At 42.4% G+C, this 72,089-nt stretch overlaps 1 long non-coding RNA gene across 1 annotated transcript; it reads left to right on the top strand.

The window, feature by feature from the left end:
• The first annotated feature begins 30,471 nt into the window (after nt 1–30,471).
• Nucleotides 30,472–64,009, top strand: LOC110367584. The gene is made up of 3 exons (XR_002427574.2): nt 30,472–31,548; nt 33,360–33,506; nt 57,147–64,009. It is a non-coding gene; the product is annotated as an uncharacterized LOC110367584 (long non-coding RNA).
• The last annotated feature ends 8,080 nt before the right edge of the window (nt 64,010–72,089 follow it).

The raw sequence follows: 72,089 nt of genomic DNA, 5'->3' as shown, positions 1-72,089 counted from the left end.
TCCTTTACCTCCATGACACATGTAACTGAGGGGTAGGGCTTAATAAGCTTATGCTTCATCCTACTCTTTTTTGAAACATGATGCATGTTTATGAAGTATTAAATGTAAACATTGTTAAATCATATCATGTTCCAAAAAATAAAATAAACAACAACGTACCAACGCCAGAGGGAAGGACAGACGCATGGAAACACCAGGGCTCAACAGACATACGGAAACGCTGGCGCACAACTAGTGTACTGAAACAGCAGGGGGAAGGAACGGGCGTACGGAAATGCCAGAGGGAAGGAACAGGTGTACGGAAATGCCAGAGGTAAGGAAGGGGCTTACGGAAACGCCAGAGGGAAGAACAGGCGTACGGCAACAGCAAAGGGCAAGTAGGGGCGCACGACAGCGCCAGAGGGAAGAACAGGCATACGACAACGCCAGAGGAAAGAACAGGCGTACGACAACGCCAGAGGGAAGAACAGGCGTATGACAACGCCAGAGGGAAGAACAGGCATACTGAAAACACCAGGGCTCAACAACACATGCTGGAGCACAACTGGCGTACAGAAACGCCAAGGGAAACCCGCCGGGGCGTGAGGGGAACGCCAGGGCTTGGGGAAGAGAACGCCGGGGCATGGGGGAAACGCCGGGGCGAGAGGAAGTGATGGAAATGCCGGGGCACAAGGAAAGAGATCGCCGGGGCGTGAGGGAAACGCCGGGGCATAAAGGATGAGAACACCGGGGCGTGAGGGAAACGCTGGGGCACAAGGGAAGCAGGAACGTCTAAAACGCCAGAGAACAAGAACAGAGGGCGTACTAACACGCCGGGGAACCGAGAACAGAGGGCGTCTAAACACCAGGACGGAACCCAGGAGTCGTGAACAGGAGTTGAGAACTTGAGACCAGGACGGAACCCAGGAGTCGAGAACTTGAGACCAGGACGGCTCACCAGGAGTTGAGAACAGGAGTTGAGAACTTGAGAGCAGGACAGAGCACAGGAGCCGAAGACAGAGACCACAGCGGAACTCAAGAAACAGCGAAACCAAACTGCGAGCTGAGTTAGAATGGAGTCTCTGGCTGTGTCTTAGCTGGAACAGTGCTTCAGGCTGAGGCTGGGCTGGAATGAGGTTTCTGGCCGAGGGTGAGCTGAAACAGAGCTGAAGTAGAGTCTCTGGCAGTGACTGAACAAAAAATAAAGCTGAAGAAATGTCTTGTGGCTGACTGAACAAAAAACAAAGCTGGAGAAAAGTCTTCTGGCTGACTGAACAAAAAACTGAGCTGATACAGGATAGTGACTGAAACGGAGCAGGAGTTGAACACTACAGACCGGCGACGAGAACAGAACGAGGTGAGTATATAAAGAGGTGAACACAGGTGGCAACAGATCAGAGATAATTGCAGCCTGACAGGGGGAACCAATCAGGCTGTGCAGGGAATAGAGAGAGGAAGGGAGGCTCAGCATGCAGCCTACAAGCTGCATCCTGACAACTTGGTCATACTTTTTGGTTTGACCAACGCGCTTGCTGCATTTCAGGCCCTAGTAAATTATATCCTCCATCACCTGCTCAATGTCTGTGTCTTTGTTTATCTTGACGATATTCTGATTTTCTCCTCTGATGAACAGACTCATATTTAGCATGTCCGACAAGTCCTGCAGTGACTCCTTGATCCAAAATTCTATGTCACAGCTGAAAAGTGTGATTTCCATGTGTCCACAGTTCTTCCTGGGTTTTATCATCTCTGAAGATGAGCTCAAGAGTGGTCCACACCATCTAGCCAAAAGCAGCTGCAAATATTTCTTGGCTTTGTCAATTTTTACAGAAGGTTCATCCACAACTTTAGCTCCATTGTAGCTCCTTTGCATGCCTTAACATCAAACAAAGTAAGGTTTGAGTGGTCCTCAGCAGTTCAAGAATCTTTCCTGAGATTAAAGGAACTGTTTACATCTGCCCTTGTCCGCACTCTTCCTGATCCTCACCGTCAGTTTATTTTGGAGGTGGATGGTTCTAACTTAGGAGTGGGTGCAGTCCTCTCTCAGCGAGCTGCGAAAGATAATAGACTCCAACCCTGCACTTTTCTATCCAGAAGGTTGTCCTTTTCAGAAAGAAACTATGATGCTGGAGACAGAGAACTTTTGCCCATGAAGGTGGCAATGGAGGAGTTGAGACACTGGTTAAAGGTGGCAGAACAACCCATTCTTTGCCTGGACTGATCACAAAAAGCTTGAGTATATTAAGAAGGCAAAGAGACTGAACCCCCCCGACAAGCCAGGTGGACCCCTTTTTTTAACCGTTTCAACTTCACAGTTTAATCTAGACCTGTCTCTAAGAACCTTAAACCTGACGCTCTATCCCGTCTGTGTCAGCCAGATGGAAGTTCTGAGGGTCTGTCCTCTGTTTCGCCCCCTTCTTGTATTGTTGCAGCAGTGATTTAGGAGATTGAGGGGAGAGTGAAAGAAGCACTTAGAGGTGCCCAGATTCTTGAGCCTCATTCCCCTAAGCACCTCTTTGTGCCTGAAGCCTTGAGGTCACAGGTCATACGCTCGCCCCACACATCCCACATCACAAACCATCCTGGCAACAGCCGCACAATCTTTGTGGTCTAGCAGCGTTTCTGGTAGCTGGCTATGGAAAGGGATGTAAGAGAACATGTTTCTGCATGTCCCATTTGTGCCCGTAATAAGTCCGCTTGTGGACCCAGTTCTGGGCTTAACTTTTCCAACCCCATCATGGGCTAACATCTCTTTGGACTTTGTTACAGGGCTTCCTCCATCAGAGGGTATCAATGCTATTCTTACGGTGGTGGAGAGATTATCTAAGATGGCACACTTTGTACCCCTGCCCAAGGGTACAAACTGTTGGCTCTTCAGCCAAAGAAACAGTAGATGTGATGTTAATGCATGTGTTTCGTCTCCATGGGTTTCCTAAAGATATTGTTTCAGACAGGGGTCCCCGGTTTGTTTCATGTTTCTGGAAAGCCTTTTGCTTTCTGCTGGGTACCACCATCAGCCTCTCTTCTGGATATCACCCCCAATCTAATGGACAGACGAGCGATGGAACAAGGTCTTTGGTGTTTGGTGTCCCAGAACCCTTCTACCTGGAGTAAACGTCTCATAATGGTAGATTATGCACATAATACATTCCCTTGCTCTTCTAATGGCATGTCTACTTTTCAGTTTGTATTTGGTTTCCATCTTCCCATGTTTCCTGCCCTGGATCAAGAAGTCAATGTTCACTCAGCTCTCTCCCTCTTTCGCCGCTGCCAAAGGGCATGGGCCCAAGCTTGAAGAGTTCTCCTCCAGAGTTTGGCAGAAGCAGCTGTAGCTGAGTATCTCCTGTGTTTTTGCAGTCTGACTTCTCAGACTTGTGTGTGTGTGTGTGTGTGTGTGTGTGTGTGTGTGTGTGTGTGTGTGTGTGTGTGTGTGTGTGTGTGTGTGTGTGTGTGTGTGTGTGTGTGTGTGTCAAATTACATTAGTTTCATTAAATGTTTTATCATTACTGGTCTGTCTTTCCAAAATCTGTCTAAAGTTCATATTTTATTGTCAGGGAGCCCAGTGTGTGCACTACACAAAGGACTGAGGAATATAGAATTACATTTTATTTATTCTCAGAATCCTAATATCAGTTTCAATTTAGAACTATAATTAAATCAGATCTAGTAACTAAATGATACAATAACTATCAGTAATAACTTAAATATTTTAGGATATTATTAAAAACAATTAAACCAAACTACTTGAATGGAATTCTAAGAGAAAACTAAGAATGATCAGATTATCTGTCTGATTTAAATATTTGGAATTGTCAATGTTAGGGATGCACTGATATAAAAATTTGGGCTGAAATATTCATGTTTACTTTACTGTATATTTTACTTTTCCCTGTTGTATTTCATGCATTTATTCATGTGTGAATTCCATGTTACCCTTTTTTACTAAGTGCAACCCTTTTTAAAATGTGCAATAAATGTTTGTATGCAGTTCATAAAGCTTGTTTATTGGGGTATTTTAATTTAAGAGTAGATCTTTTTAATGTATTATTTGAAAACAATTAGATTAATGAAAAAACAAAAAATTGATGGCTGCATCATTACATTGTATCTGAGCATACAGTGAGAATGGGTTTTGTTAAAAAGAAAACCCAACCCAGCCCACATTTAAAGCACATTCAGTTGTAATAGAAAGCCACCCTAAGCAAAGTGAATCAAACAGACCCCCAACGATCCATTCAAAGTTGGCAATACTGGTAAATGGGATTATGATTCAACTAAACAGTTGGAAAAGCTTTTTGCCTGCACCTGGGCTTTTTATTTCATAAATAAACAAAATTAATTCATGAGAAAGTAAATTGTTAATGGTGTGCTTTTACCACCTTCCATGTGAAATATACTGCAGGTGGTAACCTAGTAAGTGTGTAAACTCAGAGTAACCTTCTGACATAAAAGCAATGTAATGTAAAATTTGAAAATAATATAGGGAATAAAGAAACTTGTTATTTATTTTTACACTTCCTACTTAATCTGAATCTATGATGCAATTTATCAGAATTCCATGTGTAAATATTGTAACAGATTGGAAGATTAAAAAATAGGGCTTGCAAAAGCTACAATATGTTTGAGAAAAGAGTAAGTTTAAGACAATATCGTCCCACTTTCAAGTTGCCTCTGTTCAGACTACCTAAAACACAAGGATCTTCACCAGGTAACCTGGTAAATACCTGTAATCTTCATCAGGCTCTAATTTTAAAAATACTGCACTATTCTTTAAATTCTGAGAATATTTTAAAATCTCTAATTTACAGAAGTTTTAAACTTATATGTTTTTTGATTTTTTTTACTTTGTCATGGCTGATTAATTTTTTAAAATCCCGATTTATCTTTGGCCACTTACTTTTACAACTGAGCAAAAGTGGAAAAATGAGTGTGGACATTTTGAATGCCTTTTCATCAAGAAAAGGTGGAGGTGATGGAAGCCAGTCACAAGCGAAGCATACTTACAGTCTTTAAAAGATACCTAACAAAAGCTTTCAGAGCATATTTTGCCACCAAAATTAATTAATTCCACTTAATTGCTGCTTGGCTGCCGGCTATGTAATCTCATTAAAGTGGACCCACACGACACAGTGGCTTTGGTTGGTTGCTATGATGTCAGAATAACTGCAGAGAATCAAGTTACTGCAGTGTAGATGTGTGAAAACAAAGCAGCAGTCCACTTTTTCGAAACTGTTTAAACCATTAAATCTGTCAGAAACCAGAGACAGAAGGACCCAGTATTCAGGACGAACAAATAGTTTATTGTGAAAAACTGAGCGGACGGCGCCGGTGATCTCAGCGGGAACCTCTGGTCTTATGTTCAGTTCTGGTGTAGCGGTGGTCCGGGAGCAGGCTAAGGTCAAAACCGTGTAGGCAATCGGGAGCAGGAAAATCCGAAGGGGTTGAGCAGGAGCCGATGTCCGGAATGCAGTCAAGGGTCGGTAACAGGAGGTCAGAAAGCCGATGAGGTACCAAGGGATAATCCAGAGCGAAGTCGGGTCACAGTCCAGAGATCGGTACACGGGTAATAAGAGATCAAGCAGGATATCAAGTCGGGCGGGCGTCTAGAAACAGGCAAACGGATCAGGATGGAACAGGCAAACTCGGAGGTCAAGGAACAGAACAGGTCAGGAACAGGTAATAGGAATACAAAATGCTGGATTAGATCAATCGCTAGGACGAAATAAACTGGCACTGCTGTCTTGTCTGAAGGGTGAATAAATACTGTCAAACGTAGGTGGAACAGGTGAGCAGTAATGAGAACAGGGCGGAGTAACAGGTGTGAAATGGGTGAACAATCAATCAATCAATCAATCAATCAATCAATCAACTTTATTGTCAATTTCTTCATATGCTCCAGACATACAAAGAGATCGAAAATACGTTTCTCACTATTCCACGGTGAAGACAAGACATTTACCAGACTAAGTACACAGACAACATAACATTCAGATAAAAGTAAATAAGAGAGCACATGCAGTGAAGAAATAAATAAAAGCAGCAAAATTTGGTTTTAAAATTGTACATGGACAGTCAATAAAATATTAATGCAAAAATAAAATATTAGTGCAAAAGTTCTGTTTTTTACTATTAATAGGAGTCATTATGTAAGTGCTGTATTTTCTGGATAAAAACAACAAGTTTCAAAGTGCACAAGTGTGCAGGTGGAGTAACGCAAGGCAAGGCGGCCATCTGTGGGTCCAATGTCCAGGATGTTATGTAGCTGCGGATGGAGGGGGAAGAGAGTTCAGCATCCTAACAGCTTGGTGTATGAAGCTGTTGGAGAGTCTGGTGGTGCGGGAGCGCAGGCTTCTGTACCTCTTCCCAGAGGGCAGTAGGTCAAACAGATTGTGAGCGGGGTGACTTGCATCACTCACAATTTTGGTCGCCTTTCAGGTGAGGTGGGTGATGTAAATGTCCTTCAGGGAGGGGAGTGAAGCACCAATAATCCTTCCAGCTGTGTTCACTATGCATTGCAGGGCTTTCCTGTTGTATTCAGTGCAGCTTCCGCCCCACACAGTGATACAGCTGGAGAGGATGCTCTCAATGGTGCCTCTGTAGAATGTGGTCATGATGGCTGGTGGAGCACATGCTGAGTTACCGCAGGAAGTACAGGCGGCGCTGAGCTCTTTTTGCCAGTTACAAACCAGGTAACAGTTAACCTGACAACAGCCAGATGCATGTCTCGCTCCGCCTAGCTCCACTCACATACATCTGGGACACCGCCATAGGAACTGCCTTTATTGAAGGCTGGGGCTTATACAAAATTCTTGCATATGATTGGATAAGCCACTTGTCTGTCATCTTTATCGACGTGCTATTTCAACCACTCACACCGAAGCTAACCCGTGACGCTGATGAGAGCGACGCAGTGCCAGTGTGTTTGCGGCTCTAGTGGCACGCGTTTTATTGACAGTGAGCTGACAGGAAGAAGGGGGGGGGGAGAGACAGGCGGCAAAGCGCCGCGGGTCGGAGTCGATCCCGGGCAGACCGCGTTGAGGACTAAAGGCCTCCTAATATGGTTTGCGCTAACCGCTAACGGTTAGCGGCTAACCCCTCCTTAGCGGCTAACCGCTTGCCAAATCCGGTCGGGAGAAGGGCGAAAACTTGGTTTTCACCAACAAAAGCCTTCAGAGCTGTTCTCTGATATTCTTTTAATGAAACAATATCAGGTAGATTGCACAACACAGAAGAAATAGCAGCATCAATGCTAACGCTTGCTTCCTTGATGCGAGCCGCCATTGTTGTTGGAATCTCACGGTCGCTTCTCCGATACGTCACTTCCAGGAAACACCCGCCCTGCGTCCTGATTGGCCAGACCATAAATTTGGTTGGGGAAATCACTTTCAATGGGTGATGTCCCAGATGTATGTGAGTGGAGCTAGGTGGAGCGAGACATGCATCTGGCTGTTGTCAGGTTAGGTAAGAGTACCAAAATAATGACAAAATCATGTTAACATATTCCCCATGGCTTTGTCTGATATTTTAAGAAGTCACTTTGCAGCTAAAGAAGAGATGATCATTTTCATGCCAAGTATAGGCAGTGACACATAAGCAAAATATCTATGACATACTAAAAACAAAAAACAGTTTCAATTTCAAATGTTTCGTTCAAAGTCTGGGTAGTATTCTGACCCAGAATTTCAACAATCTGATTTTTGAGTCTCTTTGTTATCAAATTTCCAGTGTCACTGTGTTTCCTCAAGACAGAATATATGCAGATAATCACCAAATTGAATTCAAATTGGATTGCAGGGAAAAGTGTCCCTTGTTATCTGTTTTGATCCAACTCTTTCTTCATGGCATTGTTCTTGGTAAGAATTTTGAGGACTCCCTTAGACGAGACGCTGACACATGGGTGGCATTGGCAAGTTTCAGTGTTGTGACAATGCAAACTCATGGAAATACTCGACTTTATGATTTTAATGATGTGCAAAATAATAAGAAAGAGAAAATAATTTTGGATGGTGTGTCTGCCATCCATTTAATTAATGTTGGATGTTTTGTCTTGGACAGCAGTGCCATCTTAGCAGCCCTTCTTGTCACAAAGTGCTAGTCTAAAAGTCTTTGCCTCAACTTGCATGCAGATTCACTCACAGCCACCTGTTGCAATGTTACACAAGCTCTGCACTAGTGGCAATATAATTGTGTAACATACCACTCAGTTGGTCATGGTCCTGGCGCTTTAACGTTCTTGTCAGTTTTCTTACCAGTGAGATCTTTGGATGGAAGACTAAAAAAAACTCAGCCAGTCCTTTCTTTTTGCAGTAAGTAAATATTTTGTTTGTGTTTGAAAAATCAGCCGTTTAAAAAAACTCACAATTATTACATCACAATCAACAGGCAATGTACCTTACCTAGTAATTCCAGCCAAGGCCAGCCCCTCATCTAGTAAGCTAAGTGGGACTCCTCCCACTTCATTTTTAGAATAGGAGCACTTCCCAGTGTGTGCACTGCACAATGGCTGCAGGGAAGGGCAAGTGTTTTATGGCTGACTGCAATAAACAGCATGTGTCCATGCACATTTTCCCACTCATGGAGAACAGAGATGGATGGCTTAATTTTATTTTTGATGTCAATGTCTCAGTCACTAGGCCAGTGGTGGCCTAGTGGTTAGAGCAGTGTGTTTGCACTCTGAGAAGGTTGCAAGTACCCGGTTTGATCCCCACAGACTGCCACTGTGGATCCCTGAGCAAGACCCTTATCCCCAGATTGCTGCCCACTGCTCCCTAAGAGATGGGTTAAATGCAGAAGACAAATTTCATTGGAATGTACAATTGCAATGACAAATAAAGATTTCTTCTGCAAACAAAATTGTAATATGTACAAATCACTTCACGAAAAACTATCCACAGTACAGGATTTACCAAAAGACTTCTACTGTAGCAAAGTTCTGTCCCTAGTCTTAAAAATCTGCAGATGACAGGTTTGGACTATAAGGCACACCTTATAGCAAATCCTTACATTTTCTCACAAATTTATGGTGCGCCTTATAAACCGGTGTACTTTTATGTGACCGTTGTCACTTTTATGTTTACTGTTGTGCTAACTGACTTTGGTATGCAACAAAGCCACTCCACTCAATGGATATTCGGAGCATTATGGTACTCCCTGTAACGTAATGGTACTTCACTCCACGGAGGTCTGTGAGTACTCGAGGTGTACTCAAGGTGGACTCTGCGTGGACTTCCCCCATACAGGTATGTGATGTCACGCTACAAACTTCTCTGCGGTAATAAGTCTTTGCATCTAAATGTGTTATAAGTGACACCAAGCTCAATTCACTGAGCTGCTCGAAGCAGGTGGTTGCAATGACGCACGGAATCACTGTCCCTCTGTGTTTCCTCTGACAGGTGAGCAGTGGGAGCCTGCTGGAAAAGAAGCGGTTCTAGGTGCTCAGCTAGCTAATCACATATTTTACCATCCGTTCTGCCGCTCCATCCCACTGGCAGAAAGTGTGGGAATTGCAGGAATTTGCCACAAGAAATGTAGGCAATAGTATGCTCAACTATGAAGAGTAAAACATCTGTGGAGAACCAGCGTGGAGTTCGCACAGCTCACAGTATGCGCACAGTACTCAAGTATGTGGGAGCCATTAGACAGCCAGCGCCCGGAGTATGTGCTAGAAACAATAAACCTAGTAAGTTAATTCATTATAAAAGTTAAGTTTATTTTGGCCTTATGTTAGAAACAGGGAAGTGTAGTTCAACTACTCTGTCCTGACAGAGGTGGAAAGCTCACCCGCTCAGGAGAGAGTTGTGTAGGTGAAGGGGCGGAGTGAATATTTAGTGCGCCTTTAATCCAGTGCGCCTTATGGTCCGAAAAATACAGGAAGGAATTAATGTTCTGTTTCATGTGTCGTGCATTGCTGTTCAGCATGGACAGGATTTATCACTTACTACAGCTAAGGCTACAGATAGCCAAGGGTTACCTGACAGCCCCGAATTCTGGGGAAAGACTTAGTTTTAGATGAGATATCTACAACAAAAAGCTGTCCCTGGACATTTCCCCAATTTTAACATTTGATGAATGATTAAAAAATGTGTAGAGTGTTATTATGGTAGCTGAGTAGACAGAGCGAGTTAGCATGGTGCCCATCACAACAGCTGTCATGGTAGCTGGTAATGCTCCTGCTGAAAGAGGGCTGAGTGTCGGCCACCTTTAAATAACAAGAAATAAAAGAGCCGAGAAAAAGCATATCACCACCTACAAGGAATTGTCCTTTGATATTATGGTGTGTGTATTATACATTAATACACGCCCGCTTACAGCGGGGGGGGGGGGGGGGGGGGGGGGGGGGGGACAAACGGGTCAGTTGTCCCGGGCCCAGGAAACGGGGGTTGGGGGCAAAACTTACACTCTGACAAATGGTCAGTGTCAGTCAGCTCGCGTGCTGACTGCAGTCTGTGTACTTTGCTGCTCCCCCCCTCTTGTACATGGCTCAGCGGCGCCAGCCAATCAGCACTCTGTCACAAACAACCGCGCTGCTGCTACTCAGACTCGGAGAGAGAGAAACCGCGGAGCGGAAAAACATGAAGAGGTATGGCAAGCCGTTTTAACATAAATTCGGTTGTACAGCCCTTACATTCCAGATATCTCAAATTGTTTTATGACTAGACATTTTAGCGGTTTAAGATATCTCTAATTGTATTTTGACTAGTCAAAATACATATTCGAGATATCTCTAATTACATTCTGACTAGTCGAAATGACACCAGATTTACCATTGAGTTGTATGGAGACGTCAATTCAACATATCTAGAATGAATTACTGACTATCTGAAATACCCAATTCAGATATCTACAATTAAATTACTACTAGTCATAAACTAAATTCAAGATATCTCGATTTTAGTTTTGACTAGTCATAATTCTAATTAAAGATATCTCAAATGCCACCATAATTCAAGATATCTTAAATGTATTTTTGGATAGGAGATATGCAGTTTTGACTAGTGAAAACTAAATTATAGATATCTTAAAAGCAAATAATGACTAGACAAAACTAAATTTAAGATATCTTGAATTGTAATTTTAACTAGTCAAAATTCCTTATATTATTCAGCTTTTCCATTAAAGATGTCTTAAATTGACATTCTGACTAGTCAAAATGACGTTACTGATATCTTGAATTACAAAACGGCTTGCCATGTCATCACACATGAACCGGAGGCGTGCGCTTTTGTTTTCAGAGGAGCTAAAGGAGGGTGCTGTAATGCCTTGTGCCGTCTAGCATGTCAAAATCAAGAGCTAGCTGGCTTTACCACAGTATAAAAACTGCATTGGGTTATTAACTGAACTGGCCTGCCTTATTTCCAGCTTGGACATGAATCGATAGTAGCGCTCTCAGCTTCCCTAAGCCGTTTTTCAGTGCATTGTGTGCGTTGGCAGAAAGTAAATCCGAAAATGTTTGCAAATTTCTTAAGCATTCTTCAAGTATACTATTTTCGCGCTCTCCACATATCCCATACTGAAAAAGCTCTTTCTATATTGTGGCATTTTCTTACAATTTTGCAAAAACTGCCAGCGCCATTGAATGTTCAGGCAATTATTTGGACAGTTTACAGCCAATAAGGGGTTTATACGCAATTTCTTACTTCAGATATCTAAAATTGTTATTCTGACTAGTCATAATTAAGTTTGAGATATCTTAAGCTACAATTACGGATGTGTGACGCTTTCAGTGACTAATCCGTAATTAGAGATATCTTGAAAGGAATTTTGACTAGTCAAAATGTAATTGAAGATATCTTGAATTATTATTATTCCTACTCAGAATGAAAATAAATATATCTTAAATTACCATCTGGATAGTCAAAATGTAGTTTTGTCTAGTCAAAATGCATTTTAAGATATCTGGACTGTAATTACGGATAGTCAGACGAAACCGAATTTATGTTAAAACGACTTGCCATAGGGAGGGGTGGTAGCGCCGTTTGGCTATTTTTTAATACCATAAATTAAATCAAGCTGTATGTTTTGTAAAAAGCCGGTTAAATTCAGTGGAAACACAACAAATTTATCTAAGCACGTGAAAAACCATGAACAAGAAAACGTCGAGCTACAGAACTGAAGAGAGGAGACGAAACTTCTCTCATTGCCCCGACAGACCCAGACCCACAGACTGACGTCACTGACTGAGGCGTTTCAGTCCTCCAGAGAACATCCAGGTAGATAAGAGTGGTCATCTTCAGCAGCAGTTCATATTAACTTTCAAAGTAGATATTATCTATCATATGTTACTGGAGCACACACAGAAAATGTAATTAAGATCTTGAAGGAACCCAGTACATATATCCTATTAAAAAGTGTTATTTAAGATAAGATAACATTAGCTAATCCTTTATTTATCCCACGATGGGGAAATTTATAGGATTAAAGCAACACACAGGTGCACGCAACACAGACAAAATTACATAAGGATTGAAAGATATAAGAGGTGGATTAAGAAAAAAAAATACTATGAACATAACATTATTATTATTTAATTATAATAATAAAATAAAAATCACAAAACTTGAAAGGTCAACAGTTTCATGATACATTAAGCTTAAATGTCAATAATATCGGTATCGTATTGATAGCGCCGATACTCACCCTGTATTTACTTCGGATCGGATCTATTAAAAATTCCCAGTATCGCACACCTCTAGCGGGGAGCTGGGGGGGACCCAGTGTATGTTTGAGGAGGAGACCGAAAGAGCCATCCCTATTGATAACAGAGACAGGGCAGGTGGAGAGGCTCACGGCCCGATTGGAAAGTCTGAGCATAGTGGCTCAGAGATGGATCACACCGCTAATTTCAATGATCCCGCGTTATGGCCAACAAAACTGACTGATTCTGATCGAATGAATGTTGTGCGTTTAATGGAAAAAAGGAAGCCTTTCTCAGAGATTCAGAAGGCAGAGAATTCCCAAAGTATCTAACATATTCTACTTCCTGCGATGGAAGGGAAAAATTGTTAGGGACTGGCTAATATACAGCAGGTCATAAAAGACCATATTTTGGCTGCAGTGCTTGCTGTTCTCTTATGAAGAAAAGATCAACTAGTGCACTAAATTCAATAGATGGGTTGAAAATATCCAATATAAAATACAGAGATTTTCAGGGCATGAAGTATACAGTTAAGCTGACTTTTTTTTGAGTGTGTGTGTGTGTGTGTGTGTGTGTGTGTGTGTGTGTGTGTGTGTGTGTGTGTGTGTGTGTGTGTGTGTGTGTGTGTGATGCACCACTGGGGAGGTGAAATGGCATTATCTGATAATGGCCCATAGACTTATCCTAAACGTTTAAAAGAAGCATAATACGCTCTGCACCAGACTGACGTTGAGCTGGTGTGGTGAGCAGCAAAAATAGAACAGCCACAGATTTTGGAGAGATGGTGAGCGCCACCGCATCTGGAATGCGTCAGAAATGCCCCGTGGCTCACCGGGGGCATTGACCAAGAGGTGCAAAAGCACCACAAGGGCTGGAAACAAAAAAAGTACTCTAAACACAAACAGAAGTTAGCACAAAAAACACACGCAATGGAAAAATGCAGCAAAAGAGAAATGCTGCAATCACAGAAATTAGACACACAAAGTGCAAACATGCTGCAAACACAAATGATGCTGACACATAAAACACATGCAAAGGCAAAATGCTGCAAGCAGCAAAAACCGCTGCAAGTAAAGAAATGCTGCAAACTAGATCCGCATAACAGAAGTACTCCAAACCACTAGGGGTCAACCACCAACCAATTCATATGGGCCCACAGACCTTAGACTACGGTCAGCGCAGCAGGGACATTTATGTGTTCTAAGTATTAGAGTGGACAAGCTATTCCCAACACATTGTAGAATACATAGAGGATACATATCATATTTGAAAAAAAAGGGGTTTATTGAATACACTGAGCACTGCCACCTTCAGAAGTTCTCTAATGACTCGGCCATTGTGGGCTGTGTGTCTGAGGGGAACGAGCTGGAGTACCGGTCGGTCATCATGGACTTTGTGGACTGGTGTGAGAAGAACCATCTGTGCTTAAACACCAGTAAGACCAAAGAGATGGTGATCGACTTCAGGAGAAGACCCCCACCTCACTCCCCCGTGAACATCCAGGGGCAGGACATAGAAACTGTGGAGAGTTTCAAATGCCTGGGTGTTCACGTCAACAATAAACTGGACTGGATGCATAACACAGACGCTCTATACAAGAAGGGCCAGAGCCGCCTCCACCTCCTGAGGAGGCTGAGGTCCTTTGGTGTGAGCAGGCCCTTGCTAAAAACTTTTTATTACTCTGTGGTGGCCTCAGCCCTCCTCTACGCTGTCGTCTGCTGAGCTCCTGGCAGCGCAGAGCGGGACAGAAAGAGGCTGAATAAGATGGTGAGGAAGGCCACTTCTGTTCTGGGCTGCGCTCTGGACTCAGTGGAGGAAGTAGCGGAGAGGAGGGTGTTGTCCAAGCTCACATCCATCATGGACAACACCTTCCACCCCCTGCACCAGACTGTAGAGGAGCTGAGCAGTTCCTTCAGCGACAGACTTAGACATCCTGTCTGTAAAAAGGAACGCTACCGCAGGTCATTCATCCCTGCTGCTATCAGACTTCACAATGCTGCACTATAACTGTAACAACAATGCGGTACCGCGCGCGAGCTATTTTTAGAAACACAACGTCACGATGACGTCACATCACGTGGTACGCAGTAGGGCATGCTTGCATAGTCCGCCGCTGTGTCGCTGTAAAAGAGACGTGCGTTACCCTTGGTTTTACTCGGTAAACAAATGCTTTTTCCAAATCTAAGACCATGGTTTTTAAACATTGTTGCTATGGAACGTGCAACAGCGACTCGAGGTACGCTGATCGGCCGTATATGAAGGATGTTTTCTTCAAGACTGCCAAGGAGAAATGTGTGTGCTTGGAACACCGGGGCGGCCGGCCTACACAACAGTTCAACCCGGAAAAAGTTACCAAATTCAAGTACATATGTAGCAAGCATTTTGTTGGAGGAAAGGGCACAACCGAAGAACATCCTGACCCAATTCCAGCGACATCAAGTCAAGGTAAGAGTATTTTGGTGGCCGACATGTTAATAAAGTAGCGCCTGCTACCATGACAGCATATAGGCTATCATGGTAGCAGGCGCTAACATGATAGCCTGCTACCAGGCTTACTCAAAAACATTTCAAATGAGACAAACATTAAACATATACCCATTCCTGGACGGTGATTGCAAACAACAACAAAAAAAACGGCCGACGCTGCCGTGATCGCCGCGCAGGAAAAAAAAAACAAAGCTTACCGTTCATCAACTCGGCCAGTTTTCCAGTCTTTTTAAACCCTCTAACCTCAAGCCATCGTTTGAGCTGAAGGTTGGTGTGTTCTTCGACAGTGCGACCAGTAATCCGTGTGCCTGGGACATCGTCTTGGGAAAGTTTAACGGCTGTAAAGTCGGTCATATCTGTTATCCGTGCGTTCTCTCCTGTATGCGTTCTCTCCTGTATGCCCTACCTAAGCGGCAAAAGGGGCGTTGCTCTTGAGACGGTGACGTCACGTGCGCGGTACCGCATTGTAATAACTAATGTGCAATAACTACTGTGCAATTCGATTCAAGACACTGAGCAATAACCTGTGCAATAATACTGTTAAAAAACCCTATTTAATCACTACCTCACTGCTGCTCTTACTGGTACCACTTAATGTAAAACGTCATTCCATTTGTATATAAGTCACCTGAGTGTACATAAGTCACCTTAAATATCTGCTGTATTACCCCTGTGTCAGGACTCAGCCTGCAGAGCCGTGCAGTTCTGCCGACCCTGTCCTCTCTGCTTCCCTCCGCAGGTGTTTGCGGTTGACTGGTGGGCGGGGCACACACACCTACGGTTGGTTCAGCAGCATCGGGCCGTGCTATAAGAACCGCGCACGGACAGCAGGAGGATGCCAGAGTATTAACCTGAGTGGTCTCACCTCGAGCTCCCCTGATCGCCCTTCCTGGCGGATCTCCCTCTCGAAGTCACCCGTACCCGCTCAGTACGGTTCCTCGGATCCCTTCCCCGTGCCAAGTCTCCAAGCCGAAGCCCCTCGGGACTCACCTGGTTCCTCCTGCTGCTCCCGGACCTTTGGATTCTCCGGCGCTGCTCGGATTCCGTTCAGCCTGCGCCCACCGGTCACTCAGACACCTGCCACCAGCTCCACCAGGCAAGGCTGAGTCTGCTCCATCCTCCCCGGTCCGGTTTCCTGCGCCCAGTGGTGAGCTTATGTCAAACTTTAACGTTAATAGGTTCCATCACCCCATCTGACGTCTCCCTTTCCCTTGCAGCGTCTGAACGCGTCCTTGTCGGCCCTCGTTCCCGCTGTCACTGATACACTGATCGTCTGTTAAAATAAATCCTTTAAAACTGATTCCTGCTGCCGTTCGTGTCCTGCATGTGGGCCAAACACTTAAAACCAGCCACGACACCCTGTACTTTTTATTTTATTTTCTATTTTTGATACATTGTACATATGTGGACACAATGTACTGTATATACCTGAAGCACCTTTCCTCCTTTGGCACTTTCTTTTTTGTTTATCAAGCCGATGTGTGACAAGTAAATTTCTCCACTGTGAGATCAATAAAGCCCTATCTTATCTTATCAATATAAAATGTCTGCAATGGTTTATAATACATTTTTTCATGTAAAGCAAACCAAAGAGTCGTAATATCACTGGGTTTAAAGCTCTTTCAGTTGTTCTCTGCATGCTAATGTGGGAATGCTAGACCCTGGCCGACAGCTTTGTCCTGCACCAGCTTATCTTCAGTTCTACATCCTTCAACAAGGCTTGAACCCCCTCATGTGTACCAGATGTGATTTCTTCTTTTTGTTTTATCTGGTATGAGATGGTATCAGTTGAATGGTAGAGCTGACCTAAATTTTAAAGAAGTTTGAAATATGGGGCTGTAGATATTTTGACTGATGACAGGATTAATAATTTTCTGTGGAAGACATAGTTATTGTATATATATTTGTTTTTATTTGCATGTGAACGGAGTACTACATGTATGTATAATTCAATTCACTTAAATTTTTTTATATAGGGCCAATTCATGAATAATGTCACCTCAAGGCACTTTTCTCGATTCAAAATCAATCATATTATACAGATTGGTCAAAAATTTCCTATATAAGGGAAGCAGTTGATTGCTTCAAAGTCCCGACAAGCAGTATTCACTCCTGAGGAAGCATAGAGCTACAGGGAGAGTCATCTGCATTGTCCATGGCTTTGCAGCAATCCCTCATACTGAGCAAGCATGAAGCGACAGTGGAAAGAAAAACTACCCATTAGCGGGAAGGAAAAACCTCCAGCAGAACCAGGCTCAGTATGAACGGTCATCTGCCTCGACCGACTGGGGGTTACAGAAGACAGAGCAGAGACACAACAAGACAGACAAAAAAGCACAGAAGCACACATTGATCCAGTAATCTGTTTCACATTAGATGGTAATAGCGGGTGATCTGTCTTCCTTGGATGATGTCACTGTTAACAGAACGTCAGACCAGGTGTACCTACTATGACGAAAAAAGAGAGAGCAAAAAGTTAAAAGCTGAAATGACAACAGTCATTTCAATGTAATGCAATGCAAAACTGGAGAACAGTAGAAATCAGTAGAGAGAGAAAAATAGGCCCTGATGTCCTCCAGTAGCCTAAGCCTATAGCTGCATAACTATAGAGGAAGCTCAGGGTAACATGAGCCACTCTAACTATAAGCTTTGTCAAAAAGGAAAGTTTTAAGATTAGTCTTAAAAGTAGACAGGGTGTCTGCCTCACGGACCAAAACTGGGAGTTGGTTCCACAGGAGAGGAGTCTGATAGCTAAAGGATCTGCCTCCCATTCTACTTTTAGAGACTCTAGGAACCACCAGCAGACCTGCAGTCTGAGAGTGAAGTGCTCTGTTAGGAACATACGGGGTAATCAGAGCTCTGATATACGATGGAGCTTGATTATTAAGGGCTTTATACGTTAGAAGAAGAATTTTAAATTCTATTCTTGATTTAACAGAAAGCCAATGAAGGGAAGCTAAAATAGGAGAAATATGATCCCTCATGTTGATTTTCATCAGAACTCATGCTGCAGCATTTTGGATCAGCTGAAGACTTTGAACTGCATTTTGTGGACTTCCTGATAGTAAAGAATTACAATAGTCCAGCCTTGAAGTAACAAATGCATGGACTAGTTTTTCAGCATCATCCCTGGACAGAATGTTTCCAATTTTGGCGATATTCCTGAGGTGAAAAAAGGAAACTCTGGAAACCTGTTTAATATGGGATTTAAATTACATGTCTTGGTCGAAAATAACACCAAGATTTTTTTACTTTATTACCAGAGGCCAAGTTAATGCCATCCAGATTAAGTGATTGATTACGAAAGTTTATTTTTTGAGAACTCTGGTCCAAATATTACAACTTCTGTCTTGTCAGAATTTAAGTGCAGGAAATTTAAAGTCATTCAGCTTTTGATGTCATCAAGACATGACTGCAGTCGAAGTAACTGATTGGATTCATCTGGATTTATGGATAAATATAGCTGAGTGTCATCAGCATAACAGTGGAAATTAGTCCCATGCTGTCTGATAATTTTGCCGATCGGAAGCATATATATAGTAAAGAGAATTGGTCCAAGGACTGAACCCTGTGGTAATCCATGTAATGTTCTGTTGTGGTTTAGGTTATTTGTTCAGTTTAGTTACCTTTTCTGTCTTAGGATTTATTTCTGTTTCTTGTTTTGGATTTATGCTTAGCCTGTTTTTGTTATCTGGCCTTTGTTGTTAGTTTTTATTCAGCCCGTGTCCGTTTAGTCTTATTCCTTACCTTAGGTTTTTGTTTATCAATCTTATGCTCCCTTTATCACCTCCACCTGTTTTTGTTAATTAGCCCCGCCCGGCTCTCCTGTTCTGTTGCCTATTTAAGCCCGTCTTCGTTTTCGGTTAGTTGCCGGAATATCTCCTCTTGTCCCTGTCCGCAACCTCCTGGTAAGAGCCTTGCAGCCTCTGTTTAAATTCTCTGTCTGTTGCCCTGCATTAACTCTCCTGTTTTTGAGTTTGTCCCAGCCTTTGCCTTTTTGTCAACCTGGAGGATCCATCATCTCTGTCAATAAAGACCTTTTTAGCATCAGCTCCGTGTTTGGCTAAACTGTGGATTCACCACAAGCAATTCATTACAGTATATTCCGGCCACATGAATCCAAAGCCAACACATTCTCTCTGTTCCGAAGGAGCTATGCTTGTCCAGACCTGCGCTCCATTCACCTCTCACAGTCACTCACCGGATTTCTCCTGTCAGTCCCCTTCACCGCCGTTCAAGCCGGATCCGGACTTTTTTCTGGAGGTTGACGCGGAGGTGATCCGGGAGCTCCGTCCGGACCTTTTTCTGGAGTCTGTCCCATTTCCTTCTTCTGGCGATGAGGCGCATGAATCGCCGCTGGCGTCGGCGGTCCCTTCCCGTCAGGAGGAATCAGTATCTCCGCCAAGCCCGTCATCCCGCCGCCGGAGGAAAAGACGGCGGCTTGTTGACCACTCCTCCAGCCGTTCTAAGCAGCTATCAGCCGAGCCTGGTCAGCCTCGAACTGTCGTTGCTTCTCAGCCCTTGCCGGTTGCCCCGCCATCTTCTTCCGCTGTTTGCCGTTCAGCAGACCGGGGTCCTCCACTTCCCTGTCCGACTCCGCCCACATCTCCTCCTAGTGGCGCTGCAAAAGCTGTTCACAAGGATTTGGAGGACAAAATAAGGACTTTTGCACCCCTCATAAAACGCCTCAGAGAAGCCCTTTTCTGCCACTATTCCGAGGAGCTGGAGAGAAAATTAAAAGAGGTGGAGGCGCATTACAGATCTGCCCTCCAGGCTTTCTATAGCCCACCCAAACCTGTCTCCGAGGGTCCGGCCGACGCCTCGGCTCCTGAGTCTGTCTCCGAGGGTCCGGCCGACGCCTCGGCTCCTGAGTCTGTCTCCAAGGGTCCGGCCGACGCCTCGGCTCCTGAGTCTGTCTCCGAGGGTCCGGCCGACGCCTCGGCTCCTGAGTCTGTCACCGAGGGACCGGCTGACGCCTCGGCTCCTGAGTCTGTCACCGAGGGTCTGGCCGACGCCTCGGCTCCCGTCAAGCCCAATGAGGGGGTCCAGGAGGACCTGCCTCAGCCCAATTCCAGAGAATTGGTCCAGGAGGACTTGGCTTCACCCAAGTCACAGGAGGGGGTCCAGGAGGACCTGCTGCTTCGGACGTCCGACGTGGGAACCCAGAGGGGTCCGTCGCTGACGTCCGACGTGGGAACCCAGAGGGGTCCATCGCTGACGTCCGACGTGGGAAACCAGAGGGGTCCGTCGCAGAAGTCCGACGTGGGAACCCAGAGGGGTCCGTCGCAGACGTCCGACGTGGGAACCCAGGGGGGTCCGTCGCAGACGTCCGACGTGGGAACCCAGAGGGGTCCGTCGCAGACGTCCGACGTGGGAACCCAGAGGGGTCCGTCGCAGACGTCCGACGTGGGAACCCAGGGGGGTCCGTCGCAGACGTTTGACGTAGCAACGCAGAGGGGTCCGTCGCTGACCTGTGACGCGGGGACTCAGGTGGATTCTTCGCTCTTCAGGCACCCCGGGCTTCAGAAATGGATTCAGCAACCGTGGTCCATTGGAGACTTTGACCCCCTCGGCTTTCCTTTAACCCTTATGTGGTGTTCGGGTCTGTGGGACCCGTTTTCATTTTTTATTGAACGAAAAGTGATACAATCGATTCATTTTTCAAACTCAGATTCACTAACCTTGGCTCATTTTGTGTGAAGAACATATATCAGAAAACGATTTCAATGACTACACGCCGTACACCCCCCCTACACATTTGTATTACATATAAGGTGTCCGGGTCCACTGGACCCGAGGCTAATTGAAGTGTGGAAGCTGATGGTCTGTGCACACAACACTCTTTCCTCCTCCTGTCTGGGCACATTTGACTCTCTGTTTTGTGGTAATCTTTAGTTTATCACACTCTTTCTGCTACAAATGGAGTAGATAGAGTATAAATATAGCTTTGCCAGTGTGGTTTCTTATAACAACCGATCAAGGTGGCCAAAAGATACTATGCGCAGAGGGCCCTGGAATTGATTTTGGAAGAGAGAGAAGTTTTTGATGATAATGTTGAGGGATTGTATTCAAAAAAAGAGGTTTCAGAATTTGAGGATTCCATTTCTAAAAATTCAGAGTCTGACAGTGACTCTGAAGCAGGACAAGATTGAGCATCAGCCGGTTCCAAAATGAAGACAAGTCTCCAGACCAGGCCGTCTGCAGCCAGCCACAGGGCCAAGAACAAGCAAGAACAAGAACAAGACACTCAGCATGGAGCAAGTGAGGAAATATGGAAGTCAAAAATGTTGAAATTGAATGGTCTCGCCCAAGAAAAGAGTCACCCCGCAGGCTACCATGTGATAAGGATGCAACCAGGATCAACACTATGGCAGTTACTCACACACAGGACATGAAGTCTTCTATTCAGCTTTTCATACCAGATTGAATCCACAAAATTATTCTTGTTTTTGGAGAGAGGTGGAAGGAAATGGGCCAAACCCAATTACATGCCTACTTCAGGGTTCTTATCCTTGCTGGAGTTTCCAGGTCTAAAGTCAAGCCTTACAAGTTTGCATACATGGCTGACACAACCCTGGTATCCTATGTGCCAAATGAGGAGGATTCCGGAGGAGAATGCTGCCCTATCCTACAGAACCAGAATTCGCAGAGCCTGAAGTAAGTGCGTGATGCTGTTCCAGTTCATGTTTGCCAACAAGAAGAATCAGTGCAAAATATGGAAGATGGAGAGAAAAAAACAACATAGATGCATCAAGTACAAAAAGTATGTCTGCAAAACACAGTAAAACTCTACCCCTCATGTGTTGTACAGGCCATTGGCTAAAGGTCATAGGGCTGATGTGTGTTCTTGACTGATAGATTTACTCTGTGTTCATATAGCTTGTGTTGTGCACCTGAATGGGTTAAATTTCTGAGTTCAAAAAACTAAAAGTTACTAGTTGTGGAAAAACCTTGCTTCACGTATGAATTTGTTTCCATTCATATCATGATTTTATTATAATTAATTTGCTTTATTATGTTTTAAATAACCAAATATTTTGTTTATACAACTTGAAATTGGGGTGAAGTAACATTTGTTGAGTATTTTTACATAAAAGTGTTTGATTGTGAGGCATTAAAAAGCACAAAATGCAACGGGTCCACCAGACCCACAAACACTGGCTGAGTAACAATAATATGAACACCACACAAGGGTTAAAGCCTCAACCCCTAGTCGCCCTGGTAGACAGCCAGCTCTGGGAAGGACTCTACTGGCTGTCACTGTCTGACATCCTCCAGAGGCTGATTTTGAGAATTTTTGTTGCTAAGGGTCTGACTTTCACTCCAGCCTCGAGCTCCACAGCCTGCAGTCAGGCCTCATCCACAGCCTGCAGTCAGGCCTCATCCACAGCCTGCAGTCAGGCCTCATCCACAGCCTGTAGCCCGGGGCTTCCTGAAGCCTGTAGCCCGGGGCCTCCAGCAGCCTGTAGCCAGGCTTCCCCTTTAGCAGCCTGTAGCCAGGCTTCCCCTTTAGCTGCCTGTAGCCAGGCTCCCACTTTAGCAGCCTGTAGCCAGGCTCCCACTTTAGCAGCCTGTAGCCAGGCTCCCACTTCAGCTGCCTGTAGCCAGGCTCCCTCTTCAGTCGCCTGTGGCCAGGCTCCCTCTTCAGTCACCTGTAGCCAGGCTCCCTCTTCAGTCGCCTGTAGCCAGGCTCCCTCTACAGTCGCCTGTAGCCAGGCTCCCTCTTCAGTCGCCTGTAGCCAGGCTCCCTCTTCAGTCGCCTGTAGCCAGACTCCCGCACCGGTCCCCTGTAACCAGGCACCGCCGTCTGTAGCCATTAACCAGGCGCAGCCGTCTGTAGCCATTAACCAGGCGCAGCCGTCTGTAGCCATTAACCAGGCGCCGCCGTCTGTAGCCATTAACCAGGCGCCACCGTCTGTAGCCATTAACCAGGCGCCGCCTCTCTTAGCCTGTAGTCCGGCGCCTCCCTTAGCCTGTAGTCCGGCGCCTCCTTTAGCCTGTAGTCCGGCGCCTTCCTTAGCCTGTAGTCCGGCGCCTTCCTTAGCCTGTAGTCCAGCGCCAGGGTCTGCTTTCTCTCTCTCCAGACCCCGCCCTGGTTTCCGAGGTTCCTGCTCCGCCGCCGGCCTCCGAGGTTCCTGCTCCGCCGCCGGCGTCTGAGGTTCCTGCTCCGCTGACGGTCTCCTGTCACCCTGATCCGCCGATGGCCTCCTGGACGCCCGCCAGACATCCTGTCTCGCCGGGGCCGTCCGCCGGAGAACCTGTCTCACCGGGACCGTCCGCCGGAGAAACTGTCTCGCTGGAGCCATCCGCAGGAGAACCTGTCTCGCCGGGGCCATCCGCCGGAGAACCTGTCTCGCCGGGGCCGTCCGCCGGGACGACCGCCGGAGATCCTGCCTCGTCTGGGCCGTCCGCCGGAGATCCTGCCTCGTCTGGGCCGTCCGCCGGGACGACCGCCGGAGATCCTCCCTCGTCTGGGCCGTCCGCCGGGACGACCGCCGGAGATCCTGCCTCGTCTGGTCCGTCCGCCGGAGATCCTAACTCGCCTGGTCTGTCCTCCATGACGTCCGCCATACATCCTGCCACTTTAGGACTCTGCTGTGCTTGGGACTTTGAATTGTTGGGGTTCGCCCTTCTGAGGGTGGGTTTTTGTTTTGGACTTTGGTTTTGGTAGTTTTCTTTTCTTTTTCAGATTCTGACCCTCCAGCCTGTAGCCCCCTCCACCCGCCCGGTCTGATTTTTATGTTGTTTTCTTTCAGAGACGTTTAGGGCGTCTAGAATCCGCCCTTGAGGGAGGGGCTCTGTAATGTTCTGTTGTGGTATAGGTTATTTGTTCAGTTTAGTTATCTTTTCTGTCTTAGGATTTATTTCTGTTTCTTGTTTTGGATTTATGCTTAGCCTATTTTTGTTATCTGGCCTTTGTTGTTAGTTTTTATTCAGCCCGTGTCCGTTTAGTCTTATTCCTTACCTTAGGTTTTTGTTTATCAATCTTATGCTCCCTTTATCACCTCCACCTGTTTTTGTTAATTAGCCCCACCCGGCTCTCCTGTTCTGTTGCCTATTTAAGCCCGTCTTCGTTTTCGGTTAGTTGCCGGAATATCTCCTCTTGTCCCTGTCCACAACCTCCTAGTAAGAGCCTTGCAGCCTCTGTTTAAATTCTCTGTCTGTTGCCCTGCATTATCTCTCCTGTTTTTGAGTTTGCCCCAGCCTTTGCCTTTTTGTCAACCTGGAGGATCCATCATCTCTGTCAATAAAGACCTTTTTTAGCATCAGCTCCGTGTTTGGCTAAACCTTGGATTCACCACAAGCAATTCATTACAATCCACAGGTGACCCTAGAGTTTGAGGAAGATTTATTATTAACATGAACAAACTGGAATCTGTCCGACAGACAAAATTTAAAGTATAAATCGCACGTAAAATGTATTTTAACGCAGATGCATTCAAATAGTCACCAGAGTAAAGAAATGTTTATTATATGTGAATTATGTGTGCCATTTGGAAGTAATTTCAATAAAACTTGCTATTTTATTGAAATATGCAAATGAGCCCAAACATTCCTCAATCGGCCGAGCCGGTATGTGATGTCTATGGGGTAAGATCACTTCCTAAATAGACCTGTACATAAAAGGATAGTTGTGTCCATATTAGTCAGAAGTTGTGCATAACAAACATTTGTAAACTCATAATAGATACAGTGGTAAGTGTTTAACTTACCACTGTGATCTCTGCGCTGTCTTCATCTTCTTCTTTTTCTTCTTCTCTTTTTTTTAATGGCGGTTGGCAAACAACTTATAGGTGCATTACCGCCACCTTCCAGAATGGAGTATGGATCAGACACTCTGCGCTGTCTGGAATCAAGCTGCGGCCGCGGTGCATTCTGAGACGGTCAGTCTGAAGAATGCATGTGCAGCTCCTAACTTCGCACTCTGTGCTCCATTAACCAGCCTTGGAAACCGTGACGTCAGACCACTGTTGTGAATTCGGATTCTCAAAGAAAATATCCGTATTCTCAAGCAGCCACTGCTGTTTGTGTTCATAAAGAGTAAAGCACAAATTTAAACTTGAAATTTGTATTTATTAGTTATTAAAGTTGTAACTATTTAACTGTATGTTGTATCTTTTGAATACGATTTAAATTATTATGAGTTTACAAATGTTTGTTATGCACAACTTCTGACTAATATGGACACAACTATCCTTTTATGTACAAGTCTATTTAGGAAGTGATCTTACCCCATTGACGTCACACACAGAACGAGTACCGTGCATCCGGCAATAACACTGTCTGCTAACACTACGACTTTCCTTGCTCGTGAAGTGTGAACTGCATAAAACACTTTTGTCACTGCCGGCAATCCAGTCCTTTTGCGTTTCTGTTACGAATTTATCCCATTTCTTTCGGACCTTTTGATCCCCCGGCCAAGTATGTAGCAATACTTTGTGGCCTGCACTAGACCGCGGTGAAGTTGGTTTGACATTGGACTTTCAAGCTCCACGGAGTCAGCGGAGCACTCTAGAGAAACAAAAATCAAATCAGATTTGTTGACGGTCCATAACTGTACCACCGCGTATGGGAGGAGGGAGCAGCTGAAAGACGCTGGCCAAAATCATAGTCCTTCAACCGGCATTTTATCTTGTAATTAGTTTGGCGATATTTTTTATAAGCACTTGCTCAAAGTACACGTGGATGCGCAGATTTGGTGTGAAGTTATTCAACGGTTTTCAGGATATTTTTTCTGCACAAGACTTAGACTTTAAACCAGCCTAATCAGGGTCTGAAATTAACACTCGCCAGTCGTCAAATGTGAGTAAATTTCCCGTTTGGCAAGTGAATTTCAGAGGGCTAGCTGCCACATGGAGAGTAAATGTTTGTACTAAATAAATTACAAAACCCATCTGGGCTGCGGATAACCCATTCACAGCTCGATCCAGAGCTCAGTCTAAACTCCGCCTTCTGTGGAGCAGGAGGCAAGGGGGGAGAGCGGCTCCCAGATAAAGCCTTTATTCAGAACCAGTCATGGCTGCACGCTGGATCAGAAAACAGATCCGCTAACCAGATGTATTCTAAAACGCCAATTAGTCTGTTTATAAGTATCGTTCTTATTTATTCTGCATTTTTTTAACTATGTGCGCTGTGTCTCTGTGCTTCACCGCTGTTACTGCCCCCCGCCCTCTTGGAGCCAGGTGCTTTTATCAGCGGCCAGCCTTCAAAACGTGAATCACTACGTTTAATGTCCTTCCACTCGTACCAAAATGTCCCAATTGAAATCAATAGTAGAGCCAGTAACTGTATTTCATGCTCATTTGTTTTTAACGACACAGAACCAGCGGTGCTTCAGTGGGCGTGGTTCCTCGCGCTTGAATTAAGGTGCGCAAATTTACGTTACATATAATTTAGGTGCGCACTTTTAAGGGTCATTTTAAGGAACTTGTAACATCAGGGGCTTTAGCTCAGACCCATTATTCCTTCTCTCCCCTCTAAAGGAGCCCTTTACAGTCTTCACATATGCATTCGTGAGGATGGGCGGGGGCAGGTGGGCTCTCCTCATCCTCCTCAGGAAGTACAAGTGCTTCTGTGCCCTCATCACCAGTGACGTGGTGTTCACAGACCAGCTGAGGTTGTCCATGATGTGCACCTCCAGGAACTTGGTGCTGCTGACCACCTCCACAGCTGAGCTGTTGATGAGCAGTGGAGCGTGGTGAGGTTGGTTCTTTCTGAAGTCTACGATGATCTCCTTTGTCTTCTCCACGTTCAGGATCAGGCTGTTTTCTCTGCACCAGCCCACCAGCTGCTCTACCATCTCTCTGTAGTCCTGATCGTTGTCGTCTCTGATCAGGCCCACCACCGTTGTGTCGTCAGCAAACTTCACAATGTGATTGGTGGTGAACCTGGGGACGCAGTCGTGTGTCATCAGGTTGAACAGCAGGGGGCTCAGGACGCAGCCTTGAGGGGAGCCCGTGCTGAGGGTGATGACATCAGAGGTGTTCTGTCCGACCCGGACTGACTGAGGTCTGTTGGTGAGGAAGTCTAGCAGCCAGTTGCGAAGGGGTGTGCTGAAGCCCAGATGTTCCAGTTTTCCCACCAGGTGCTGTGGAATGATGGTGTTAAACACCAAACTGAAGTCCAGGAACAGCATCCGCACGTGCGTGTTCTCCTCCAGGTGTGCCAGGCTCAGGTGAAGAGCTGAGGAGATGGCGTCCTTAGTGGAGCGGTTCCGTCGGTAGGCAAACTGGAACGGGTCGAATGTTGGGTGGACACTGGAGACGATGTGTTCCTTTACCAGCCTTTCAAAGCACTTCATCGTGATGGGAGTCAGTGCAACAGGCCGGTAGTCGTTGAAACAGGTGACTTGAGGTTTGTTCGGCACCGGAATGATGGAGGCAGACTTAAACATGCTGGCACTGTGGCTTGCTCCAGCGAGGTGTTATAAATGTCTGTGAGGACACCAGCCAGCTGACCTGCACATTCCTTGAGCACCCGCCCAGGTATGTTGTTGGGACCTGGGGCCTTCCGCGGGTTGACTCTCCTCAAAGTCTTCTACACGTCGGCAGTGTCAAGGCGGAGGACCTCCTCTTCCTGATGGAGAACAGCTTTCACTGCTGGAGTGCTGTTTAGTGCCTCAAACCTCCCAAAGAAGTTATTTGGTCCGTTAAGGAAGTCAGCATCAACTTCACCCACCGGGGGGGATAATCATGAGGATGAGGTAATCATGTTTGTGAGGATGCCAATTATTTTATTTTTAATGGAATCAATTTTATTTATGAAGAATCCCTGCTAAGAGCTAAGGCAATGGATGGATCAACGGAGCTATGACTCTGTGTAAGTTTGGCAACTGTACTGAAGAGAAATCTAGGATTATTTTTGTTCTCCTCAATTAATGATGAAAAATATGCTGCTCTAACTCTGCGAAGGATCTTGTTATTGTTAAGAACGGAACTGAACGGGTGGACTCAGTATTCAGGCTAACAAGCAGAGGCTTTAGGTTCAGATGTTTTATTGCTCTGAGACAAACAAGACTGGGACAGGCATGCTCAATGGTCAAAAATGGCAGTCCAAAAACGATACACAAAAGGCAGTTCAAAATCAGGCAGAAGTACCGACAGGGATAAAGCAAGCTCAGAAATTCCTTAGGCAGATTCGGGTCGGCAAAACAGGCAGTCAGTCAGACAGGGCAGGACAAAACAGATTCAGGGGACAGGCTGGCTCAGAATCAAAAAGCAATTGGGTTTGCATCAACAGGTCAATCAGAATAAAGAACGCTGGAACAAAACTCACCGTGGGCTCGTAAATGATCTGGCGGAGAACTAAAGACTGAGGCAGAACTATATAGTGGAGTACACAGGTGAAATGGAGTGAAAACTAATTACAGGAAAACAGCTGGAACTAATCAGAGGCAGGTGTTACGTCCACCAGGCCCGTTTGGTGGTGTAACATTAATGGAGACCACACAAGGATTTTATGATTCAATGAAATTGGAATTTATTAAATTATATTAAAGAAATAAAACTTGGAAGAATGAATAACTGAAATGAGAAACCAAAACAGATTAATACAAAACCCATAACCAACTAGAAATAAGCAAACGTCAAAACAAACCTAACAAAACCCAATCATAAGATACAAACCAAACGGGTTCTGAGGAGGGAGAGGGAAAGAAGCCTCCTTCTCTGCTGCAGCACGGTCACTTTTCAAGCCGCAGAGAACTAATCAAGGAAAAACACAACACCTGCAGAAGGCCTGTCTCCAGAAAAAAGGCAGGGACCCACTGCAGCCGTAACACAGGGAAGTGAGTAACAGAACTGAACTGAAAGCTTGCAGAACCTTGACAGATACTATAAAACAAAGAACAAAGTCAAACCACAACACAACTCAAACTAATCCATAATCCAAAACTAAGACAGAACCTAAAATCGTGACAGTTATACAACAATAGACTGTCCCTCCAGATTAGGTAATACTCCTCTTGGTGTGTAGAGCGCCATTTTCTCTCCAATTTCCTAACATTGTGCTTCAAGGAACGTAGCTCTGAATTAAACCAGGGAGCCAGCTTCCTGTGAATAATCACCTTCTTTTTCAAGGGAGCTACATTGTCTAATGCAGAACGCAATGACGAAATCACACCGTTAACAAAGACATCTATTTGTGAATGGGAGGAAACAACATTGCTGCTATCTGCAGGGTATTTCTGCAATACTGACGATATTGGGGGGGGGGGGGCAGACTCTTTAAAGTTTGATGCAGCATTGTCCGATAAAGATCTACTATAATGGAACCCTCTTAGACACTTAGTTAGATTAAACTCAAATGTTATTAAAAAATTATCAGATAGGACAGGGTTGTGAGGAAATACTGTTAATTCTTCACAATCAATGCCATATGTCAGCACAAGGTCTAAAGTATGGAGCCAAGAGTGCGTCTGTTTATGCACATTTTGAGCAAAACCAATTGAATCTAGGATAGTTTAAAGGCTACACTAAGGTTATCACATTCTGTGTCAACATGAATGTTAAAATCCCCCACTATAATAACCTTGTCAGTGTTTATCACCAAATCGGATAAGAAGTCTGACAACTGATCCAAAAACTGAGTAATAGCCTTATTTCTTTCTAAGTACTACTAAAGACAGCCCAAATACATGCAGACTAATTGTACCATACGACCATGGATCTAAAGTATAGTTATGCCCTCGACTGGCATCTTCAATTGCTATTTCTAAAAAAATGTAGGTATTGCATGAAATGACTTATACAATACAGAACAACATTTGTGAATGTAAAGTATTGAATTACATAAAAAGAGTGCAGGGTTTCTTGGAAACACACAACACTCTAATATGCCACAAGATCAAATAAAAAAACACACACAACAATAGCTTATGTTGAAATACAAAGCATTCTTTGTAGAGTCACAATCATTTGTTTTTAACATCCAACAAACCATATTGTTCCCTTGATTTTCTCACACACTGAGAACTCTGCATCACAAAAACAAAACCTCTGAGTCAATCTCACAGTATATTCATCAATGTTGACTTGACTGATTTCAATTTTGTAAAAAAACAACCTGGGTGACACTAAATACTTTTAAAAAGCACATCTGAGCTGTCTGTCAAACACAGAGGCATGGACCGTTTGGGAAAATGTTCAGATCTTTGCACCCGTTTCCCTGTTTGTTCTGAGAAGTTTTTGGCTACAAGCAATTAGAAGGTGGAGTGGTGGCCTAAAGTGGTTAGAGCAGGGCATATGTGTCCTGGGAAGGTTGCAGAGTCCCAGGTTTAAATCCTGCACACTACCACTCTGGGTCCCTGAGCAAGACCCTTAGCCCCAGAATATTCCTGGGCAGCCCACTGCTCCCCAAGGGATGGGTTAAATGTAGCTGACATTTTTTACTAGAATGTTCAAGGTGGCAATGACAAATAAAGATTGTCATTATTAATTATTTGTGTTTCAAAAATAGATTCAGGACTCTTTTCTATAGCAGATACTTATATGCAGCTTTTTAGTTGATTCACCCTAAGAAGAGCCAATGCTCAAACTTGCGCCCATGTACACACACTGGACACAAAGACTTACTTCCATAGACACACAGTCAACAGAACAAAAGATGTAGTGAGAACATCTGCTTGTCTAAGACACTCCTCTCTCTTCATCCTCCTCCTCTTTATCATCCTCTCCATCTCATCTATTAAGATTCAGTTCAGTGCCGGGCTCGTCTCCATGAGTAGTTTAGCCATGCACGTCATGGCGAAATCCAGTGAATGATAATGAACTGGACAAAGTACATGTGAGATAGTTTTAGTGTGTGAATGCACAGGGAAGAAAAGGTGGCACAGTGTTGAATCACTCCTTCCATCTGCAGCATCCATCTATCCATCCATCCATCCAGCCACCCATCCAGCCATCCAGTCCTCCTTTACTTCACCACCTCCTCCTCATTGTTGGTGTGTCGGCTGGAGGGACAGCCCCCGTGCTCTGACATACTCACACGCACAGACACACACCTCCGCGATGTGTCACTACCCATTCCACCTGCCTCTTCCCGTCATTCCCCGCTTGCTGCTCCATCTACCCACACTTGCTACATCCCTCCCTTGATTTTTTTCTCCTTTGCTCTTATTCATTAATTTCCCTGTTGCGCTCTTGGTCCTTCCTTTCACTCCTCCATGTCCTTATCCCCCCACACCATGTGTCATCGCTGCCGAGAAGAAAGAAACATACTCCGGTCGACAAGTGAAAAAGACGAAAGAGAAAACCAAGCCAAAAAAGAGAAGATAGTAAAGTCTGGAGCGTGTGTGGAGCACAGCGATGCCTGCGTCCGCAAAGAGCTAGTCTTCTTTGATGGAATATCCCAAACAGCGGAGGGAAGAAGGAGGGAGAAGAAGAAAGAAAAGAAGAGGAGAAGATTAACAGGGCTGAGAAAACAGGACAGGCAGTGATTGCCTCAAGAGGGTACGAAAACTCAAAATGAAAGAAAAAAATATTTATGACATTCTCTTCCCCATCATTTCTCTAACAACTTCAACTCTTCTGTCCCTTTTGGCATTTCTCATTTGGGTTTTCATCTCCCTTTCTCCAGCTGCCTCTCTCTGTCTCCGCTGAGTTGTATCCACAGGCTCTGTTTGGGACTTTGACTAATTGTGAAGCCATTTCCAGGACTCGGTGAAGACAAGCCTCCCCCCCCCCCCCACTATGCCTTTTTTTATTCTAATTAATTCCCCCCTGTGCAGACCCTCAAAGAATCCCTCTGTGTTTTCACTTTCTGTAAGTCTAACTAGTTCTCCTTTCTACCCCATGTGCTGTATTTTCCCAGCTCACCCCATCTGTTTGCCTTTGAGAGGCAAATAATTGGACATGGAGATTGGCATTTCTCTGCTGAAGCCAGACGATGGAGGCTGCACGGCACAAAAACACAATTACACACTTGCACACCTGGAACACAGAGTGTTTGCAGTGCTGCAGTTGGGTATTTCTCTCAATGTTAGAGTTGTACCTGCAGCAGAAATCTTTAGATCGGTTTATTTGAGTCGTCATGAACAGAAAATACTTGATTGAATTGCTTTTGTGTTTTGGCATTATTAGTAGTTGGTTTTGCAGGACTTCCCCAAGTTCTGTGTGGTTTAAATAACATTGTGTTGTACTGTGGTCTGAAAGAGGCGGCATTCATCCTCGCATCCATATTTCTGGTGCTGCTTGTTTTGCCTCTTTCACCATTTCATTCTTTAGTACTTTTGCTGCTTTCAGACACAACTTTTTTCAAATACAAATAGGTTTCCACAGGAATTTTTTGTACTAACTTTGAAAAGTGATGATTTAAAATAATTTTCTATAATTTGCTAATTCCCTTCTGTAATGAAATTTTCCTTTGTGACATGAATAACTGTTATGTATCAGTGAAACTAGTTTTTAAGTTTAAGGTTTTAGGTTTAATCCGAGGTCATAATCTCTTATATTTTGCAAGAGTAGAGGAGTCCAAATGAGACTGTAATCACAATCAGTAAAAAAACAAGAAATTTAAATATGTTTGTAATTTATCTGAATAAATTATCACATATGGCTAACTATGTTTTTAAATAAACTGAGATCCAATTTGTGGGTACAAACGATTTCATGATGGGTCCGAAATGGAAATAGATTGGGACGTAGTGGCTACATGCGGGTTGTAATTGAAGGTACTAATTAGTCAGGGGTCACACTTTATATAAAATATTGTAATAAAAGGTACACATATATTCCCACAGAAAGCTGAGCTTCAAATTTGCAATTCACTCATCATCTTGTGAGGATTTGTTTCTGTAAGCGGTTCATTTCCAGAATAGGTAGAACTCATCTGTATGGTCTCACATGAGGTAGGGACTTGTTGAGGTGAAGATGGGGAAGGTGGAGAGGAGGTGTTTAAGTGGGAAGATCTGGAATGTGTAGTCATGTTGGCCACATGTGGGCCCATTAAAGGAGATTAAGACATACATGGACGACTTGAAAAAATAAAACAGGAAACGCACCAAGTCTCTGGGAATAAACAGAGAACTCACACAGAAAAAAATCAAACCATGTTCTATATTCATTCTCTTACACAAATAATAACAAAATTGGAACTCCAACAGGTTTCTGGTTTATAAGCCAGTTTTTCAGCCACTGCTTTTTTTTATAATCTTGTACCGTATTACGTTATTCACAGTCTTATTTTCTCTCCATTCTCTCTTTCCCACCCAACCATGCATCTCTCTCCTCCTCCTTTTCATGCTCCTTCTCCTGCTCCACAGCTTCATTCAGTCCAGCCCAGTTGTCCTCACACATACAAACACACCTCGCTGTGGAGTGTGCACGTGTGTGGGCACTTGCCACAAGTGGATGTGTGAGTGTGAGGATTCAGACGGTCATACCGATGCAGCAGCAGCTCACACTCTGAGGTGAGTGTTTGTCATCTTTAGTCGACAGAGAGATTGTGTCAAACTTTTCTTTTGTAGTCTGTCTTTTTGTGTCTGTGAGTTTGCATGTGGAGCTAGAGACAATGGTGCAAAGAGCGTGTGTTTGCATTAACAGGAGGTCAAAGGTATCAGTGGTGACATTTGGATGCCCGCAGGATCAGATATGGAGCTGAGATTGTGTTAGTGTCATTTCTGTGTGTGTGTGTGTGTGTGTGTGTGTGTGTGTGTGTGTGTGTGTGTGTGTGTGTGTGTGTGTGTGTGTGTGTGTGTGTGTGTGTGTGTTGATCCACGTTTGTGCCAAAGGCTGAGCTTGGCTCAGCCGGTACGTGCTCTGGTTAAGAATTACTGACCACAGCTTGAATCTTTTCCCCACCAGGCCACTCTTTTCCAAGCCTGCAAAGCCTCCTGTGCACTTTTCCCACTTTTCCATCTCTTTATTCCTTTCTCAATCCCCATCCGAGCTGAAGCTAACTAATTTCGCTTTGGACTAAATTGGAATTACAGTTCTTAGGAAAACCGTATTGCCAACTCTGTGTGGTAATTAGAAATTTTCACGGAAATAATTCTGATCATTTCTTTTTCTTTATTTTACCCTATCTTTTTTGCTCTCTTTTTCAGTTCCCCAAGCATGTACATACAGTCCATGGCAGATTTGAAAATTTCCCGGCGGGGCTGGAGGGTGAACAGAAATAGATCTAATTCTAAATCAGGACGGAGCGCTTGGCTCAGGCAGCCTTGTTATCCTCCCTCCCTCTTGATACTGCCAGCAGCTACTACACTTGTGCTCAAAATGTAAAAAAGGAGTTAATATTCAAGGATTGCTTTTCTACTGCAAAATTTAGTGCAAGGTAGAAGAACGAATCAGCGAAGCTCCTCAAATCCCGCACAGATGTATTTCATTCTGCCATGAAATGTGCGAATGAACCCAGCCGAGGACAAAAGGACATCCTAAATGTTCAAAGGGAATTTCAAAGATCACTAACCGCTTGACAAAAATGTCAATAAACACAGGATGCGTTGCAGTGAAGCAAAACTGATAAATTACTTCTCAAAAGTAAACTTTGTAAAGATTTTGGGCGGTTTAAGCTGTATGGATTTGTCTGTTCCTCCTCCTGGCTGTTTCAGCAGCTGACTGCGGATGGATTATGATTCTCAGGCTGGAGTTAAGATACGTATCTGAAGCTGATGAGTTTCCACCCGCCTGTCTATCTGCCCACCTGTCTGCCTACCTGCCATGTGTATATGACAGGCTTGATCCTAGAACAGCGATAGGATAGGTCACAGCCCACCAGCTGCCTGAGGCGGTCCTAGAGAGACGGAGAGCTGGTACGATGGGAAGACAGTGATGTGGCAGAGGAAAAAAAGTGAAGAACGATGGGGGGATTCCAGGTTGAAGCGGTGCATGTGTGTTCATATGTCAAACTCTGAGTTTGTGACAAGAAGGTGAGAGATAAGTGGGATGGGGGTGGAGGGGTAGGATAATATGTGCTGGAGGCTGGATAAGCAGCACCTGGCTTTAGACAGACAATAAAAGATAAGAATGACTATAGAGAGGGAAAGAGAAGGGAACAGGGGGTGGAGAAGCCCACCGTTCCTACCTACCCCAGTACTTGTGTCACATTAAGACCTATTCATTCTCTACCCCCTTTCCCGTACAGCGCTCTCACCTTTTTCCATTTCTTTTTGTTTGACAATGAACTGACAGCAAAGAACAAAAGAAGACATAATATATGCAAACCCTCCTCTCCCTGCAGTCTGCAGAGATGAGGATGCAGCAAGGAGAACATAGGCATGAGGAAAGCTTAACGTACCAGCTGATTGTGGTAATCACACTGTGACTAGAACTGTTCGAAAAATGCTACTAAACAGTGTAGCTGCTCCAGAAAAGACGTTTGAAGTTATTCGTTGCTTGACCAAACCTAAAAGACCAGTTTTTTCCACATCTAGCGGCCAAGACGAATATTGCAGCTAACACCCACTATCGCAAGTTGCTTTTGTCCTGCATTTGATCTGTCCTGCATTTGACCAGTTTTATCCACATCTAGCGGCCAAGACGAATATTGCAGCTAACACCCACTATCGCAAGTTGCTTTTGTCTTGCATTTGGTCCTAAAAGACCAGTTTTATCCACATCTAGCGGCAAAGACGAATATTGCAGCTAACACCCACTATCGCAAGTTGCTTTTATCCTGCATTTGATCTGCATCAGAAGTCAGAACTCCTATCCGAGTTGGCTGTGTTCGGCTAGGAAGTCGGAAAACCAGTGGGATTTGCTAATTTTTGTGGAGCTAGCAATTAGAAGCAATAAAAGACACCAACAACGTATTTCTCTCCATTTTATACACCCGAGCACTAAAGGGATGTAATGCTTTAAGATAGGTAGATATTAACAGCACTATGTTTGCTTTATATTTATTATTTTACAGACTGACTGGCGCTACTAAAATAATAAATAATAATAATAAAATAGTTATACCAGCATTTTTTTCTCATGTATCACATGCACAGTGGCCCTATTGGATACTGAAGTTTAGGTTTCAGATTTCTGATTTCAGAGGACATTCTTGCATTTGTTACCAACCTGGCTCATAGTTGCCAGCAAAAGGAGACTTCACAGACAAAACTTAACTTGTTCAATTTTATTTAACTAAAAAAGTTCAGTGTAAAAGGAAAAAAAAGGGTTAGATCAATAGAAAAAATATCTTGCATCTTGAAGTATGATAAGAATTTAGAACCAAATAACCAAAAAACTGTAAGCAAAAACATTACCCCATTTTCAAACCAATCTCAATGAAGGAGACAGAGGAGAAGAGCAAGCGTCCCTACGACTGTGTTGGAGCACCTTTATACCCAGTCACACCTACTACACAGGTGCCACTGGGTCTGTAACGAGCAAAACCAATTACCACACAGAAGGAAAAACAAATGGGCCAACTGAAAGCTCTCTAGCTATCACATATTTCTGACTAGAAGCTCCTAAAATTCAAATACAAGAAAACTAATAAAGTGAGTCATTAGTTACAGACAGAAAGGCATTGATTGGTTACTTGTCGAAGCTGTACCAAGGTTGCAAAATGTTGAGATTTCAAAATTACAAAAACAAATTATCAAACTAAAGTACCTATAATTAAATGGCAGAGAAAGTGTTGGAGTGTGTCCTACAGTTGAATAGAGCATAGAGTAGCACTGTGTACGCCCTCCCCCAACCGTTGCTGTTTACTACATGTTGCTTCAACACTTCAAGAAGGATGGAAATTGCTCCTTGGAAATATTCTTGTTTTACTTCCTTTCTGCATGAATTAATCTTCAATAACATAAAAAGTACATTATTTGGGTTCAAGCTTAAATAAGTCTTTTAATCTTTCCAGCAGTAGGCTTTTGATAATTTGGAGTGTCCCAGCCAAAGTCCCGAATGAACAATCTGTGGAGGGAGTTACAGTGTAAGGTTATGGTGAAGAGACCTTCCAACATCAAAAACAAGGAGCTCATCAACAAAATAAAATTGGAATTTCCAAACACAGCAAACAGGCTGAAATTGGAGGCCTCCTGTACAGGAGTCTTTGTCAATTACGGCGACTCACATATTTTCAGAAAAACTCAGCGAAGTCCGAATGCCTACGATTCAAGCAAAGCTTCAAAGCTTCTTCAGAAAAAGCAGCTACAAAAGACACCAATCTTCTTGCTTCAATCTGTCATATCCAGTGTTATATGAAACTTGAGAGTCTTACTTGTCCAATGATGCATTACACATCCTTGTAGCACTGTTCCTGACAAAGTAAAGGAAGTAAGTGCAATAACATAACTATGAGCGCTGAGTAGTGCTCATAGTTGAGTCGTTCAAAACCTGTGAGTCACTTTACAGACTGATGACTCACCATTTGTCATCTCTATTAACCCATTACATAATCTACTCCCCTTGCTACACTTAGTGGAGTGAAAAGACCAGACAACATGTCACTGGGAAAAGCTACACCTGAGGTTTGTTATTTCAGTTCAACTCCCTTTTGCCTTCCCGATCTAAGCTATCAATGAAACACCCAGCTACTAGCTGGAATCTGATTCCACTCACAAAACCAACAAACAGCCCGATCGAGTAGAGGCGGATCAGCTCATCAGTGCAGCTGAAGCCGAGACGAGTCTCTGAGTTAACAAGTCAGCTTAGCAGCAGCACTCTCTGGCGGCGGGAAAGCCCGTCCGTTGCCTGAAAGTCTGCTGCCTGCTCTCTGCAGTCTGCTCCTGTAGTGCAAAAATGACAATGTACAGATTATTCGGGAAATCATAGTGCTAATACATTTTTAGCTTATTCAATTGTTTATTGTGCAGATAAATTACAACTTCAGGGTATGAATCACTGCTGTTTGCATGCTTCCGCAAAAAAGCAAATTTTTGTCATCTATGAAACAAAATCTCAGATGTGGAAAATTATATGGTTTATTTTTTTTATCTGCAATGGACAATATTTAATAATGTTAAACTATAGTGACTAAGTGACTCAAAAACTCAAGTCACTTTTGTGAGTGAAAAAAATCTAATGTCCCATCACTGTGCGCTAATACGCAGCAAGCTAACTGTAAATAATGAGCTACACAGCACACTTCCAGTTCTAAAAGGAAGTTGTGATCCGGACTATTTCTTTTTATAAAACTAATTGCTTGTAATGGGACAGAATCATTTCCAGGAACTTTACATGGCATGTCAACTATTTCATTAATGTCGCACTTATTTCACCAGAAGAAAGAGGCTGCAGGCTTGTTTATGTGGAAATGATTTAAGGGAGCTTGACTACCGTTTTGGGCTTGATTTAACTGGTTATAAATTTCAGTTATATATTTTTTCATATATTTTTGCATAAGTTTTCAGAGTTTTTTGTTTTTGTTGACATGTCTTTTTTCAATAACATTACTGTAATTGGAGACAAAATTATACAATTTGGCTCCTTTTATCCTCATTTATTGATTTTATAGTGTGCAAAATGGTATATTTTGATGGCACATGGGGTAGATGTTATGAGCCAAACCTGTGTACTTTTATTTGACCAAGGTCCCTTTTATTAGGTTAAAAACACACAGATTATTGATTATTTTACTGTATTCTTATTTTTTGTCTGCACCATCAACACCAAGTCAAACTCCTTGTAAGTGCAAACCTACTTGGCGATTCAACTTGATTCTGATTGTGATTCTTCATGATTCTTCATTGGGCACAGTTTTGATTGTGCCAAGATCACAGCGCCACTTGGCACACTAAAACCTTTGTGGAACAAATATGCCTTAACTGATTTCATCCAGATTTGTTGCAGTTACATATCTGATCATTTCCTCCTTTTATTCAGCATTTTCCCTTGTCTCATCACAGCTAAGACCCCACGGCTCCTTTCATACCGGAACATTAAGAACATTAACTTGGACACTCTCTCTTCACTCATCCTAAGAACTTTAATCCTGGATCCTTCTTCCTCACCGGATAAACTGACATCTCAGTACAATAACTGCTTAAATGACATTTTGAACCTCCTTGCCCCAACAAAATCCCGGACTGTCACCTTTTCCCACTCCGCCCCCTAGTTTACCCCTGAAATCCGGACCATGAAGGCTAAGTGCCGTCAACTTGAAAGACTTAAAAAGAAAACCGGTTTAACAATTCACAGCAAAATGTATATAACTCAGATAACTCAATATAAAGAACTAATCACTAAAACTAAATCCACTTACTATTCCAACCTGATCTGCTCACATGAAGGTAATTCTCGGACTCTGTTTTTGGTGTTTAACAATATTTTCAAATCCCCAGCTTCTTTTCCTCCCCACCTATGCTCAACTGACACCTGCAATTCTATAATGCAGTTTTTCAATGATAAAATCAAAACAATTCACCAGTGCCTGTCTCCTATCCTGTCAACCCCTTCCCCTATAACCCCTTCACCCTGCCAGCCGTTTTGCAGCTTTCATCTACCTACCCTCTCCGATATTTCTGATTTTATCAACAAATCTAAATCTTCCACCTGCCCACTTGATCCTATTCCGTCTGCCCTGGTCAAATCCTGCCTCCACGCTCTCCTCCCCTTCATAACTGCCATCATTCACTACTCTCTTGGTTCTGGAATTGTTCCATCTCTTTTCAAAACTGCTATTATCACTCCTATTGTGAAGAAACCAGGACTAGATCCCAACAATTACAAAAATCTCAGGCCAATTTCAAATTTACCTTTTATTTAAAAAATAATGGAAAAAACAGTCGCTTCTCAACTTCATTCTCACTTAACTCACAACAACCTTTATGAACAGTTCCAGTCTGGCTTCTGTCCCCGTCATAGCACTGAAACCGCCCTCTTAAAAATAATCAATGATCTTTTAATAGCAGCTGACTCTGGTCTAATTTCCATCCTCATTCTTCTTGATCTAAGTGCAGCCTTCGACACAGTTTAACACTCTACCCTACTCCATCGACTTTATACAATTGGCATCACTCATACTCCCCTAGTCTGGTTTCAATCCTATCTTTCTGGCCGCACTCAGTTTGTTTAGATTAAGTCATATCGTTCCAACTCCTCTCCAGTTACCACCGGTGTTCCCCAAGGCTCTGTTCTAGGACCCCTACTTTTTATCATCTACATTCTACCCCTTGGCAATATCTTTAGGAAATTTAGCATACATTTTCACTGTTATGCGGATGACAGCCTCTATCTTTCTTGTAAACCAAACTCTTCACTCCCACCTCCTTCATTAATCTCCTGCTTAACCGAAATAAAATCCAGGTTCACCTCCAACTTTCTTAAATTGAATAATGACAAGACAGAAATCCTCTTAGTGGGAACAAAATCTACTTTAGCCAAAGCTGACAGTTTCTCCCTTTCATTTGACAACTCCATAATCTCCCCCTCACCTCAGGTCAAGAGTCTGGGTGTCATCCTTGATAGTACCTTGTCCTTCTCCTCTCACCTTAACAACCTTACCCGCTCCGCTTACTTTCACTTACACAATATCAATCGCCTTCGCCCCTCTCTCTCCCCTAGCTCCACCTGCACTCTTGTTCATAGTTTGGTCACTTCCCGCATTGATTACTGTAATTCTCTTCTTTTTGGTCTTCCTCAAAAATCCATTCACAAGCTTCAGCCAGTAGAAAACTCAGCAGCTCGCATCATTTCTAGAACCCCCTCTTTTCATCACATCACCCCAGTCCTGCAGCAGCTCCACTGGCTACCTGTGAAGTATAGAATTCAGTTCAAAATCCTCCTACTTACTTTTAAAGTTATTCACAATCTCTCCCCTCCATACCTTTCTGATTTACTTCAAATTTTTACTCCCTCTCGCATACTTAGATCTTCTTCTACCACTCACTTAGTTGTTCCTTCAGCCCGTCTTAAAACCATGGGGAGCAGAGCTTTTTCTCGTTCTGCGCCCACACTCTGGAATTCTCTCCCCCCTGACATCTGTAATACAGAGTCTTTACCCATGTTCAAATCAAAACTCAAAACCCACATGTTCAAGATTGCCTTTTCATTATGATTTTATATTACTTTCCTCTGTGTAATTTGTGTTGTTTCTTTTAATTATGACGACTGCTTTTACCATTTATTGTTTTTACATGTACAGTGATCTTGAGTGTTTTGAAAGGCGCTTGAAATAAAATGTATTATTATTATTATTAGTTACAGTCAAGATGTTGAGCAATAAACTCTGAAGCCTCTCCTAGGTTTTCAAAAGGGTTTTCATGGTATTTTGTAATGTTTATTTAGAAAAGAACTTGTACAAGGCTGAAAAAAAAGATCTTTTCTCTTTGTGCAATCACCAATAAATCAGGCATAGTAACAGTTGCAATAATAGTTCCAATGGAAATAATATTCTACCTTACCTTTACAAAAATACCAGAAGTTTGCATTTAGACTCTATAACTGTGGAGCTGTACTTGATTTAAATCAGTTATGCAATTTCAGACATAAATTGCTCCTAAACCCCTCTCACCTAATTAAATAAAATTTGTTTCACATACAAATCTGTCAAGTGTATTAATATTTTTGGGCCAAACTGTAAGTATGCTACCATTGCTGTGTGGCATTTACAGGCAATAATTGGCTTCATAGAGATGTGAAAAATATCACTGTGGTCTAAACAACCACAGTTGAGTCTATTTTTACTCAAGGTTAATGTATCATGAGAATTTCACACTTTGTGCTTTGTGGATCTGGAGAAGGCATTCGACCGTGTCCCCCGAGGGATCCTGTGGGGGGTACTCTGGGAGTATGGAGTACCGGGCCCTTTAATAAGAGCTGTCAGGTCTCTGTACGACTGGTGTCAGAGCCTGGTACGCATTGCCGGCAGTAAGTCTGACTCGTTTCCGGTGAGAGTTGGACTCTGCCAAGGCTGCCCTTTGTCACCGATTCTATTCATAACTTTTATGGACAGAATTTCTAGGCGCAGCCAAGGTGTTTAGGGGATCCATTTTGGTGGCCTTAGGATTGCGTCTCTGCTATTCGCGGATGACGTGGTCCTATTGGCTTCATAAGGGCGTGATCTACAGCTCTCACTAGAGCAGTTCGCAGCCGAGTGCGAAGTGGCCAGGATGAGGATCAGTGCCTCCAAATCCGAGACCATGGTCTTGAACCGGAAAAGGGTAGAGTGCCTTCTCCAGGTTGGGGAGGATGTGCTGCCCCTAGTGGAGAAGTTCAAATATCTTGGGGTCTTGTTCACGAATGAGGGGAAGATGGAGCGGGAGATCGACAGGCGGATTGGTGCGGCATCTGCTGTGAAGCGGCCGCTGTACCGATCCGTTGTGGTGAAGAGAGAGCTGAGCCAAAAGGCGAAGCTCTCGATTTACCGGTCGATTTACGTTCCTACCCTCATCTATGATCACAAACTTTGGGTCGTGACCGAAAGAACGAGATCCCGGAAACAAGCGGCCGAAATGAGTTTTCTCCTTAGTGTGTCTGGGCTCTCCCTTAGAGATAGGGTGAGGAGCTCAGTCATCCGGGGAGGAGCTGCTGCTCCTCCTCGTCGAGAGGAGCCAGTTGAGGTGGCTTGGGCATCTGGTTAGGATGCCTCCTGGACACCTCCCTGGTGAGGTGTTCCGGGCACGTCTCACCGGGAGGAGGCCCAGGGGAAGACCCAGGACACGCTGGAGGGACTATGTCTCCCGGCTGGCCTGGGAACGCCTTGGGATTCCCCCGGAGGAGCTGGCCCAAGTGGCCAGGGAGAGGGACGTCTGGGCCTCCCTACTGAAGCTGCTACCCCCGCGACCCGACCCCGGTTAAGTGGAAGAAAATGGACGGACGAATTTCACACAGACTATCAGGCGAATATTAGGGTTTTTTGTAAAATGTAAAATTGGCTCAGCCTTCTTGGCCAACAGTCAGTGCCTTAGCAATAGCACTCGGGCTGTTCTAGATATCTCTGGTTATCGGCTGATTGTCCTCCAACATTGGAGAAAAGGTTTGCTGATGTCAAACAAAAACAGACTGTAGATGTAGTCCTTACTCATTTCTTCAAGCTTTTCTTGTCTTTTAAATTTTATTCTTACACCTAGCAAGACCAGTTGCACATACATGAGAACAATCACATTAAATAGAAACAAGAAAGCTCTTGATTGGACAAATACGGTTAAGGTCCTTGCAAAAGGTGCCGTTCAGGAGGTCAAGATGCGCAGCTATGAACTAAACTTAATTCAATTTAAGCGTCTAAAATATTTAGAATCTATCCATCTGTAAATTCTATCACAGACTTCAGCTAATGAAGTAAAAATGCCACAAACACTTCTTGAATGACTCCAAAATGCCAACCATCAGTCCGTTCAACACAGAATCCTCCTTAGACCACAATTTACAGAGGGAAAGACCTCACAAATGGGTTTTTCACATGTCCAGCTTGGATAGAAGATTTGGCTGATGACTACCTGCATGTTCTCTGGCTGTTTTTTGGTTGAGGCTATGTGAAGACCAATCAACAATCTACGTTTCTGTCCTAACAAATTATCCTAAATACTTTTATAAAATATATCTTGGTCATTTTTGCATGGATCATATTCCATTTTTCAAACGGGCCTATGTACATGTACCAGGATACTTATAGAATATTTATATAAACTGTAACAGCCAGGTGACAGATTTATGTTTTTGTAATGTAGACCTAATGTAGGCAAGATAATTAGGTTTAAACCAAACTTGATAAACTGATAAACGCTAGGATTACTTTGGCTGTGTATGTCTAGAATTCTCTGGCTTGTCACTTTGGGCAGCCTTCCTTATATCGCTCACCCAGATAATTTATGTCTTCTCAGTAATATGCATAATGCAGCCCCCCCCCCCCCCACACACACACACACACACACACACACTACCTGACTGATGATTTTAGCTGCGATAATTAAAGAAGCATTAGCGGCGAGTGAATAAAACATGCATCAATCCCTCTTCCAATATTTTTGATTCCCCCCTCCTTTGTTCAACGCTGCAGTTGTTTGTTTCTCTCTATTCCATGTCTTCTATTGGATTTTTTTGGTTTTATTTCCTCACTCCTCCCCATCATGTTCTGCTCTATCTTTTTATTCTTCTTTCTTCAGGCTCCTTTTGTCATCTTTCCCCTTTCTATTTTTGTGCTCATATCCGCTTCTTTTTTTTCCCTCTTCCATCTACCCCCATTTCCTAATTTATCATTGCCTCGCCGTTCTTACACCTCCTCTCCTCTGATTCTATCCTCTTGCTTCTTGTGTTCAGTATTCCCTGGAGAAGAAACAATGTTCTTAGCAGAACTGGTTTAGACAGAGCTTCAGTAGTTTCATGTGCACATGTCTGTGCGCACATGGATAAATTTATATAGCACACACACTCATACATGCACACACACTTTTTTGGCACTGCAGGTGCTGCATCAAGATAAATGAGCCGTCATTAGCCAATCAGCCTGTGGGAGGGCGATGGAATACCAAGGAGCGAGATAAGCCAGTGGAGGTCAAGCCATTGACATGGAGGATGATTGTGTATTTCTGTGAGTGTGTTTCTATGTTACCTTGTGCTGCTGCATGCTGTGATATTGAGAGGGAGGATTCCCTGATTAGATCTGAGCTCCTACAAAGTTTTCTTCTCCTCCTCCTCCTAACAGACCAAGCTTCCCCTTCCCTTCCTTCCGCCATTGCTGTTCTTTTCTGTTTTTCCCCCACCAGCACTCCTCCGGGAAGTGGAGGAGTGCTGCAGATTGTTGCTGCTGCCATTTGATGGTCTAATTGGTGTCTCCGGCCTGTTGTTTTTATCTCCTCATCAGCAGCTCATCAAAGTGAAGGAGATGTTTAGCATCTGCCTCTGAATTTCTAAAGGATGGAAAGGTAGACTGTATGATTTATGTTCTCTGGGCATCTTCTCAGAAGAAAAGGCTATTAAAGTAGTACAAAACAAAGTTAAACTGGCACAGGTTTGTACAACGGCTCCATAATCAATCAGAGCCTCTTTACATATTTATGTTTTCCTTACATTCACAGTGCTTGTTAATGCAAAGAATGAGCCTCGTTCACTAATGCTAAGGGAAAAGGTAAATAATTAATCATGTAAAGAAAAGCTCAGAAAATATATAAGGGTGTATTTGTTTGTTTCACCATTTGTTTCTGTCTAAGATTCTGCCTCAGTTCTCAACCTCATTGCTCTTACCTGTGTTCAATATCATCAGATCCATTCCACCTGTTCTTCATGCTGTCTCTCCCTCTCTCCTTCTCAGTATTAAAGCAATTTACTTTCATGTCCTGATCGCGGATTTTCACTCCGTTTTGTTGCGGCTGATCGCTGCAACTCTAGTCAGTCAGATTGGTTCCACCCGGCGCTTGCTGCTTCTCTAAAATATTCGGCTGTTCTATTTTTGACCTTTCCTTGTATTTTTGTAAAGGTAATTTCCATTAAAACTATTATTGCAACTGTTACTATGCCTGATTTATTGGTGATTGGACAAAGAGAAAAGATCTTTTCTAAATAAACATTACAAAATACCATGAAAACCCTTTTGAAAACCTAGGAGAGGCTTCAGAGTTTATTGCTCAACATCTTGACTGTAACTAATAATAATAATAATACATTTTATTTCAAGCGCCTTTCAAAACACTCAAGATCACTGTACATGTAAAAACAATAAATGGTAAAAGCAGTTGTCATAATTAAAAGAAACAACACAAATTACACAGAGGAAAGTAATATAAAATCATAATGAAAAGGCAATCTTGAACATGTGGGTTTTGAGTTTTGATTTGAACATGGGTAAAGACTCTGTATTGCAGATGTCAGGGGGGGAGAGAATTCCAGAGTGTGGGCGCAGAACGAGAAAAAGCTCTGCTCCCCATGGTTTTAAGACGGGCTGAAGGAACAACTAAGTGAGTGGTAGAAGAAGATCTAAGTATGCGGGAGGGAGTAAAAATTTGAAGTAAATCAGAAAGGTATGGAGGGGAGAGATTGAGATCGCAACGACTCCACGTCACAATAGCAGCACGATAGCAGAGTGGATCATTCAGGCAGAAAGTCAGTTGATAAAAGGTGAAATGGATCCGGTCAAGTTTACAAATAAAAGACTACTTGTGCAGTCTTTAAACCACGTTTTACTGTGATACATCCATACATCATTACCTGTGGCTTCAGCAACAAGCCAGCAGCAGACCTCACTTGATATTGACACCTTAGACAACGAGACATTTAATCGCAGTATTTTATACGATGCCACGCATCCCTTTTATAGAGACGTTAGATAAAGAGCAGGCATGAGAGACGTGGGCAGTACTGGCCAAATAACGACTTCACTGATTTTCTGTTCAATTTAAAGCTTACAAGTACACTACTATTGTGCAATGACGCAATCCTCACATGATCCGAGTCCAACCACACACTGAATCACTCCTGGTAGAAAGGGTGCCTGGCAGAAAGCGCAGCGCTCCTGCAACGCTTTCGTGTTCAGTGGAACCCCGGTGTTCCCACTTTGTTGTCATGCACAGTTGCTTTGACAATGGCTATTCTAATCGGGAAATAATGGTAATTGCTCAATGGCTGCATCCGAAAACGTCTTTTGGGTAAGGACTCTTCAGAAAGCAGAAGTGCGTCAGTTGTCGCTATGATAAGTGCTGTCCTAATAGTGCAGTCACTAAGGAAGGTTAACTAAGGCTTCCTCTCATAGTTACTTTAGCATTGGGAACCTCGCAAGGTCCCTTACCTGCGCAAAGGAGCCATAAGGAATCCTAAAATACTTTGTGTGACATGACATATTAGCACAGCCCACCTCATGAAAATTAGCAAAAATGTCCAAAGAGAAGAGAGGGCACGCTTTGTCGTTCATTTTTGGAAAGCTGTAGGTCCAGACTTGACTCGCATCATCCATGTGTGTTTCCGTCGCGAAATGACGTTGGAGTTAATGGCTGTCCGAAATCAGCACAGCACTCTGAAGCTTTCCTACCCATGATAGAGTTCTTACTGTTGATCCCATGAAAGGTCAAGGAACAGGAGCTAGCCTCTATAATTAGACTGTCCTTTTTCTTTCCTCTGTTTCTCATTTGTGCTTCCAACACTCTGTGACCTCAGGCATTTTGGACGATGTGATTTGTGTCCGATGTGAGTATGGGCTGCTCTGAGACTCCACCAGGCTGAACAGTACATTAGCATGTAAAAGGCTAGTTCATAACACTTGGAATTTATTTGTTAACAATTATTGCACTCCAAACTGTTCTTTGTGATATTGCACACACTGAGATAGTGATATATTCACACTATAGTGCACAGACCTGGTATGGTGTGTGTGTGCGCGCGCTTGCATGTGTGCATGTGTGTCAGTTCAGCGGGCTTTCAAGATGGCCGCTGGCTGTCTTTGATCAATAATCCTTCCTCTGGCCTGACTTTCTGTCCCTTATACTTTTTTTTCCCTCTGCCCATCTTTGTGTTCCCCTCTCATCTCCACTCCAGCGCTCGCCTCATGCATCCTGTTGCCATGTCTGCATAGAGAGCAACTTACAGGCAGATATCTAGGGCAGGGTGTCCTCTCGCTGAGTCTCTCTGACTCTACTTCTCACTCTTTCACATACCCTTGCTTCGCTGTTGTTGGATTATCTTTTAGCACTTAGAATTTCAAGCTTTGCAAATACAATCAAAACTTAGAGTTGCTGTTTTTGTTCATTGAATTTAACGCTGTGAGCTAGAACTTTTCCACCACCACCTAAATTCAGTGTAGAATTGGCACACACCAGCTCTTTTAAATGTTTCCTGATTTATAAGATATACTGCTTTAAATTAGACCACAGTTGCCCCATAATTGCCATTCTGTTTTAAAGAGAAAACCATTCACCATGGACCATTTGCAAAAATGTGAAATACAGTGTCCGTTTGTCAAGAAGGTCCATTTCATGAAAGACGGCAGTTGGAAGAAAACATATTCTGATAAAGGTCACAAGATCACCAGCAGATAATAATTATCAATAATAATTACCTTTTAACTGTTTCAAGCTTTGCTTAATTGAGTAGTAAGCTATTTTCCTACCAAGCACTGTCGTACACAAATTGCTGTGGTTGGGTTTTAGGTGTAAGGACATTTAACAATTTAGCTGCTGGAGAGGTTAACAAACATGCTGCCTTAAATTACCTTAAAATGGGAAAGTAAACTATTGTTGCCAGAAAACCAAACAGGAACAACTGTGTGATTTGAGTGTCTCTACTGCTATGGTCCAACGAGTTGCCGACAGCCTGTTTAGACATGAATGAAAGATTGAAACAGATTTATGAATAATACTATCTATTAGTAGATCTTAAATGGTTTCCTCCCCACATGGTTACTTCCAAGATGGTTGGAATGTAATTTCACTGGCTTGCTGTAAAATATACAGTAAACCATGGTTAACAACTTTACACCTTATTCAAGATTGCAGAGAGCAATGTTCGTCAGTGGTTGACAAGTTAATTAATTAATATTCCAACATTTGTTTTTAACTGACAAGTTTTAAAACAGTTTGTTGTAGCACATGTCACAGCCACTTTGAGTATATACCGTTTTATACAAGGCTGCAATAAGTAGGAAAAACCCTACTGCAAATTTGACTTGATTTGACCTTTAAATTAAGTTTGCATTCTATACTGGTATTGCCCTCCTTCCATGTTTCAGATGCTGTTTTTACTTGGCATGTTGGGGGCATTTGAGGAATATAAAGCCAACCGGATTCCTTATGTGGTATCCCTGAAATACATGTGTCCTGTCGCGGGACAGGACACATGCAAAGACTAAAAACTAAAATAAAAAAACATACAACAAAAATCAGACCAGCTCCGCTGGATTTTAGTCACCTGTGTGCTTTCTTTGTTCCGTTTAGCATTATTATTACCGCAAAGTGTTTTCACTGCTTCCTCTATAATAATATGCAATTTTCAGGGTAGTACCTCCTTCTTTGTTACAGTGAAACTAAAAAGGTCTGGTCATGGATTTTCATGGCTTATTCCTTTGTTAATTTTATGTTTTTCTTTCCATCCATCCATCCATTTTCTGATCTGCTTAATCCCTCATGGGGTCGCGGAGGTTGCTGGTGCCTATCTCCAGCATTCACCGGGCGAGAGGTGGGTTACACCCTGGACAGGTCGCCAGTCTGTCGCAGGGCAACACACAAAATATTGCATAGGGTTTTTCTTTCCCTATGTAATATTTTCCCCTGTGATGTTTTTCTGTTGATATACAGCACTTTAAATCTTGTTATTACTGAAAAGTGCTTTATAAATAATTTTGCCTTGCCTTCCAGCTGCACTATCTCATTAATGAATGACAGACATTTGCTATGTGGAGCAAACAATTGGGCTTCTATTCTGAAGCTAAAGATGTTTCAATTCTCATCCAGGAAGCTTTCTCAATTCAAAATGTGTGGAGTAGTATGGAGTTCCAAGCTTTATAGACCTGCTCGCAGGCTTTTTTAGAGCTAGATTCCTGATCCTGGGATTTTCATGTTTAAATTCACAGGGAATTCCCCTTGAAGTAGAAGTTCTCATTTAAAAATTCAGAGCTTCCTCAGCAACCCCAAGTTTAAACTCCAATACGCCGCCCTACATATAAAAGAAACGTACAGTCTTAATCATTATCTGACCTGATGACAGTTCATATTTCATTAATGTGAAACTATCACTGAAATCCAAAGAGTCAGACGAAGGATACTTTGTCCCTGACTTGTGCTGCCATGAGCAGGTAGCAAATCGCACTGGCCTGAACACTCAAGATTGTGTCCTCTATCTTTACCTGCAATGTTTTTAAAGAGAAAGATTACAGGAAAAAGATAGTGAACTGACAAATTCATAAATTAGATGCAAATATGGTAGGTTCTTCCACAAAGAAATGTCATGTTGCCTTCGATTTAAGCTCTCAGGTTTATTATGTACTGGACAACAGACATTCTATACCAGTGTTGCTCCAAAATTAGCATCTACCTTCATTTGGAAGTCGTTTCCTTCTTGTTTCAGAAAACATTTCTCTAATTAACTTGCAGACCTTTAAGTCTGATCTCATGTTATTCTCATTGATATGTATCAACAATTTAATTTATGTTCTCTTAGCACTTAATAACTTACATACACCACGATCAGGTTATACTAGACCGTGTCTTATTTTTGCTCCTTGAATCTCCTTTCATGCCAAAGCGAATTGTGTAATTGTAATAGAAATGCACTGAACACAGCTTGTGGGCTGTGTTCTGACCTCTGCCTTTATTTATATTAACAGCAGAGACATCAAACAGAGAGAGGGAAATTACTGTCAAACTGGCTTTTTCTATTGTTTTAAACACCAAAGAGATTATAGAGCTGAAGTTTTAAGTTTTATCTTGGCACATAGCATGGTCCACATTAGTAACTGTGGGCATCAGTCTTTCTGTGTATTCCTAAGGGTATGTAGACCCTTATCTTAACATGTAAATTTAAAAAAGAATGGCAATATTTCTAAACATAATTTAGAACTATTTCTAAATGGCAGACAGAGACTAAAAGCTTGAAAAGGATAAAAATTAATTCTTCCTGTTATCTCCCTGACGGAGAGCAGGCCTTCCACCAGAGAGATATGGATTCCTTTTAAACAGCTCCGTACACAGTTTGCGTTTATTTTGACCACATTTAATAAACACCTTGCTAATACTGAAAATGGCTAACGTTGACTCATCTTCCCTGCACCAACAACTTACACACTGACGAGCGTTATGATTACTGCGACTTCTTAGTGGTAGTTTAGGTGGGGTGCATTCACTAATCAGAATGAGGAGTTTAAATATGGCCAGTCACAAGTCATGGCTTATCAAGCTGACAATCGGACAGTTATAGTCACCCAGGGATTTCCTTGCTCAGGGACCCGGAGTGAGTTTCAAAGCAGCATGTATTTCTTTCACAGCTTTTTCCAAACAAGAGTGGAGAGCAAGTTAGACATTTGATCAGGAGCTGAAGCATAACCTTCACTCGCTATTTTCCAATTCTTCCTATTCACTATTATTATGTTTAGCACCTTGGTCCATGTTGGACACATTCATGTAGATTTTAATTCTCAGAAAAAGGCTTTCAATGTTTCAGCTATTTTCATCAACATGTTAACAACATCCCCTAGAGATTCAAATCCCATAAAAGCAGCCACATAACTCCTGTTGACAGACTGGAGAATATTTAAATATGTTACATGTACATGTACATGTAGAAACGAATTGTAAAACTACTGAGGAAATACCTGTGGGTGCAAAGGAATAAATCAAGCACTTGCTGTGTGAAGCAAACCTGGGGTTGGCAGGTAGAACTAACAAAAGGTGAAGCAGTGATGTTGGAGCATTTTTGTCGCATGTGTGTGTGTGTGTGTGTGTGTGTGTGTGTGTGTGTGTGAGAGAGAGAGAGAGAGAAAGAGAGATGGGGGGTGTAAGAGATGCATTTGTGTGTGTGTGTGTGTGTGTGTGTGTGTGTGTGTGTGTGTGTGTGTGTGTGTGTGTGTGTGTGTGTGTGTGTGTGAGAGAGAGAGAGAGATGGGGGGTGTAAGAGACGCATTTGTGTGTGTTGGTGACTAGCACAAAGCTGAAGCCTGTGGAGAAAATAAAAAGCTCCTGTGTGTTACAGAGTCAATGGGCTCTTTGTTTGCTGGGCATGGGAGACAGTTAGCTATTAGAACAGACTGGGACTCCAACGTACTAAAGCTTACCTGAATTTGCGCATGCCTGATTGAACATTTTTTGTTCCAAAGTGTTTGGTATAATTTATTTCAAACCATGTTTCTCTTTTCAAAACATAGTTTGTGAGCTCTGAATCTTTGAAGGAGCAGGGCTACTCTTCCCATTTTCTTGTGGGTTTCAGCTTATCTGTTTCTGGGAGAGGGTGGTGCAGGACAGTTTACCTGAAAACTGGACAGAGGACATTTTGTGTTGGACAAGGGAGTGAGTAAAAGTGAAAAGCAGTCAGAGAAATAGAGAATGGGAGAAGTGGATGGTGAAATGAGGTGGGGGGAGTGGGCAGGAATGCAGCCTGTACAGGTAAAAGCTTTGTGCAGGTACCAAAAACCTAGCAAAGATTTCCCGGATCTTCACTGGATTGAGTGTGCATGTGATGGTGTGGAGTGAAACTCGAAACAAAAGAAGGATGTGGAGTTAGCACTACAGCTAACGGGAACTGGAAAAAATAGTTGCTGAGGAATACAATGTAAGTAGGGGTGAAAAATAATTGTTTTTCTCATGTTTTCTGAGCTCTTCTGCTCGTAGAAGTACTTTGAAAACCCTTTAAATTGTAATTGTCCTCCTGTGAAATGTACAACGGTATTTACCAATCCTAAATATCTCGGGATCTAAGCAAATCATTTTGAATTGAGTGTTGGCGAACCGTTTGCAATTTATAATTTCCAATTTGCACAGAAGTTAGAGAACGTAGAGAGGTCTTGATAGTCAACCCGGTCTCATTCCAAATTTGGAATGAGACCGGGTTCTCATTCCAAATTTGGAATGAGACTGGGTTGCAATAGTAAATGTTCTGAACACCTGTTTCTCAAAGACTAAATATTCTGCAGTAACAGAAGTCAAATGCATTAGTATGAAATAAATGTATAAAAAAACTACTCTGTGCCTAAACATATCTAACATCCACAGAGTTCTTTCACATTTTTCCCTCTTATATGTTCATTTAAAAATAGAAAATACAAAAATTCACTATAAATAAATTAAGTATGAAACTTGTAAAAAGCAGATAATATAGAAGGAAGGAAAGATACAAGTAAGACAGAAGGTACGAGGAAGGAAGAACACAAGGAAGGAAAGAAATAGGAAGTCAAGTAAGGACAAAATGACTAAAAGAAGGAAATATACAATTAAAAGGAAAAGATACAAGGGAGGAATCGATGTAGGAAATATCTGAGAAAGGGAGGCTGGGATGCAAGAATAGTACCTCTCGGTAGAAGTCAGACAGGAGACGGAACAGCATGAAAACACAACAAAGGAAGCCAAGGAAGAAAGGGAGTACGGAAAGACATGACATTCAAAGAAAACCGTTGATACATCCAAAGGCAGGATATAACTTTAAATAATGGAACAGCTCAATGTGGAAAGTCTCTGGAGTGTTGACCATTGGGATCAGCATTAGGATTCTGTCACTGAAACTGAAAGGCACTATGCTAAGCTTATCTATGCTTTACGCACGGACACACACAGTACGCACACGCTCACATGCCTGTGTGCGCTCCTGCAAACACTGATTGCCTTATCTCCTCATCCAAACAAGAATATAACAAGTAAGGCACATTGTCTGTTTCCACAGTGGTTCTCGATAAGACTCAAATCAGCTTAACCGCTCACAAACACACACCCATGCATATAAGCACATAAAGGGAGGCAGTGCACTTATTCACAGGAAGCGGGCTGAAAAACAGGGATTAAAAAGGGATATATTACTTTGACAGCCATCCAACCTGCTTCAAACTCTTTGAATGCTCATCTTTAATTTTTAAACCCTTCATCTTTGCATGTCTTTCCAGCCCTTTGACTGACCAAGTCCCATGTCTGTTAATAGAGCAGCCTCTTGAAATTAAGAAACTCATCTCTTTACCATCCATCTAAGGGAAGTATTCAGCTGCAGTAGTTTAAGGCTTTTAAAAAAACGGCATTGTACTTCTTCGAGCCACTGCTATTCATAATAGATACAGAGCTAAAGATACCTGCCTGTTAGCTTATCATAGACACAAGAAAAACAATCATCACAACTTCAAACAATAAAGAACTGGTACCTTGCTGTTTAAAAAAGGACATTTACACTAGTTATTCCAATGTGGTTACTAAGTGAGAACTGTGTTGAATGAATGTAAAATCTTTTACGCAACCAGAAGTTGTGATAGATGCAACCAGTGTAACAATGTGCTGGCAACATTTTTAAACTAGTAGCAAGATTAGGCGGCAGTTTATAAGTCAGTAAAAGAAGAGCTCAAACAATGTTGTAACAGTTGAAAATGTTTATTCAGCTTTGTTACTTTTATATATCCTGTCCTTGGTCCAGTTTGAGGTTCTCAAGGTATGATAACCTTGAGTAACTATACCACTGTTTCATGTTGCAATACAGGTTATTGATTTGGATATAGCAAACATAATAGAGATATATTTGGCATGAAGCAAATTAGCTACATTGTAGCACAGGGGTTCTCAAACTTTTTGTGGCCAGGGACCCCTTAGCAGCGGTAGCATTTTTCCAAGGACCCCTTTAGATTCGTCATGCTGATAGTATTTTTAAACAGCCTTTTGTATTTTTAAATACATTAGGAATTATGTATGTTTTAAATATATATATATATATATATATATATATATATATATATATATATATATATATATATATATATATATATATATACACACCTAATATTAGATATTTGGTGGAGATTAGATCCTCATTCTCAATAAAGCTAAACTCAGCGTAACTGTTGACATACTTCCTAATTTTAGCTGGTTTGGCTTTTACCTTACTTGATGAAGTGGAAAGAGTTAAGTATTTGTCCATTTTGTTACTTAGCTCAACCTGACGCATCCTCAGAAGAGCCTCCTGAGGTCCCCCGGGGGTCTGGGGACCCCAGTTTGAGGGCCACTGGTAGCGGGCAGAGTTTGTGCCTTTGAAACAGGGGACCTGGCTTCAAACCTCTGCAAGTCTGTGAGCAGGTTTTAATGACTTGCCATGGCAACGCCTGAATAAGGGAACAGCCTAAAGGACTCACCTACAGTCTGAGGTGTGCAGTTTTATTTATGTTGTTGCTGCTAAAGAGGACTTTGAAACAGAATTACCGTGTAATTCAGTTTCAAAATTGTTGTACATTTCATTCTGGTTCATCACAGTATTTCAAATACAGCTTATTGCTGTAAAAATCATACCCCTGTCATTTTCAATAGATGCCAACAAAGTACTATCAATACCATCCTTGGTATGTGCAGAACTTACATCTATAGGCAACTAATCCACAAACGAATAGGGGAACATTCAAACTCCATGAAGAAATAGTGAGATAAAAGCATGTACACCTTTTCTGTTTTTTGTTTTGACAGAAAACCCGTTATTCTGTTATTATCTTTAGAAATGGTTGTAAGCTGATTTAGCAACAGACTGTGTGGTTGTTAAAATTCAGCTCTGAGTCCCAAAGAACAGGTTTCTTACATGCTTTGCACCTTCAACAAACCAGAAATACAAGGTGGAAGTTTCTGGACAAGTATTTTGATCCATAGCGTAACATATAACGTAACACCATACTTTTCTCTTTTGTTTGTGAATACTTAAAGAAAAGATAATATAACAGATACGAGGAGGTTACTTTAAAATAGGCTAGTACTGTTTCCACTTTGAAATATCATCTGTAAGCTTATTCTGAGACTTAAAATGTCCTTTGAACTCAATTATAATTGATTTATTGACGGATTTACTGCTTTTGAGATGACTGAGTCAAGTAGTCATTCACAGATATAGATAAGTGGGCATATCACTGTCTTAGTATGATTAATTCACAGCAGAAATGTTTCATAGCTTATTACAAAACTTAAACTCATGACGGATCCTTTATTTTTTCCTCAGCCATTTTTGTGAGCAAAAGAACTTCTTAATCATACGCTGAAACACTCTGCGGTTCTTCCAAGAGTTAGCTCGGGACACTTGCTGTCCATTCTTCTGCGTATTTGTGGATGCACGTGGGCTGTGTAGCCTCCCTCTTCCTCTCTGTTTAACGTTGAGTCATCCACTTTCAGCCAGTTAATAATTCAGGGGGTCTATAAACTGTGTTTTCTGTGTTATCCATGCATTGGTCTCTAAAAGAACTCAGAAAAAATTTACACTCTGCGGAAACAAGACATGGCTGAGAGCACATGGCCGGGGGTTGGACCAAAACTGCGTGAGGGAGGAGAAGGAAATGGGTGAAAGTGAGTGGAGGACACATCGAAGGACGAGAGATAGGGATATGTGGGAGACACGAAGGATACAGAGTGGAGAGAGAGAGGTGTCTCAGCATGGTTGTAAATCCTCTGCAGGGCCTTGTAAGCTGTCTGACAAGCTGAGGGTATTAAAGCCACAGAACTGAGAGAGCTACACACACTTTTGGGGATACACATACACACACATACACGGATCATTGTAAGGAGAGAAAACCTTACTCCTGATACCACCATGACTGACTCACTGCTGTGTTTTATGGCTTTCTATTCCTATGTGATTTTCTCTGGTGTGTCACATAGGGTCTAAAGCCATTGGGTACAGAGTGAGAGATCTGCAGACGAGGATTAGATGCATATATGGGATGGCAGAGCAGGGATAAAAGAAGAACCCCCCGAGGTTTAAAGGCATACATGTACACATACACACATAGTTATGTACTGTGTAGCCTGGGGTGTTTTTGCCTCTCCTTGTAGGCAACTTGGAGTGAGGTTCCACTAATTGCCCTCACATGAGCCAAGCCAAAGAGTGTTTCAATCCCTAAAGCCACACACAAATGAACATGCACACTTGAATGCAGACATTTTATGTTCAGTCTGTGCCTGTGCTTTTGTCACCCCCTTGCTCTCACTTGTATCCAACCTACATATACACATTCAACACACATTGTACGCACACTAGTGAGGCTTGCTGCTGCTGCCACTGCTGCTGACTCAGGTTCGTATTTAATGAAGCTCTCAGTTTCACCTCACGTCTCCTAATCTCACTGCTCATTTGTGATTGGCTGCAAGCATGCTGGCGAAAGCTGTTAACGTTGGGAGTTTAGTGAGCCTTAAGACTACTTTGGTGTGAGCGGGGAAAAGAAAATTCCCGGGATGGTAAACCAGTGGGAAGCTTTGGCCACAGATGTGGGAAGTTGGGGTGACAACAATGTGTGCAAATACAATTGACAGCATTGTAATTGTAGTGATTTACACTTTTGATCAGGAATCTACAGATGCCATTAGGCACTGTCATCCAAAGAGTGTTGTATGTACTTTCAGGAAGTTTTTTGTGCAAACTTTTACAATAAAAAGTTAATTTCAAGTATCCTTTTGAATTTTTCAGCGTTGCCTTGATATTCTTAAAAGGAAGAAGAAATCAATTACAGCTTTTCATTTGATGAGAAGTCTTCATCGTTTTTGTCATATGCAGCAATGAATAAATGTTAACAAATGTAATCCTCAACCCCGTCTTCCTGTTTCCTTGTGCAGGTCCACGTGGATACGGATTGTCAGATAAACCATGCCCTTCACATGTGCGTGCTTCTGTGGTCTGAATGGCTTCTGCCGCAGAAGAAAGAAGAAAAAAGGGGACCAAGTGTCAGAGGAGGGGGTTGACGAAGATGAGGAAACAGTGGTGTGACAGCAGTGCTGTCAGCTGAACTCTGCAATTTAAAACACTGTAAAATATGGCCCAGGTTACAGAATTTTCGTACAGTGGGGTTGAAGGGATGTATCAAAAACACACAATGAGATGGTCATTTTTAAGTATTTTTCAGTTGTTTCATGAAAAAGGTTTCTGGTTCTACTTTAATTTTTAGTTTCTACTTACCACAAGCCCATCCAAAACCATTCTTCTAAAGATGAATAAAACTGGAGAAAATAAAAGCCTATGAGCCTGTTGCTCAGCCTCCCTTACCTAAACCTGCTATACTCTAACCTTCCCTGTTCAGATCAGTGGGAACTTTGATTTGGCTGATGATTTTCAAAAGATTTAAAAAAAAATCGGCTGATTCATTTCTTGCAAGTGTGTGAAGAGACAAAGGTCTATCAAAATCCATTACTCTGTTCAGCCATACCTCTCAGGGATGCCCCATCTTTTCCTTCTCAAACTTAATTGATTCTCCTGAGTGGAGGCTGGATTGGAACCAAAGCTCGGTGGAGCTTTGCACCTACTCACCTGCTTACTTATATCAGATTGACTTAGTGAAAACTTGGTGAGAAAGTGTAAAGCAATTTTTAGAGTCGCCCACAGAGGGGACTGAGCCCATCTCAGATTTTCACGCTGTGCTGACCTCGATCCAAAGCCAAGCAGCTGTCCAATCAGTGGCTTAGCTGGAGTGTGAAGATGGAAGTCAAGGGTCACAAAGAAAAACGAAGCTTGCAAAACATCACTCCTCTGATGCTGCGGCTTCTCCGTGTCACTAATATCCGGACAAGTAATTACCGAGAGGAACACCTTCCAATGCAGATCCTTCAATTAATGTCCATCCCTATGGAATGGACATTAATTCCTTCCCTTCCTCCAAATACCACCACAAGGCACTTCCATTTGTCACCTGTTAGAGGGCACAGCTACGCAAGCATGCAGAGTGCTCATGTTTCTTCTTGGCTGTAATAATAGACTTTCAAAGCAGAAACAAGTGGTTGAAATATCTTCAGCCGCCATGATGGAGGCTTTCCTGCGAGCACCCGGACGCACAAAGACAAAGGCTCGTGTACAGGTCTCATTGGCATACATGATTATGCATTGCACGTCCAGTCAGGCAGTGGAGATGTAATTAACCTTTTCCACCAGGAAACAGATGCCTGGATGTCACACACACACACACACACACATCTGCTGTCAGGGAAACAAAGCCAACGTCATGGTGTCACGGAAACAAAGCCCCAAATGTGCAGCCTGGCACTCTCTGATAATCCCCTCACACATATTTACATTCAGGGCTTAGAATATGCCTCAGTGACACTGTCTCCACCCCCTTCCTCTGTTAAGACCCACCAACCCAAGTCCCACCTTTGCCGTTCTTTATTATCCCAGTCTTACCTTTTGGCCTTCTGTATCAAACCCATCCACCCACTATCTCTCCAAACCCTCACCCTATCACTTTTCATCCCTGCTATCTTCCTCTTTTACATCATCTCTCCTTAAACTTTCTCCTTGGTCGGATTCATCCATTTATTATCAGTGGATGGTACATGGCCCTGCATGGCAGCTCCCGTAGATTAGCCCCCACTCTCGCTTTCCCGTATCAGGGATTTCTTCAGGCGGGTAAGAAGAAAAGAAAGAAGCTTCTTTACGACAGATTAATGGACGGCCCTGATTGTGTCTGTTGGTGTGGCTATGCGCCTGAGCTCAATCGACTGTTTACTCATTCTCCCGCTACGAGCAGTGAAATGAAACAAAGCTAAAGCTATTTCACAGTGTAGAGCACCTATTATGATTCAGTGTGTTACGGCACAGCCCTAATGAGAAAGAGAGAAAATGAGAGGAGGAGTTGAAGGAGGAGAGGAAGAGACAGTAATGAGAGCGAGTTGGATTTAGAAGAGGGGGGCTAATGTTAGAGCAGTCATGCTAATTGGCTACAGTGGATAACTTTCTTCAGTCTGAATGAATGTGTGTGTTTGTGTGTGCTTGTATGGGGTAGTTAAAAGAACAGCCTTATCTGTCTGCATTGCTCTCATTTAACACTCCCTCCATTTCACCTCTTTAATGAGAGGAATATTCGCTGTGGTAATGGCCAAGAACTTGGAATTGATGGCAATTTGTTGCTCACACATGCACGCTCAGAGGCAGCGTTGGACATGTGTTTTCTTTTGTGATTGGCAGCCCAGCCCCTTTATGGATCACGACAATTTTCAAGAATTGTAACTCAAGGACAAATGGCTAAAAATAGATGCACGACTCCTGCGGTAGCTGTGAGGGAGGAGGAGAGTACATGGGGGACCGCGAAAACGACTCCTGTCGCATTAGATTTGGGTCAAAGGCAAGGGAAAAGCCGGCGATGCAGAGAGTGTTGCAGACGGCTGGGAGATTCATCGCTTGCCGCTCAATGCACCTCTCTTCTTTTAACACCTCGCCTTTCTCCCTCACACAGCTGCAGCATACACAGTGGAGGACAGGCAAAGAGACAGCAAGTGTGAGACGAGGAGTTAATGGCAAAGGCATTGTAAAACATTGAAAATAATAATGAAAGGAAGCAAGGAAAACAGCTGTACCAGGCTAGACAAGGAGGATAAAAAAGTAGGTGAGTATTGTAAAATACATGCTTAGATAATGCAGTGATTTATGTTTTTAGTATTTAATGAAATAAACCTATTGCCACAGGTAGTTCAAGAGTTGCATCAGAGGTCCTAGAATAAACATCCCCAAAAAAATCCCCTTATGTTAGAAAAACATATTTGCCATTATGTCTAGAAGTAAAATTTTCCTCAATCAACAAGTTAGAAGTGAAGAGAACAAAGGCAGCAAAAACCCAACCGGCCTCTACATGTGGGCCCTTTATATAAATGGGTTGTATAAGGGGCACCATGAAGGATTGAAGGAAAACAAAAATGAAAACGCAAATCCTATTTTGGTCCGAACTATAAGTTTTATGTGGACATTTTGAAGAATATGTGGGAAGCCTGTTTAAAAGCTGCAGTAGGGAGTTCTGAGAAAATTATAGCTTGTTTATGCAATCTTAAGGTTAAATGACAGTACTCACTGAGCGGGGGAGGGGTGTGAGCAGTGCGTACACTAACATGACTTACACTGCTAACAACCAATCAGACATTCCTCCTGGCTCTGATTGGTTGTTTCTGACCCGGAGCAGTGTACTTCTGCAAATGGCAGTAGGCACAGTGGGAGGAGCCAGAAGAGCTTTTTTGTCTGTCTCACATTTTACTGCCACAATTTTACTGCCCACTTAGTGACAGCTATTTTTTTGTTTTTGTTTTTTTACAAATGTTACCTCAGCAGCTTTAAGCAAGGAGATCATAAGCTGAGAAAGTGGAAATCCAGTGAATAATATATGTGGAACCCATTTGAGTTGGAAAGATATGGTAAAAAAAAGCCACCTTTTGTGGTTCTCTCCACAAATTCCATAATAACCTGGCAGTATGTGCCCACTGATGTTTAATGTAGATCAGGTATGGGCTCTAAGTAGGTTTCATGTTTTTTTTAAGTATTACAAAATAAAATGTTTTTTCACCAATATAGTTTGGATGTACAATGATTCGGGGCAGTTAGTGGACCGCAGCTGAAAAGGATAAACACTTGTGTGTCCAAATTTTAACTTATTTGTTGAGAATCATATGGTGTGTCATTCCCAATAATAAAATACTTTTCTTCTCTGTCTCACAAAATTACCTTAAATATTATATTCTGTTAATTATAGTGCCTTAGTTGTTTGTTTAAATGAATAATTTAGAACCTGTAATGCTGAAAAAAGTTAACTATTTCTTCACCTTCCATCAGCAAATTTTCAAAACAACTTTATTTTCAGGTTTTCATTTTGTTGTTTTTTTGCTCTTGCTAAATTAGGCTAGGTCAGAGCAGGATTAGGGCTATCCATAATTCTACCATCCTAACACCTAATGCCACAAATACCTTTAGAGTTATATCAGAGGCATCCTCAGTAAAAATGTAACCAATTTAAAAACAAGCATTCATGTCAAACAGTTACATTCACCCCTAGTATTACGTTGAAGACATTACTTTAATTTGCCAAACAGATCCGAAACAAATGCAGCGAGAACCCATACCCATAAACATTTACATGTGGGATTTGATTTGTTGTGCGTTTTAAAATCTGCTCTTTGGGGAATTTCCCACAGATGCAACAATAGCATAGCACTATTTTCCTAAAGTTTTGGAAGTGCCCTGAGACTGCAAGGTAGGGTGATGTGAAGACATAAGTTGGCCTTACCTGGAAAAAATAAATAAAACAAATATTAAACAAAACCTCAATCAACTAGTTCCTTTGTTAAAATATCCCTCATCTTAATTGCTAAACTAAAATATCCAACTCTGGTGATGATATTGCTGTGCTGACTGAAATGAAGTTGTTAAATGTATAGTTTAGACATTTTTTCTCAAATGTCACCACTTTTCATATAATCACTTATAAACCTTTAATATGCTGTCACATTTGCAATGGCCAATTATGTACTTTGAAGACTCTGTATTTAAACAAAAGACTGTGCTAGGGGGCAATCCATGATACAGCCCTTCCCAAGGGAAACATACTACAAACAGGAACACATTCGGTGCATATGAGAGACACCATCTGGAGGAAAGTGGTGTAGAAAAATAATTAAAACTGCATTAGTATAAACAGATTTATTATTAGAGTTTTTTTACATAACACTATAAAATATTATTCTGCCTGCAATTACTTGACATTCTGTTCTGCCATAGATGTTCTACAGACCAATTCAGTCCTCCTGTTAAATTAACTGCAAATTTAATTTATTTTTGAGGTTTTATTTTTAAAAGAAGCATTAGTTCCTTGTTGGAGTTGTTTAAACAATGGTAGAAGTTTACTTGGATCTTGACCCAGCTCAGATAAGCATGGGTTTATCAGCCTCTTATAGAAAAAAAACTATCTGAACTTGTGCAAAATAAAGATATCACAGTTTTAGATGGCATGTATTAAATACAATAAAATCCCTGGGGGGGGGGGGGGGGGGGGGGGGGGGGGCAGGACATGCGTTTTGTTGATCCATCTATATTAAGAAACTTTGAGTCAGATGAAACAAGCAGAACCACGTGAAATAAGTCAGAAAATCAAAGCTGCTACCACTGGTTTTCAAACTAAGATCTAAAACCTGCCCTGATCACAACCAGTGCATCATGGTCTAATTTTTTTCTTACTTTATCAGAATAAACATCTTACTTTAAGTTCTTAAGTTTAGAATAGAAAGAATTATACATATCTTTTATTGTCCCTCAGTGGGGAAATTCAGGTGTATCAGCAGCAAAGCAACAGGCAAGCCATAGCCTGCAGATATACACAAAGGTAAAATATAAAAAAGAAAGAGTAAGAGACTATACAATAAGGGCAAATTTAAAACATAAGTAAAATACAGTACAGTTATTAAAAACAACATTCTCAAGGTCAAATAAATTTTTTTTTGACTAGTTACATTTTAAACAGTACAAGATGTGCATGTGTAGCGGTCGTGAAACAGGAAGTCAGAACCACATCGGGATTAGGATTCAGGATAATTTTATTCCTGTTCAAAACAAGAACATTTTAAACACAGCAGCTCCTGGGCTCCGGATTCTCCACAAACACCCTCTCCCCAGCGCAGCTTAGCACGAACTGACAGAAATACATTAAACAAAACAAAAAATTTCTGACATACAAAGCAATTAAAATAAAACAATTACAATTTTCCACCATAACATAGAAGTATACCAAATACATCAATTTAACATCCGAACAAAATCTGAAACAACACACATACCTGTTCAAAACAAGAACATTTTAAACACAGCAGCTCCTGGGCTCCGGATTCTCCACAAACACCCTAACCAACCAAAAGGAAGAGAAAAAAAATATATAACCACGTTGATACAAAAACTTGATGGGTGTTACCAATGTGGGAGACAAATGCCCAGCATAGTGTTGCACTAAACATGAATACATATATATATGAGTTTACAACATATTTTTAGAATGTTTTCAATATTTTAATCACTCAAATGAAAGACAACTCTGTACACTTACCTCTCCCCAGCCGCAGCTTAGTGCCAACTGAGGAGGTTAGCGGGAACACACAGGATATAACGCACAACAGGAAGTAAGAAAATAAAAGCTTCCCCTCCAAAACAAAATACAATTTAAAAAAAAGGAAAACAAATATTCATAGATGAGGATGGCTTTTTACACTCTAGGGACCAAAAATGAAAGCAAGATAAAACAGAAATAATATGTTACAGACATGTCAATTCAAAGAAAATTTGTTTTGAGAAGGTTCATGAAGAAAAATAAAATAAATAAATAAAATTAACTCTGCTACATACTCACCCCTGAACTTCTCAAAACCGTCCCAACATTAATCAAGATTGGACACAGAATAACATTCTTGCCAACCAACAGACAACGACCACACATACTTGAGCAACATTAAAGGTCTTCCTCTAGAAAAGGAAAAGCAGCATTGGAAAATTGGCCAGACTCAACAATGCCTGCTTGCTAAAAGATTGTGCCATAAACACAATCTCACAGTCAGTGGCTGTTACTCTCCCATACAGTTTAGCTAATGGGCGTTGACTTATTTACAGAGGTGTAATACTACCATACTCTATTCACAAACAAAAATTGTTTACTCCTACAAAAATAAACTTCTTGCAAATGCAGACTGCATTACGTGTCTGTGTGTTCCTTTGTGCCATGTGTTGAATCAGTCTGTTAACTGGTTTGATTATCCTGCCAGCCCTGGATCTGACAAGACTTACGGGACCAGTTGTTGGCCTACCAGGACTTATAACAACTGCTTCTTCGTCAGTTCCTGGCTGGTTATGCCGCGAGTCTGGGCACTTATCCGGGTCACGGCACCAGATGTAGCGGTCGTGAAAAAGGAAGTCAGAACCACATCGGGATTAGGATTCAGGATAATTTTATTCCTGTTCAAAACAAGAACATTTTAAACACAGCAGCTCCTGGGCTCCGGATTCTCCACAAACACCCTCTCCCCAGCGCAGCTTAGCGCGAACTGAGGAGGGTAGCGGGAACACACAGGATATAACGCACAACAGGAAGTAAGAAAATAAAAGCTTCCCCAACAAAACAAAATACAATTTAAAAAAAAAAGGAAAACAAATATTCATAGATGAGGATGGCTTTTTACACTCTAGGGACCAAAAATGAAAGCAAGAAAGAACATAAATAATATATTACAGACATGTCAATTCAAAGAAAATTCGTTTTGAGAAGGTTCATGAAGAAAAATAAAATAAATAAATAAAATTAACTCTGCTACACATGTATATTTCTGTATGAAAAACAACTGACTATTAATGAGAAATGAAAATACAACAAAAAATGTAAAGAACTTGTTGACTTTGTTGGGACCAGTGATGGTTAGTAAGTCCAACAGCTGTTGTGAGGAAATAACTGCAATAATGATCCTTTGAGCATTTGGGAAGCAGCAGTCTGTCACTGAACGAGCTCTCCAGCTCTGCAAAAGCTGAGGTGGGAGACATTGTCCATCAGTGATTTGATTTTTTCCAGGGTCCTTCTCTTTCCTACAACCTGCAATGCGTCCTGGGTCCAGGGGACATGGATAGAGCTGGTCTCCCTGTTGAGCTTATCTAACTGTTTCCTCTCAATGGTAAATAAGCTGCTGCTCTAACAAACTACATCACAGAATATGGCTGGAGCCAAAAAGGTCTTCAGAAGCGCCCCCTGCACTCCAAAACATCCCGGTCTCCTCAACAGGGAGAGTCTGCTCTGACCCTTTCCTTAAAGAGCACCAGTGTTCTAACTCCAGTCCAGTTTATTATTCTGGTGAACACGCATAGTCCACTATCTCAGTGTCAGTTCCCTGGATGTTCACTGGTGTCCGTGAACAGTCCACTTCCTTGGTGTACAGTTGGATTTCTGCAGAGGTTTGCTTCAACCTGGTGTCAGTGTGATCGGTCTGTGCCTGTGAAAATCCACCACCAGCTCCTTGGTTTTCCCCCCAAAAAAATCCAGGATGCTTGGTATGAAAACCCCTGGAAAGATTGAAGAACATGATCATAACATGCTTCTCCATGTGGGTCAGAGCTTGGTGCACCAGTCCAAAACGTCCTGGATCGACTGTCTGTACTCTGAGTTGTCCTCAGCTGTGACAAGGCTGACTACAGAGTCATCTGAGGACTGTATAAATAATATTAAACATAATGTACTAATACTTTTGGTCCAAAAGTATTTTAAGGCAGGTTACGCTAACCAGGATCATACAATTTTTAGTTTAGATAAATTTCTAATTTCAATTCTCGAACCAATGAAGAAGAAGAAAACAAAAACATTTTACACTCAGAAAAGTGAACCGGGGCCGTTGTCCACCTTATATTAACATTGCCTATCCACTTAACACACAAAAGTGTTTTAGTTGAATTGATTTTTTTATGCAAACATTGCATAATTATTTGTTTAAATCAACAAAAATCTTTTTTATGTGTTAACTGTAAATAAAATGTGCAAATAAAGAGGCCAACTGCCCTAATTCACTTTTGAGTGTAAGAGCTACTTATTCTTTTTAATTGACTCGTGGTCTTCATTAGTTATTGGAAAGGTTACTTAGCTGTTGTCCCATTTAAAGAAAGATAAGTGAATGAAATCTATATTTCATAGAAAGGCCCAGTAATAGCTTGAAAGCAATCCCATGATTAAAATGTAGGTCTAAATGTTTAATGTTCAATATTTTTTTAAATCTTCAGTTTTCTTTTATCATCCAAATTTATTCTCTGTGAAGTCCAAGAAGCTAAAAATGACTGTAGACAGCAAGTTTTTTTGTTAAAAATGAATTAAGCTTTTATTGCAGAAGCGTTTTATCACACTGAAAAAAAAAATCAGATCTGTGAGAGAAGAAAAAATGCCATAATGACAAAATGTTGGGCCATCTTAAAGGAGCAAAGGGCAAAATTTCCATATTTTAGATGGAAAGAACTAAAAAAGTTATGATGTGAAAAACTAAAGGTAATATTTAGGATGGACTATGGTATGACTTCACACCTCAGCTCTCTGTGTTTTTCTCCAGTCTCTTGTTTAAATTGTGTGTGTGTACACACACATGCATGCACATGCGTCCTTGTGAACAGCTGCCACTCAAGGCTTAGCCCCTCCCTGCCCTAAAATGCCACCGTCAGAGCAGTGCAGTGTTGGAGCAACATGGCTTAGAGCACCTCAGCAGATCAAAATGTTTTCTTTCTCACAGCATCATCAAGTTAGAAGTTACTTACTTCTTCTCTTGAAATGTTCTTTTCAAAGTTGAGGCTGTTTTGGTGCGTAATATGCGCATAGAAGGCAACGCGTGAGAAGGGAAAGAGGGACTGGGTGGCTGCTTGGAGCGAGAGGCGCGGCTCGTCATACATCTTGTTTTGGTCTACAGACAGTGCTCAAGCGCTTATTGCTCCTATGCTCCTATAATTAATAGTTTTCAAAAAAAACACCTGTGGCATAGTAATTGATACCCCTGACTGTTTCTTCAATTCAATTCAATTCATTTTTATTTATATAGTGCCAATTCATGAAACATGTCATCTCGAGGCACTTTACAAAGTGAAATCAATCATATTATACAGATTGGTCAAAAATGTCCTATATAAGGGAACCAGTTGATTGCTTCAAAGTCCTGACAAGCAGCATTCACTCCAGGAGAAGCGTAGAGCTACAGGGAGAGTCGTCTGCATTGTCCATGGCTTTGCAGCAATCCCTCATACTGAGCAAGCATGAAGCGAAAGTGGAAATAAAAACCACCCATTAGCGGAAAGGAAAAACCTCCAGCAGAACCGAGCTCAGTATGAACGGTCATCTGCCTCGACCGACTGGGGGTTACAGAAGACAGAGCAGAGACACAACAAGACAGACAAAAAAGCACAGAAGCACACATTGATCCAGTAATCTATTCTACATTAGATGGTAATAGCGGGTGATCTGTCCTCTCTGGATGATGTCACAGTTAACAGAACGTCAGACCAGGTGTACCTACTATGAAGAAAAAACAGAGAGAACAAAAAGTTAAAAGCTGAAATGACAACAGTCATTTCAATGTAATACAATGCAAATCTGGAGAACAGTAGACTGGAGAACAGTAGAAATCAGTAGAGTGAAAAAAAAATAGGCCCTGATGCCCTCCAGTAGCTTAAGCCTATAGCAGCATAACTATAGAGGTAGCTTAGGGTAACATGAGCCGCTCTAACTATAAGCTTTGTCAAAAAGGAAAGTTTTAAGATTAGTCTTAAAAGTAGACAGGGTGTCTGCCTCACGGACCAAAACTTGGAGTTGGTTCCACAGGAGAGGAGCCTGATAGCTAAACGATCTGCCTCCCATTCTACTTTTAGAGACTCTAGGAACCACCAGTAGACCTGCAGTCTGAGAGCGAAGTGCTCTGTTAGGAACATAAGGGGTAACAAGAGCTCTGATATATGATGGAGCTTGATTATTAAGGGCTTTATACGTTAGAAGAAGAATTTTAAGTTCTATTTTTGATTTAACAGTAAGCCAGTGAAGGAAGGCTAAAATTGGAGAAATATGATCCCTCTTGTTGATTTTCATCAGAACTCCTTCTGCAGCATTTTGGATCAGTTGAAGACTTTAAACTGCATTTTGTGGACTTCCTGATAGTAGTAAAGAATTACAATAGTCCAGCCTTGAAGTAACAAATGCATGGACTAGTTTTTCAGCATTGCTCCTGGACAGAATGTTTCTAATTTAGAAGGTGAAAAAAGGAAACTCTGGAAACCTTTTCAATATGGGATTTCAATTACCTGTTTTGGTCAAAAATAACACCAAGATTTTTGACTTTATTACCAGATGCCACATGTGGAATATTGCTAAAGTAATATGTAACCCGCCTGGTTAAAAGGTTAAAATAAAATTTATTTGGGTTAAAACGGGTTGATTTACGTTTTCTATACAAACCGTCTTTTATTTTGAAAACCGGAAATTATCGTGAAGTAACAGGAAGTAATATGTAGGAAGAGAGATAGTGTTTTTCCCTCGCTCACTGATGCACAGAGCGCAAGTCTACTCTCGTGTTGGGTGAAAAAAAAGAAAGAAAAGAGTATGGAGAGCGTTGAAGAATAGTTCAGCGGGCCGAATCCAGCCCGCTGAACGCTTTAGTCCGGTCCGGTGGCCCAAGCATTTTCATTATTCAACGGCTGTATCTCCTCGCTGCATCGACCGATCTTCACCAGATTTTTGTGAGTCGTGGGGGAACGCTGCCCAACGCGTTCGTGTGAATCGCCCGGTGGACGGGCGGGAAAAATGCGTGACAACTTCTGCGGTGGCTGGCGACCGGCGGAGCGCGAACCCCCGCGGTGGCCAACAGGCCAGAGCAGCGCTTGGCTGCGAGGGCCGATAGACGCTGCTTGCGGCTTTAATTTCGATTACAATGCAATTTGTAGTTGACAATAATGATTGATTGATTGATTGATTGATTGATTACCCTTTTACTTGGCTCAGCAATTAGCTTACTAGTTACAGCAACATGGTGAAGTTTGGTTTGCTGTCATTCTTGTTAACATTCTACTTGGATGCAGCCCAAACCGTAGTGTACACCCCAACAATACAGGTATCAAAACGTCCGGCTTGGTTGGGAATGGTGTGCTATTACTTTTATTGGGGTTTCAAGTTACCATGGCAACACAGTTAGTGAAAAACCACTTCCATAGGAAATTAATGGCGTCAGGTACACTGAAAGCATCGTTGGTACTCCAACGATGCGAAATCGATGCGAAATCGTTGGCACAGATTTTTGTACAAACATAAAAATAAGCACCATAGTCCTCAAAAGCCTGCTGATACTCACGGTGAAAGAATTGATTTGATATCTCTTAAACTTTTTCAGCTACAGCGATTTGTTCGGGACCCTTTTTAGAGGATTTTTGCATTTTCACCAAAACTCCCCTTTATATGATAATTTTTTGCGCCTTTACAGTTCACAAAATATCAACTGTTGTTCGAGGCAAAGTATTCTATTCTATTCCAATTAGACAGACTCTGACCCAAAGTGTCTGCATGCGGTAGACACGTGTGAGTGAGTTTCCATGACAACGGAGCTATGCTGGCCAGAGGTTACTACAAGCCAGGGACAGGCTCCATTGACATTGCATGGCAACTTTCGACGCCCACTGCAGTGGCTTTGATGAATGTAGGAATCTGAATTTTGCACAGTCACTCCCTCTTAACATTTTAAAATGTTCCAGTGATTGTCAGGCATGTGCCACTTTTCTGTTCCTTTTTGAAATTCACATGCTTTCCTATTGGGCCTCTGACTCAAACAGGACCTGCCACCCACCATGTTGAGTTACAATGGTGTGTTTTTTGTTCATTATGTAATGAACAAAAAACATGCAAAATTGTATTTTCTCCCTTTTTGAGGCACTTCCATGTACAGGATTTGGAACAAATTAACAGAGTACCATCATCCTGTGATACTGAACACAACCATGTTCGCGGCTAATGGTTAGCATGTTGGTAATCGGAAGTAGCTCTAGGAAGGTCGTACAAACTTCTGCTTGACAGAGTCCGTACTTCCTTTAGAGAGAAAGCTCCACAACAAATCTGACCCATGTCGGATAAAGCATATCTATTTTATGAGGTGTCAAACATTCATTTTTGACCCGTTTTTGCCTCTGCTACATGCTGCAGAAATGCTTCAAAGACACTAAAATCACACATTCAACTCAGTCCCCCACATGATAAACATAATGATGAGTAACACAGGGCTGCAGCTGTCAGTGAGTCTTCATGACAACACTGCTACCAAGAGGCTCCTAGGAGGTCAGGAACATGCTCCATCGACTTAACATGGCACCTTTCGATGGCTGCTGTGGGGGCTGTGAAGACCATAGGAACCTGAAATTCGCAGTGGTACTTCCTGTTAGTATTTTTGATGGTACGGTACGCACCACGAGGCAGGCGCCTTGCTAAATTTCTACAGAAATTTGCTATTTGCTGGATACAGTGTTCAGGGTTGCAGGTTTAAGCTGCATCTCTTCATTGAATTTAAGCAGAACCCTTTTTTACATGGATGCCATGTTCCTTATACAGGCATACTACTTCCTGTTACTGGAGTTGGTGTCCTTCAAAATAAACACCTTGCTGCACCTCGCTTTTGTTGTCCTTGACTGCAAAACAGCTACTGAACCACACACGCTAACAGGTGAAGCGTCCATGTTTGACTCATGTCAACACAGCGTGTTACATGTGACATCATCTTCCTTTGCACATGCAGACATATTCAGGGCTGTAAACTGACCAAACTGGCGTTATATGGTAGTCACATTAAAATTATGTGAACACCTATGCCAAACCGATCCAAACAAAAAATAGAATTGAGACAAGCTGTGTGATATGAAGATTCAGGCCCTTCATCTGAGAAGGAAACCTTACAGCCTTGTATTGACTCTATTTTCTATCAATCCTTGTTTTCAAGCATTTCTTCCAGATCCTTCAGAACACTGTCCTTCCTTCTTTGTTTCTCCTATTAGCTGTGCTTTATACAACTGAAACTAGACTAATGGTCCCACAAATGCTAATTAGGAGGATTGAGATGTGGAGCACACAAATAGACCAGTTCATTGTTATTGTTTTGATACGGGTTTTTCGCGCATGCGCGCCGGACTGGTAAGCAAAGGGCGAACACAATGGTGGACGCAAACAAAGGAAACAACGAGTTCTCAACGTGTTTTTCGTCTTTAGATAACGTATCACAAGATTGAAGATTGAAGGGATGGAGCGAGTCTGTGAAATGCTGGCCAAGTGTTCTGTACGGCAAAATATACAGCTACCTTAAAAACATGGCAGGCCAGTACAGACGAGAGAGCATGAAAACCATGAAACCACTGGACGGCTACAATTATTTTATATCGGGACATAGGCACCAGCAACCCCCGCGACCCCATGAGGTATTAGGCGGGTCAGAAAATGGATGGATGGATGGATGGATGTTCAGACATGTTTGTGTAACATACAAAAGCGGAGTTGGACACAGACGGCGCCTCAGCAGAAAGGAAGACCCGCCACCGGTAGGTTAACAAAAAAACATTGTTCACTAAGGATTATTTTGGTGTTTTTGTCTTATTAATCCTTTTCACAGACTCATGCCAGAGGGTTTGCATACATTGTACATGTACGAATATTATTACGAAACAAACGTTTACATCTTGACTTAAGCATATATCCTAATTTTTTATTTATATAATTATTTAAGTAGAACAATGACCAGTGCAAAATTAAGTTGTATTTACCAGAGATGAAGTGTAGACTGCAAATTCTGTCGTGGTATGATGGCTCCCACAGTGGATTGGGATTGTCTGCCTGCATCCTTTTCATTGAAATTATCCATTTCTTTTGTCTTTCTTCGTCCTTCGCTAAACGAAAGAAACATACATCCGATGATTTGGAATGCCTCTGTGTGCAACCGGGAGCACAACAAGTCATAGGCATTGTTTAGATTCCAAAAATAAACAAACTAAAAGCACGCTCTAAATCACCCGTTTTGTCACGGTGGTAGACGAGAACAGTACTGTTTTCGCCTACCCGCGGGACCCGGATGTAGCGCAGATGTAGCTCGTGACATCACGCGTGAACTGGTCTATACTATCAATAGAGTCAACTGGGAAGAGCAAATACACACTTCTGAGAGCTCCCACCATTAATCTCCATGGTGGGAACATCAGAGAAGGGCATTGTCCACCTAGACAGGAGATAGAAACGTGAAGGAAAGTAGGTG

Source organism: Fundulus heteroclitus, unplaced genomic scaffold (genome assembly GCF_011125445.2).
Source record: "Fundulus heteroclitus isolate FHET01 unplaced genomic scaffold, MU-UCD_Fhet_4.1 scaffold_88, whole genome shotgun sequence".
Lineage (NCBI taxonomy): Eukaryota > Metazoa > Chordata > Actinopteri > Cyprinodontiformes > Fundulidae > Fundulus > Fundulus heteroclitus.
The sequence above is the reverse complement of the archived record's forward strand: the minus strand, read 5'-3'. Positions and strand labels throughout refer to the sequence as shown.